Below are 72,089 nucleotides of genomic sequence, written 5' to 3' on the forward strand. Positions count from 1 at the left end.
CCACAACATGTGGTATCATTTGGCCCACAACAACAACATTTGTGTCTCCTTCCAATGCCACAACTCATGTTTATACATGGTCTCACAATGGCATAGTAGCTTTGCCTTGTGCCCGTCTAATAGTTCATTGGAAATTGTGTACATTGAATAACACAACTCATCAGTTCCTATGCAGAGGATCAATAGGTCTATCCATGTGGAACACCATCACAACCATTATAAGTAGAAGAACCAGTAGATTGCGTACCACTTGCCAATGCCTCAAATAGCCATGGGGGTCATGGCCTCGCCTCTCCACCAAATTCACATCACCACATCCTACAACGTGTTGAAGAAACTAAGGCATGCATAATTACATTGATTCTTCGTTACATGATAACAATTTGTGAAGTATTTAAACAATTTATCTTAGCTTGATGTTTACTTCATTATTAGCATGTGTATGTTAACTTCATCAACTATCAAAACAAAAGAGACAAGAACACAAATGTTTGGCTTTCTACTAGGGCCAAAACCTCTCCCTCTTGGAGAGGAAAACCCATGCATAAATTAGAGATTCCATTAATGAATACCAAGACCATGACCCTTGACATAACTAGCCTCTCCACTACCAAGACATCTTATCCTCTTCCTAGCTGAGTTCATCATGACTATTATACTGTTGAAGTCATCATTGTTGTATCATTGAAGTCTTTGTCATAGCCTCTTCATCATATTACAGGGATCTCTTGTCTCTATTGAGATCTTCATTGAGATCTCCCTTAATCAATGTACCGAGGGCTTTATTGCTTTTACACCATATTTAAATCATCATTGAACCTTAGCTAGAGATATCATCATGTTGACTATGAGCAGCAAAGAGTATACATTATAACAAAAGTTCTAAGACAGTGAGATTGAGGCTATGTTAGGATAGTCAGGATCCCAAGGTTCTTTTCATCACATACATACATCCTCTGTCATGGAACAAGTTCACCGAGAATGTAGTTACATTCTTGCCCTGAGGACTTTACCTTCTATATACGTGGAGACTGTGAGTGATGTTGTAGCTCCTTGTTATGCCGAAAATGTGATACATATATATACGTATGCCGAGATCAAACATGATCTCCATGAAGCCAAGACTGTAATATATACACAGTCCTCTTCGTCCATCCGGGATCTGCTCATGTGAGATCACTTCGTCATCAATTAGAGATTCACCTTCAGGTATGCCGAGATTACCCAGATCTTAGATTAATGCGAAGTTCTTCATACATCTGAGGTATTGGTTGACTTCTCCTAATCCCCAAGCGAGGAGCAGTCAAGCCGAAAGATAGAAGCCCTTATGCACTATGGTCCTACTACTTCTTTCATGCGAGAAACTCAGAGGACAGTGCGAGATTCCTTTCCTTTGATATCGAGCTTTATACCTCCTTGATTGTGACTTCTTTACCCAAAACATTCAAAGAGACAAAATGCGAGATTTCCTTGTTTTCCTGCGGTGGCATGAGATCGTGCTGCTTGTGCCCATACAACATATTGGAGCTATATTCCATCCACGGCCTGTTCCACAACTTTCTGCACCCTATACCTTATTAACATCTCAGAGAATGCGAGATCTTCACTTATGTTTTGCGAATACCTCAATAGGGTATATATAGTGGTTGTGCACATATAATAGGCCGACATGAACATGTGAACCGACGTGACTTTTGCTTCAAGCCAACATCACATATATTTATATTTTTAATTCATTTATTGAAGCCAACATGATGACCTTCTCATCGTTTTGCTTGTAGTCGTCTTGTGTTTGCTTTTGGAGGCTTGAGCTTGTTCTTAGAGGGCTACTCTATGTTTGTACACATTTTAAATAGGCTCATAAAGAGCTCTCATTACATGACATGACTCTTTGATAAATAAATCAAATCCTAAAGACATCAAGAATAAGTCTTTGGCCTAGTTACACTTCTTGCTCATGAAACCCATGTAGCAATATTACAAAAATAATTTATTTCATTTTATTACATCAAATACAAAGATCATGTCATTATGAAGATTGAACCTAGTTACACTTTCTTCAACACTCCCTCTTAACTAGGGAGGTATTCATAATGGTGCTTGATCATTCTCAATCTGAAGAATTTCTCATAAGAAGAATCGGATTTGCAATCCATTTGTTATAACATCATTTCAACCAACATTGTTTCCATTTACTAAGGCCTTGACTAACAGCTCTATCTCTCACTTAGATCAAAGCACACAATTTTAGTGAGACCAATGACTGATAAACACATATCATCATTGTCTCTCTTAGGGTCATACCCACCCGGTTGTTCTCCAAGTATGCCCTACTAGGACTATTCTCAGCTTGGGTTCCCAAACCTCAAGAATATCAGTCCTCTTGCCCACTCTTGTCTTGGATGCCCTACCACATCCTCAAAGAGTGTTAGATGCCAGATGATTACACAATGCTCCATTCTCTCTTCGAAATTGAAGACAAGCATGTTGTGTCTAACTCTCCCTCTTAATTAGGGTCGTGTTCCAAATTTCTCTTCACTTAGAAACTTTCTCGAGTTCCTTTGCTCATAGGAACTTCCCAGAGCTCCCTCTTACCCGAGGACTCTATCATCAGTGCTTTATAGGGTCTTCTAGTTGACTGATGATTCAAGACTTCATTGTCATCAATTTATTCACATGTAGGGTTCAACCATCCATCACTTTCCTTCGTCACTCCATTCCTTCTTTTCCAGAAAGTATCCTCTTTGGCTTTATTTATGGGGCTTCCTGTATAAGCTCATCTATCTTCACTTTCCTTTAACATTGATTGCTCTAGATTACAAGGTACATAGTTGTGACATCCTTCACAACTCTCCTTTCCTTGATCTTGCACACATACCCAGACTTTTCCAATAGGTCAGACACCAGAACAAATCGCATATTACCTTTTGGTGATGGCCTTCTTCCAGTGACATCTTCTTGTAGGCATCAAGCATCCTGCATACATGTTGACACAACTCCCAATGATATCTGTTGTCAAGGGTCCTCATCTTTTCAGACTTCCATCAGAGTCTTCACATCATTCCGGGAGGTTTCCTGGTCAAGTCTTCCTGATCCTCTAGATGTTGATTGCCTTCATCATGGTTGCATGTTTCACGATCTCTTTCTTCCTCATGTTTCATTCCCAGGAGCTCTCATAGTTCTTCAATGGTCATCAACTACCTCATACTTCTTATGAGGACATATTATGTTGATTTCATCTAGTTAGATTTATGTCTTTCTGCATCCTTTCAAAGGAGGAGACCCTTTCCCTGTTGCTCATGCTTGATCCATTTCATCTGCAACCATATATCATGACATTACAATATCAAAATGTAAATACAAATACAATCATACATACCTCATTTATCCTTCAGTTATCTTTCAACAGCTTCCTTGATTGAATAGATCTTCAATCTCTTGATCTGCTTCATCATGTCATCAGTCCTTTGTCTCTTGATTTCCATAAGTTGGAAATCCTGATGAAACATTTGCTGCCTTTCCAGACTAGGAGATCCTCCGCTAAAGTTTCTATCAGAGATCCATGGAATATCTCTATCTGGCAAATGTTTCCCTTGACCTAGATGACTTCTTTTTGTACAACGAGATTCCAAGAGCTATGTTCTTCCTGATTCCCATATGAGCTCTTGGTTCCATGATGCCATGATGCATCTTCTTTCCACTAACATATCTACAAGGACTTCTGATCCTTTTGAGAGGGACACCATCTTATTCATAATGGAGATCTATTACTCCCTCTTTCCATGATCCTTTCTTCAGCTTCCTCCATCCTTCAAGTAATCTTTCCATAATACTGATCTTGTCAACCGTTCCTTTGCACATATCTGAGTCTTTTGTCTTTCTCTATTCAACATAGAGACCACAAACTGTTGATGGAGGTAACCTTCTTATTCATGGTCATTTGTTACCTTGCTTATCACTATCAATGAAGATTATTTTCTCATCATTTTTCTCAGATCTCGTAACTAAGATCTCATGAAGATATCTCTTCATTCTTCTTTACTGCATTTCAAATAGCATGTCCTCTACTATTTCCTGCATTCTTCCTATGTCTCCTTTCTTGCTTTATAGAACCCTACGCGTTCTTATGGCTTCAAAGGAGACCTTGGTGTACTAACTTCTCTAAGGATAATGATAATCCTCCTTATTCCATGCAAGACCCTTGATGACCCATCCAATATGTAGGTCTTCTTGCAATCATGAAGTCATAAAACAAAATTTGATTATGAAAAGGTACTTACTTGATTGTGAAGATGTAGTCTTCACCTTGATCATGTTGGCAGAGGTTGAAGCAGATATTTTGATGCTTTCATTGACCAAGATCCTTAGATTTCCTTCCAATAAACTATTGATACATCTTGAATTGAAGTTGATTGCCATGGTCCATAGAATAGCTTCTGATTTGAGTATTGTTCATATACACTCTCACATATACTTCTAGTTCTTCCTAAGATCTGATATCTTTAAGACTTTGTCCTTTATAAAGAAGGATCCAAACTGAGTTGTGGATGAACTTGTCAAAACTGTTGTTACATATCTTGAGATCTTGAAGACTGTTGACATATGAAACCCTTGTTGTTGTAGACTGATCTCTCATCTAGAGTGTGATCATGAATAGGGTTTGATTTTGCCATGTAGATCTTCAGCTACTTTGATGTCTTGTAGAAACTTGATTCTTGAATGTCTCTTTTATGCCCTTCCTTTGACTGCTGAACCTCTCCCTCTGATACCATGTTGAAGAATCTAGGGCATGCATAATTACATTGATTCTTCGTTACATGATAACAATTTGTGAAGTATTTAAACAATTTATCTTAGCTTGGTGTTTACTTCATTATTAGCATGTGTATGTTAACTTCATCAAACTGCTATCAAAACAAAAAAGACAAGAACACGAATGTTTGGCTTTCTGCTAGGGCCAAAACCTCTCCCTCTTGGAGAGGAAAACACATGCATAAATTCTTCTTATAGAGATTCCATTGATGAATACCAATACCATGACCCTTGACATAGCTAGCCTCTCCAAGACCAAGACCAAGACATCTTATCCTCTTCCTAACTGAGTTTGTCATGACTGTTGTACTGCTAAAGTCATCACTGTTGTATCACTGAAGTCTTCATCATAGCCTCTTCCTCATATTACAGAGATCTATTGTCTCTATTGAGATCTTCATTGAGATATCCCTTGATCAATGTACCGAGGGCTTTATTGTTGTTACACCATATTTGAATCATCATTGAACCTTAGCTGGAGATATCATCATGTTGACTGTGAGCAGCAAAGAGTATACATTATAACAGAAGTTCTGAGACAGTGAGGCTGAGGCTATGTTAGGACAATCAGGATCTCGAGGTTCTTTCCATCACATACATACATCCTCTGTCATGGAACAAGTTCACCGAGGTTGTAGTTACATTCTTGCCCTGAGGTCTTTACCTTCTATATAAGTCGAGACTGTGAGTGATGTTGTAGCTCCTTGTTATGGCGAAAATGTGATACATATATATACATATGCCGAGATCAAACATGATCTCCATGAAGCCAAGACTGTAATATATACACATTCCTCTTTGTCCATCTGAGATCTGCTCATGTGAGATCACTTCGTCATCAATTAGAGATTCGCCTTCAGGTATGCCGAGATTACCCAGAGCTTAGATTAATGCGAAGTTCTTCATACATCTGAGGTATTGCTTGACTACTCCTAATCCCCAAGCGAGGAGCAATCAAGCCCAAAGATAGGCGCCCTTATGCACTGCGGTCTTGCTCCTTCTTTCATGTGAGAAACTCAAAGGACAGTGTAAGATTCCTTTCCTTTGATATCGAGCTCTATACCTCCTTGACTGCGGCTTCTTTACCCGAAAAATTCAGAGAGACAAAATGCGAGATTTCATTGTTTGCCTGCGGTGACATGAGATCATGCTGCTTGTGCCCATACAAAGTATTGGAGCTATATTCCATCCACGGCCTGTTCCACGCCTTTCTGCACCCTATACCTTATTAACATCTCAGAGAATGCGAGATCTTCACTTATGTTTTGTGGATACCTCAACAAGGTATATATAGTGGTTGTGCACATATAATAGGCCGACATGAACATGTGAACCGAAGTGACTTTTGCTTCAAGTTGACATGACATATGTTTATATTTCATTGAAGCCGACATGATGACCTTCTCATCGTTTTGCTTGCAGTCATCTTGTGTTTGCTTTTGGAGGCTTGTGCTTAGTCTTGGAGGGCTGCTCTAGGTTTGTACACATTTTACATAGGATCATAAAGAGCTCTCATTACATGACATGACTCTTTGATAAATAAATCAAATCCTAAAGACATCAAGAAGAAGTCTTTGACCTAGTTACACTTCTTGCTCGTGAAACCCATGTAGCAAGATTACAAAAATAATGTATTTCCTTTTATTACATCAAATACAAAGATCATGTCATTATGAAGACAGAACCTAGCCTATCCATGTGGCACACCATCACAACCATTATAAGCAGAAGAACCAGTATACTGTGTACCACTCGCCAATGCCTCGAATAGCCATGGGGGTCGTGGCCTCGCCTCTCCACCAAACTCACATCTCCACATCCTGCAACGAATTCAACAGGGACATTGTCGCATACTGGCACTGATTGGCAATAATATTTGCCATAGTAACACCTATCGAGATTGTCGGGTATGGGTTCATTTCTTTCTTTTAATCGACCAACTTCTTTGTTAATATAATCATTTGCAACAAGGTATCCCATTTTTAATTCTATTTCTACTTTAATTTCCAATTCATGAAGTGATCCATAAATTGCCATGGATATTCCACTAGACAAGTCATCACAACAAATATGATAAAATATACTTAAAAATCCAAAATCTACAATATTACAATTTTATTTCTCTTTAGATTTATAAATATGTAAATTGTTATTAATAACGTATGCATGTGAATTAAATTATGCAGAAAATAGAGAACAATGAAATAAAATCTCTCACAAACATTTGACGTAAGATATGACTTGAGAAACCCTTTTGGGAGAAAAACCTAGTTGGAAGGTGAGGTTTCTCTTCTCTCTTTCACTTAATAGAAAATGTTTGTGAGTACAAAGAAGTATGGCCTGTGTCCTATGGGCTACTACAATGCACAAATCCTCTGTGTGTGCTCTATCTCCTATCCCTCTCTGTTTTTTTGCTTAGCTATGGAACAAATGCACTCAAAAGAATGGAACCCCTTTTCCTCCTAATGGCCCAGTTATAACACAACCCAATAACCTACTAATGGTTAGGTTTGACTACCTCAACTCTTAACCAAAGTTACAATATAGACTCTTATAGAGTCTTTTACGTCATAATCACGTGGCTAACCCATTTTTCATGAATAATGGGTGTTGATGTTGCATCCTCTCAAATTATGGTGGTGAAAACAGGAAGGTTAACTTCTTAGTGGCATAACTTTCACATATAGACTTCGATTAACGTGATTATTGTGCCGTTGGAAAGGTCTTTGTATGTAGAATAGGAAAGAAGTGTGATGCTAAAGTCGCAAAGTTTTACCCCCAAAAAACATCGTTTGATGCCTAAGAACACTCCTATAAGGTTTCATACCCAAATTTTCCAAACTGGGTCCCACCGATAAAAATGGTCACGAGAGTTGATTCATCCACTTTTTCCACTCTGAAAGCATCAAGGTAGATGATAAAAAATATAATGATCTAATTAATATCACGAAGTTACTATTGTTTTCCCAAATCAGAAGGAGATGCATTATTATAGTACATTTGTCCTCTCCATATACATCCAGGTTGTGGTTTCGAGCCTTTGCTCCTTGTTTCTTCTATTCTTTTTAGGGCTCTAAGGCGGAGAACACGAACCTAAACAGTAACAGGAACTTGGACCCCTTAATTGTTGTTGCTATTCTCAATCAACCAAAAGCTCGGAGCAATAACAACCTACACAATCATGTAGTAAAAGCTTACTACGTAATTGAAGATGGAATCAATGAATTTGTCCCAATTCCTTTGAAACAAGGGGTGTTGTGTAGGCCCTACCCATTTTCCATGTTTCTATCCCTTAGATCATTAAAAAATAGTAATAGCTGTGCATCTTTGAATCCAGAAAGTTTGGTTGTAAAATTGGTTTGATTCTTTATGAGCAAATAACATGAATTTTTTTGGCCCAAAACTGTGTGTTGGAATGCTGAATTTAACATCCTTACTATAGAAAATATTACTAAATAGTATCAGTTTTACATTTTGTTGGTTGTGCAGTCAACTAGGGATCCTCCTATGTCCAACATAATAATCTTCCCAAATCTTCTATTCCTTCAGTGTACCTTTGCAACTTTAAGGGCAATTGCGAATTGTAATTCACAAGACTTATCCACATGAACTAATTTACCAATCTAAAATAAAGTTTATAAATATTACCATGACAAATTATAATTACTTTTCATAATTTTTACTCTAAAATTTCCTCTAGAATTATCATCAAAGTTCACTTTCAAAGGTGTAAGTGTCCATTTGCCCTTGTGCTCCCTTTCACCTTCATTTGAAGAAATATCACATTAATCTTTAAATTAAATTTAATATTATCCATTAATTGTAAATTATTTTTTCCCAAGAAAAAAGTCGTAATTTCCATTATCAAAAAGAAAATTACATGTTGTGTCATCCGCAAAATGGATATGCAAAATACCATAAATGGGTCGAGCCATTCTATCCGGTGCCAAGTTCATAAGAACCATCAAAATATACATAAATATATACATGTAGTTCATCAAAAACTATCAAAAAGTTCAAAACAGTAATATAAACAAAAATGCTTATAGCCGAATAATCATGGCAGATCATTCGGAATCATCCCCATCCTGTTCAATAAAAGGTCGATGGAAGTACTGATAAATGTCCAGATCTCGGTGTTCTTGGATCAACCACTATCCCTTGTGCTGTTGCGCGACCTCTTTGGAAAGAACGTCAGAGATCGAATTCCTTTCCCTGTATATACACGAGCATACAATAAAATCAAAATGTGATTTTAAAGTGATGACTTCATCCAGTAAACCTCTGAGTGTGTGCACATGACAATGAGATGCAGAGTTGAACTAATTGATAATAAGTTTTGAGTCCCCAAATATCTAAAGCTTGTTGCAGTTTTGCTCCAGTGCAAATATGAGAAGGTGTATGAGACTATTAAGTTTGGAAAAATTGTTGGTGCCTCTCCCCAATCCTATTTTGAGCTTGTAGTAATGTGATTCTAAAATGTAAAGTATAGCTCCCCCTCCACATTTTTTTTGTGCCGACCCATCAAAGTATGCCCATGGGAATGTATGATCAATTACTTTAGGAGAAATAACTTGGATGGGTCTTGATTCCAGTTCCTTCGGAATCAAGTTGCATAAGGCGGCAATGTAATTGCAAGTCTTTTTCCATTGAAAGGGGGAATTCTGGAATATGGATCTATTCTTAACCAGCCATATACCCCAGCATACTAACAGGGGGAGATTCCTGATTTTTTGTGCTGTAGAAACATTCCACCAAATTTTCCAAGCATTAGTGGGATGAGTCCCATTCCATCTGATCCTGATATTAAGGGAGAGATAAATCTGTTGCGATACCTGACATGTCACTGGGCAGTGTAGGAATAGATGATCAATGTCTTCTGCATGTTCCTTGCATAGACAACATCGAGATGGACCATGAAATGCACGACGATTGAGATTATCATCGGTGGGTGCTCTATTTGATAGAATGCAACACATGAAAAGCCAGGCTTTATGTGGTGCCTTTAGCTTCTAGAGTGGTTTCCAACACCAATCCGCCCCCACCGTTCCAGCTCTGATATCAAAAAATTATATCCCTCCCAAGGAGTGTAATGACCATGAGGTGCTGTAGCCCATATGATTTCATCCTCTCGGTCAGTAATCCTGATATGTGACTCTTCAAGTGCCCCAATGAATGTGTTCCAATCCAAACTCCACCTCTCCGGTATCCTGAGATCCCTTGCTGATAACCATCCCTAGGAGAGCCAAGTGGTATTCCTTCCGTCTGCAATATGTGAGAGCAGAGTGATACCTTCCTGTTCAAGTACCAGTGTGAGCTCCAGTGGTAAGATATGTGCATTTCCACATCCCGACCAAGCATCAATGCCAAGTCGAACCAGTTCACCATTTCCAACCCGCCATGCCAATCCTCGTTTGATGACAGATATTGAGTGTGTGATAGCTTTCCAAATGATGGAGGAGCCAGTGCTATCCCGGATTGGCCTACAAATCCATTCCATTACTGAAAGAGGGTATATATATTTATAATAAATCACCTCTTTCCATAAGCTATTAGATGTAATTATTTGCCACCCCATCTTTGCTGCAAGCACCATTGCGAAAATGTTCAGGTCCTTTATGCCCCATCCTCCCCATTTTTTTGGTTTTCCAATTCTCTCCCATTTAACCCATGTGAATGTCCTACCGACATTTTTCCCTCTCCATAAGAATCTACAACATAATTGTTGTATTCTATTGATGATGCCTTTTGGTATCCAAGCCAGTGCCATCCAGTATACTGGAATGGCCTCCAATATCGATTTGATAAGTGTCAATTTGCCTGCTCTAGACAACCATCTCTACTGCCAGATGTTGATGTGACCTTCTATTTTTGCAATAAGCCAAGTCCAGTCCGCAATGCGGTAGTCGTTAGGCTTTAGTCTGAAGCCAAGATATTTGAGCCCATCCTCCATTTCTTGCCTTGTGAATTGAAAATGCTGAAATGCAAGTCTTTGTTCATTTTGTAAACATGACACAAACATAATGGTCAATTTGTTGTAATTGGGAACCATACCTATAGCTTTACAAAACAGTGATAGAATATTCTTGAAGCAAGTGGTGTCTTGGATAGATCCATCTAAAAAAATAAGTACATCATCTACAAATAATAGATGCAATAGATAGGAAACATTTGACATCTTGACACCACCTAATGACCCATCAACACATGCATTGGATATGAGTCTACTTAACCCTTCCATGATTAAGAGGAATAATAGGGGTGATAAAGGACACCCTTGTCTAAGGCCACGTTCAACATGGAAAAAATTGGATGCAGCGCCATTGATGAGGATGCTATAAGATGCAGATGTAAAGCAACACATAATCCAATTTATGAATGAGTGAGGGAAGCCAATATGGGTCATTATAAGTTGTAGGTAAGTCCAACTTGCTCTGTCAAATGCTTTTGATAGGTCAATCTTGAGTATGATACTCTTAGTGTTCTTGAGCTTAATGGAGTGGATCCCTTCTTGTGCAGTCCCTATAGCTTCATGAATCTAGCGATGGTTGAGAAAGGCAAATTGTTCCTTGGATATCATCCTAGATAGGATGGGCTTGATGCGGATAGCAATGATTTTCGAAATGATTTTATATATGCAATTGCATAAAGAAATAGGTCGATAATCATCAAAGGTCTGAGGGTTATCTACTTTGGGAATGAGTGCAATAAATGTAGAATTGAACCCCTCATGCATCTTCCCCGATAGTCTGCAATCCTCAATTGCAATGAGAAGATCAACTCCAATATGCTAAAAAAAGGTGAGGTAGAATTCAATAGGCCATCTGTCTGGTCCCAGGCTTTTGTCTTTTTTGAACCACTTTAGTACTACTTCAATCTCCCCCAGTGTAACTGACTGGTTTAGTGTCTCCTCTTCCTCTGCCTCCACAAATCTAGGCAATGTCCCAGCTATTTGAAGTACTTCAACAATGGAAGCTTCTCTAGGCACCCTGTACATTTGTGAGAAATGTCTAGTACCCATGTCAGCAAGCTGAGAGAAGGTATTAGCTTCCCTTCCATTATGATCTCTTAAAGTCCAAATTGTATTACTCAGTTTCTGCCCCCTGGCACATTGATGAAAGAATTTTGAATTTTCATCCCCAGCCTTTAGCCAAATGCTCTTTAATCTCCAAGTCTCCTCTTGTTGTCTCAGGAGTCAAATCTTCTCTATTTCCAACTTTATCAGGTGTTCCTTCCTTTCCAAAGAAGAGTAACTAGCATTACTAGTGCCCTCCATCCCCAATATGTCAGATTCAATTTTCAGAATAGTACCTTCATCCCTTTTCTTTTTTTCTTTAGCCCATATTATTGTCTTGTGCTTGATCCGAGCTAAGTTGTTGGCTATCACCTCAGCCGGAGTGGAGTTGTTATCTTGTCCACAATGTATCCAAGATTCCATTACTATTTTGTGTAACTCTTCTTCCACCAGCCAAGCCAAGTTAAATTTGAATGGAGAATTTAGCTTATAATTGTAATTCATAGTTTCTAAATATATCGGGAAATGATCCGATATACCCCTGATCTCACCCACTATCTAATCCTATCCAACCTCTCCACTAGTGGTGCTTTAATAATAAATCGATGCGGTCTCCTAACCAGGGCATCATCCACTGTTCTCTTATTTCGCCATGTGGGCTGAATCTTGATCGAGTCTATGTTCACGAGGTTGTTATTATCCATCAGGTGCTCAAAGTACTCTGTCAAAGGATCAGTCTGAGCCCTATTTCCCCATGATTCGGCGTGTTCCAATGAAAAGTTCAGGTCACCTCCTATAATGATGTTGTCATAATTCAAAAGAGATGTAGACATCATATTATCCCAATATCCCATCCTATTATGACAGGGTCCATAAATATTGATCAATCTGAGAGGTACATCAATTTTAGTGGTTGTTATGTCAACACCCAATAATCCTTCACCACCCCATACATTGACAATCTTGATAGTCTTATTATTGAATCCCATGGCGCATCCCCTAGATCTCCCTCTCATGTCCAATGTATGGAATGTCCAACCAGGGAGAATGGTCGATAATATAGAGTTGATAGTTCCCCCCTCCACCAAAGTATTTTGTAGAAATAAAACATAATACTAACATTACCTAAAAGCCTTCTAAGTGCCAGTTTCTTGTCCGGGCTGGCCAAACCCTTGCAGTTGAAGGATAAACACTTCATGGGATAACCCCATTAGGGTTGCCTTGTGCTCTAAGAACCTGGTCAATGGAAATCTGAATACCAGTTGCCACCTCGATACTAGCCCTGTGAATGGCTTTTGAAATGTTGGATTGTCTGCCCTTGGGTAGTTTCTGAGATTTTGTGGGAGGGTCCTCACCCAGTCCGAAGGAATGGGTTTTGGGGTGAGTAAGAGATCAGAGGTTATATCTATGAGAGTTATTTCTGGAGGAATCCTCCCTTTCAGTTTGATAATTAGTAGAAGCCAAGATAATAGAAGGCTCAATAGCCATACTAGTGGGGGGAGCCAATGCAACATGACAATGAAAGGGACTCAAATTACATGCATCTAAACCCAAACCCGATGCACCTAAAGATAACATAGCATTACCAACATTCATTAAATTATGAGAAGAGGAAGGGGAGGATATGAGAGTACTCGGAATCAGTTCAGGCCCTCTTGAGCATGATCTAGTGATCCGAGCATTTGGTGTCTAGGCGCCCACTTGTTGTTGCTCCACCCCAGCCACCCTTAGCCCTCTCGGGGGTTCCGCTGTAATGTTTGGTGCAGAAGCCGTGTCCCCTTCCGCTTGAGTTTGTGTGCCTATTGTAACAAGAGTTATGGGGGCCTCAATATGTACTTTTGTAATTAGCGGGAAATCCTTATACAAGTGTCCTACCTCATGACACCTTCTGCACTGAAATGGAATCCCTTCGTAATCAAGAATCTGCCATCTGATAATATCCTTGTATTGCAGCCGATAGCTTTCCACTAGACCTTCTCTAGTATCCAGGTGCACTAGGATCCTTGCAATGGCTAGGCTGCCGGTTTCCATATATGATCAATCATGATCAAGGTAAATGCCCAGGTTGTCCCCAATACATCTGAAAACCTCCTCCGACCAAAACTGCAATGGCAAACCCAGTAGTCTAACCCATATAGGACCCGCCCCCAATTTCTCTTTCTTCGGGTCAAAAAGAGGCGTCCATCTCTTGAGGAGAACCGGGGTCATCTCTATGTGCCAATACTTGGATAAAACCCAATTGGCCTGGTCTGGTCGAGTGAATAACAACGCAAACCAGCCTCTCGTCATGGTGAGAACAACCGACAACTGATCCAGTAGGTGCCCCCAAATCTCCACTGTCCAGCGCTTCAACCTAGCAGGGGTGTAATTCCGGCCTCTAACCCGGCCAACAATCACAATGCTCTCAGTATCTGCGGCCTGTGCCATACTGATGCCTTCTCCAAAAACCAGTAATCGCCCCCGTTCACGGACTTTTGTGCATTTGGATTTCTTCTTACCCCCTGACCTTTGAGAGTGGTTTATTGGATTTTGTTCATGCTCCTCGGCCTGGTTCTTGTCAGAGTCCGATGCTCTGATATCCTCATTTGTTTGTTCCTGTCGTGGTATACCGTCAAAGCAACCCGAAGTACATGCCGCGTGTGGAGGTCTCAAACCTTGAGGGTCGACACCTGTGAATTCTTGAGTGATATGCCCTAAATTGACATTGCCATATGTGTCTGCACCAAAATCACCCGTGCCCCCACCCTCCACGAAGGGCTCGCCATGTACATTTGTCTTTAGTCCCTGCTGCTCAAATTCCCATTGTTGTATCTCAGATGGCGACAAAATTTGCAGAATCGGGTGAGTCTGGTCCTCCTGGTAGTGAAGGTACTCCACATTCACATTTGTGCTCGGGTGAGTAAACCCTAGGTCAATAATGTTGCCCTCCACATTGACCATCTCTGATAAATATGCATCTACCTAGACATCTGGTTCTTGGGGTGGCTCTGGTGTCGTCCAGCTGGTCGCTGATGTGGTTCCTCTACCCAAATTTGGGTAGCATCCATTGAATCTGAAGAGTAATCTACGAGTTCCTCTTCCATGCAAACGACGTTCACCCTATCACCGTTCCAAGGTCCCAATGCTTTGCTGTTAACTACAAACCCCGATAGGCTTTGGCCCAGATGTGCAAGAACAAAGGAACATCGTCGATCCCACAGCTTGCTGACCCGGTTAATCCGCTCGATACAAAAAAATAATAACCCCAACTGTTGCGGTCATGTGACCCTGTAGCTTTCCATGACTGCCTACTCCATTAACGGTTTCCTTTCACCTAAAAATCGGGGGTTCACCGTCTTCCCCCATCCTTGCACTAGGGTCTTAAACTAAGGTTCCATGGCAAGTCGCTAGGATTTCATCACTCTCCATGAAATGTAAATCATTTAATTTATGTGGAGTTTAATCCCTATCAAATTTAAGTTTAAAATTTAAGAGAGAAATTGAAAGTAATAACTAAATCTAAAAGTTACATTTTCCAAATATCCACATTGAATAAATCTAAATTCACATAATATAATAACCCCCATCCCATATTTAAACAAATTATCTTTCGATCACTAACCCCAACTTAAATACAAAATAATAATTAAAAAAAACTCATTATTATTTCATTACCCCATAAACTATTTTTTAAATAATCTACAAAATAATATCCCTCCTCGTTATTAATTACGAGGGCAAGCGGGCGGGCGTACATTTGAGGGCAATTTAAAGAATCTCGAAGGCTGGACTATATAGTTACACGGTTAAATAGCAATCTTGCTTACACTCCATGTTCTTTTATCGTTTTCCTTCATTCATCTCGGAAATGGCGAATGGGAGTGTTCGATATTTCCTTATTTTCGATCATGGTTTCAGAGAATCCCAATGCGTAGTTGCCTTCGTCCGCCATTGAAACAAACTCGACAACAAGCATATTATTCTTTTTCGGTAAGAAGCCAGCTTCTTCCATTGAATAAACCTAAGGGTTTTGGGATAGAAACAGAAACCCTAAGTTATTTTTTTATTTTAATTTTTATTGCACATATGCATTAGCAGCGCCATGGATTACAGAAAGGTTGCGCAGGAGGGTTCACAGTCTATTGCTCAACATCAACATCAACATCAACATCAACAGCAGGCCATGGGAGGGGATTCGTTTGCCCTGCCGACTTTAGCGTCGGGTCAAGGGTTCTATACCCTCGAGTCCCTCCAATCCCTGCCCCCTCCCGCTTCTCAGAACACCCACCAAGAAATTTACCCTCCGGGGACTGGCTATGGGCCATATGGTATGCCCTCCGACGGAACATTACCGCCAGGGTTACATAGTTCGGGCCCGTCGGACTTTACGGGTTCTTATGGCTCAATGCAGCCACATCAGCAGCAGAGTGTGCCTTATTACTTCCCTCAGCAACATCATCAGCAGGGCATTGCGGCCGAATTAGCCCCCGGTACGTATGACGCCAGGGCGAATATGTATTCTGGCGACCCGGCTCTCAACCCTACTGCTCATGGGCCGTATGTGCCAATGTCGCCCAACAAGCCCCCGGGACATGAGATTTTTGGTAATGCCCGCATGGGCACCGGTTCTATGCAGCATCCACGATACCCTTTTGAGAATCATTTTGCTCCACAAGAAGGATATGGCCATGCCCCTTTGTTTCGTGACGACTCTGTCACCCGATTCCAGCAGCAGCAGCAGGCTCGTTTGGGGTCCTCAGTCATTCCCCATGCCCCCGTGCATTCGTCGTATGAATGGCCCCCTAAAAGGGAACCCGTTCGAGAATACGTCGGGCACTCGCTCTCCTATCTGGATTTTGGCAATCCATCAAAATCACAGGTTAGTTCCTAATTCTTGTTGAAGTTTATTTATTGTATTTTATGTTTTTTTGCCCTTTTATTTTTTATATTATGAAAGCTGTACATGACAAACCATACATGGCTAGAAAAAGCTATCTCCCAGATTGCCCAAAAGCTATCTCCCAGATTGCCCAACCTATGAACCCATCGGCTACAAATATACAAATCTTTGTATGGTATTCTATAATCAATTCTCGTTTAACGTTGCTATCGAATTTGATTCTAAGAAATGAGGTCCAATAGACTTAGGCAGGTCTTGGAAGGACGTTAAGAAAACAAACAAAACATGCTATCATATATATTTTAGCATTCTTTGAGACTTAACTTGATCCACTGGATCTGTTCTCCCATAATTAAAATTTGAATTTAATTACAAATATCTCAGAGGTGAAACAAACATTATATATCCTTGGCAGTTTTGAGACTCAAAATTTTATCACAAAACATACTAGCATATCTATTTTAGCATTTTTTGAGACTTATCTTGATCCGTTGGACCTATTCTCCCATTATCAAAAACTGAATTTAATAACAAATATCTCAGAGCTGAAACAAAAAAATATAATACTTTTAGCATTTTTGAGACTTAAACTTTATCTATGGGACGTATTGACCAGAATAAAAAAAATGAATCTTATATCAAAATTCTAAGATATGAACTTTTAGTCAAAGAGTGATGCTTTACGTTTGTTTTGTTTTCACCTCAGACTGCACAAAAAAGGACTTGATTATGTCTATCGAGCTTAACAGGATATTGATATGATGAATAGCATGTCTACTAAAATTGGTGCAGTCTTCAATGGTGCTGTGCAGCCAATTAGTTGTATGTGGTTGCTAGATCAAAACATTTATAAATATTGTTATAAGTTATAACATTTTCCTTTCTTAAAATGGCGAATGTGGAACCATAAATTTATGTTATACAAGGCTCAAGTTTACGCTTTACACAAGGCTTCAAATTACCTTTGAGACTATGACTGTCTAAATTAGATCTGCATAGCTGAGAAAAATGTCTAGCCATAGATATGAAATGGTTGAATAATCTGCATATTTATGATTCCGGGCCTTAAGTGAAGTGCGTGGAAGATTTTGGGTGGCATTCATGGGTCGATAGAAGTCTTGGTGGCTCAGATAGAAGTCTTGGTGGCTCGGATAGAAGTCTTGGTGGCAGGTTATTGATCACGATGCTGTTTGAGGGCTAAGCAAATGTTGTCAGCCCCATTTCCCATGTATATTACTTGAGTTTGTCTCTTCCAGGCGAGCTTATGTAGTTCCTTCGTCATTATTTGTATTTGTCTATATAGTTGTTGCTTGAATACCCGTAATCATGAAAGAAGTAATTGGAGACTATACCTAGGAGGATTTAATGCCTGGATCTGGATTTGAATCAAGGTAGTCATAAATGAACTGTTCTTCCCAAAATTTCAACTTAAACTGGAACCAGATTGGAACTGGCAAAAGAATCAGTTAGCGAACCAATCAAATAAAAATATTAGACAATAATTCAAATTTTAATTAAAAAAATTCTATTCATGTCCATCAATGTAAATCCAGACCTTTGGTCACCAAATATGCAATGTTTGTTGATTTATATTGCACGCAAGGGTGCAAAGGGCAAAGTTTCATTGAATTACAAGTTTTGAGATACATGAAATTAAATATGTTGAGAGAAATTATGTAAACATTGAGGCTCTAAATGCGCTCTAGAGTCCAGAAATAATCATACTATAATCAAATGAGTACATGTCTCATGTGAACCCTTGCTCATTAATTGGACTTGGACTTTAGCAATCTGAAGTGTGCCCGATCTTGTTGAATTGGCTTCAACTGTTGCTTCCATTTGATGTTTTGAATCAGTTGGCACCATTGGACGGCTTTAATTAGTTAGCAAACCTTGAGTACCCTATTCTTTTCTTAAGGATTCAATTGTAGAATTTCACAATTCTCAGTTCAAAGGTTGCAGAAGGAAGCAGTACATGGTTCTGTTTTGCATATATGATGAAATGATGGACTTGTTAAAACGTAAGTGTACTAAAAGGAGAAAAATCTATCTTTTCTGTGCAAGGATATTGGTTTGATTCCATTACCAAATATCTCAAAATCGGGGCCCCATGTTAAAATTTAAGTTTAATAAATGTAAAATATAAATAAAGATAAATGTCAATACTTACTTTTGGGATGTAACTTTATAGGACATATAAATGTTAGAAATCAAATACAAGTCCAAAATGCGGCCCACTAGATGACAAGACAGGCCAAAGGATTATCAGTTGGATGTTAAAGGGGGATATGTTTCTTTTGGAAGTTGGGGGGTTTATTTTGTTTTTATTTTTTAAATTTCTAAATATTTTTATGCTGATTGGGTAAGTGGTATAAGTGACCCATTCAACCTCACAGGATTGATCACTTCTCTAGGTTTATGTTGAATCAGCCTTTTCAGATATGGTAGAACTACTCTTTAGCTCTTTCAGAGATTGACATGGCTTATTTATTTTCCATAAATTCGCTGGAAACCAACTAGTTTTCAGTACCTGGATTTAAATAATGAAAATCAAGGACAAGAAAAAAGATAGCTGCGGTTCAATAGTTACTTGTCATTTGGAGTATCTGGGGTGCTACATTTGGTCTCTAGCCCATTCAGAGATCAGTTTGTAGCCAACCTATTTTCACTAACTTGATTTAAATGATGGAAAAACAAGGGAAAAAATAGAAAATTGTGGTTCGATAGGTATTTGTCACTTTCAGTAGCTAGGGATCTATATTTTGGGATATTTGGGGCTATAAGACTTTGAGACCAACTCTGGTTCGAAAGTAAATATGCCAATCAAGCATAATTTCCAGAAAATATCAACCATAGACGTTAAACAAAATGTTGGATTCTTGTGGTACCTGTAGATTTTGTTTTCTAATTATCAATTATCATAACTGCAAATATGTTAAAGCCCTGACATTCGCATCAAGTTCCTTGCTTTTGTCCTAAAAATCATGTACTATGCTACACTCCTTTGGTCCTTCAATGACTCCACTTATTTTGCAAGTGCTTCAATCCCCAAGCGTTTTGGAGAAAAATCTAAGGGTTTTTATGACTCATTTTAACTTTTGATTAATGTATTATGGAAAGCCTTGGTCGATTGCACTATTGAATTCCCTACTTAGGCCCTCAATTTCTGCACTGCTATTTGTCATCTATACCTTGCCTTCCATGAAGATCATTGCCCCTTCCCAACTATGTGGCCACTTGTTGCTACAGGACTTGCATTCTTTCTTGACGCTCCATAAAATCACAATTTGTTAAATTCTTTTTACAACTATAGTGGACACTGTATCCCTAACTTGATATTTTTTTAAGAACTCCCTTGACTTGCATTCTTTCTTGTCACCCCATTAAAGCACAATCTGTTAAATATGTTTTTTCTAAGAACTCCCTTGAATGATGGAAGTGATCAGATAAACACCATGTTGACACCTAATCTTTCGGATTAGGTGAATCCATGTAAATATTGTAAATAAGAAAATAAGGAGAATTAGAAGTTGAAGAGATACTAGGAGATGAAACCCAATTGTCTGTCCCTCTATGTATATATCTATGATCAATCTCAATGCAAAAACACAATTCGCTTTGAGGAGTTACCTCCTGGCTTGACATGGTATCAGAGCCAACCCCTTTTTGGCTTCCTTTCTGCCCTTGTAACTCCCTCTTGCCTTTGCTTTGCATATTTTTGCAGCATTGACACCTTTGTCGCTGTTTCTTCATGCAAGGCAATTGCCTTCTCCTCGTCTTCGCCTTCCCTTCACTCATGCACTCAACGAGTCTAGTCACAATATCACCCAAACCATCGAACAATGCTCTGCGCTAACATGTGTCCTCTCCACTTGACTATTCTAAGCTCAGATTCGACCAAACGTGCGTTCTCTCCACCGACGTGCTCTGCAACTCCTTTCATCTTTGCTCTCGACTAGACTAGACCACTAGAAACATAACAATGAAGATTAGCACCATAGCAAGGTCACCAACCTCAGGATAGGCTTCAAATTCTAAATCAATCTTACTGTCCATCCCACTACACAATATAACATCAAGTTTTTCATTTAACTGTAACCCGACCTTGAATTCCAAATTGTCTTATCAGCTAATTGTCTTTGCCTAGTACATGTGACCTGCTTGTGATTGTAAGCATTTACTTGTAACCTGCTCTTGAATTCTGAATTAGGTTCGGTGTAGTGGAAGTGCAGTCTCCCAACCTTGCAACTGCAAGTTGTCCGCATAGATGGTGTCGAATGTGCCACCATTTGTCGTTTCACTCATGAGTTGTGGTTTTGAATCAGAGTCGATGGTGGAGGAGGTGCATAGATGATGTCTGCGACGGTGTTAGAGTTACTGTGGGTGGAGTGTTTGACTGTTGTGGAGTAAACAACGATGGCATCGTTCTATTCCCAAACATCCAATGACATCGTTCCGTGCCTAAACGTCCTACTCTTCATGACAGAGTAATACGTTCTGCTGAGTAGCTTGGTGAGGGCATTTTTTTTCCAAAGAAATTTTGACAGAGTATTTTCCAGAGAAGTGTTATATGCTCAATACTCCTTTTTTTCTTGAAGAATGGTTGATATATTAAAGACATGTTTAAAACTGCTATAGTGTGATATTTGAAGACCATATGCTCCCTTATGTGTTTTTTTTTTAAAGAGGCCATATTGTGTTGATGATGTTTTGAATGAAGACTTTGCCACCAAATTTATTACAAATACATTAATTTCATTTTATGCAACCACTGAATTTTTTTGAGGCCAAATCAATTTTTATGATGCATTCACTAATTTCCATTGTGGAGTAGTTCTCTCTGGCAAAGAGAACTATCCTGAGTGGTCATGAGAGATAAAACAAACCCTCATTTTCAATGAGTTGTGGAAAGGGGTTTGTGAGGGAGAAGGAGACAATGCACCTGCAAAGCCCACTTCAGATAAGGAGCTTGCCATTTGGGAAAACAAGAATAGCAAGGCGCCTTGATTGCAACATCAGTAAATGAAGAGGTGATTCACCATGTTTTGCCATTTTCAAATGCTTTTGAAGCCTTAAAGAAGTTGAAGGAATTGTATGACTCACACTCTGAACTTGAAGCTGTTCAATTGATGATTACGCTGTTCAGTCTTGAATTGAAAAATGATAACTCTTTTTCCTTAGCATAAGAAGTAAGATCCATTATACATGATATAAAAATCAGTGGTGTTGAAATAGATATTCCTCTCATAGCTTATGTCAAGGCACTCTATCCCACCTATTCACATTATCTTGAGTCATTGCAAGCAAGTGGAAACCTTAAGGAGATTACCTTTGATTCCCTTGAGAAGAAGTTTGCTGAGAGAGAGAAGGCTTTTGGGAAGAAAACAACTCCTCATTCTTTTGAAGAAGATGTGTGTCTTGCACATAGAGAGAAGAATCATGCACAAGATTCTTCTAGAGGAAGAGGTGGCCCAAGAGGAAGAGGAAGAGGAAGAGGAAGAAGGAATTTTAGAGACAGGGGGCAGACAATTCCAAGGAGAAAAGTCCGATCTTCATTGCATACGTTGCGATAGAGATGGACATAATGCATGCACATGTAAGTTGCCTTGGGACAGAATCGAGCATGAAAGAAATGAAGGCAAAGGTAAAACCAATGACAAAGGGAAAGGTAAAGCACCCGAATCCACTCACTATGTTGTGGCACACTGTAATAATGGAGTAACTGAAGACTTGTTTAATGCTTCACTTGCTTCTTGGAAAGATGATTGGTTGCTTGATTTAGGAGCAACTTGCTACATGCCTTTTAGGAGAGATTTTTTTGAAGAATTCATTGACAATTTTGATGGAGTAGTATATTTTGCAGACAAGTCAAAACTCAAGCCATCAAGGCTTGGCACCATCAAGCTCAAACTCCCTGGTCTTCCAGACGTTCTTCTACATGATGTTCTATATATCCCGGAGCTGAGGAGAAACTTGTTGTCTTTGGTTCACATCTGCCACCAAGGCAACTCCATTCATATATTTGATGGCAAGGTTGAGGTCAAAAAAGAATCAGATCACTCACTTGTCATGACATGGATAGAAGAAGAAAGTTTTCTGAAGTTGCAAGTTTCCTCAGCTCGTGCACAAAACTTTTCATATAGTTCTCACTATGATGAGGTTACATTTCCATCAAGTCTTTTATGGCATGCTGATTTCAGACACTTGAACTATGGCAACCTTCGTTTGTTGAAGAAAAATGGTGTTACTGGTTTGTCTACAATTCCTAGGAAACTTAAGCAATGTGATGCTTTTATCTTAGGAAAGCACAACAAACAATCTTTTCATGATTCTCAATCCAAAGCACATAGAAAACTTGAACTCATTCATTCAGACTTATGTGGTCCAATCCCTACTCCTTCTACCAATGTTAATAAATATATGATGACGTTTATTGAGGACTACACTAGAATGTGTTGGGTTTATTTATTGAAGAACAAGTTTGATGCTTTTGAATTCAAGAATTTTCATGCATGGATTGAAAATGATGCACAATCTCATATTGGCTCTATTTGCACTGATAATCGAAAAGAATACACTTCAAATGAATTTGACAACTATCTTCGCCAGCATGGGATCAAACATCAAACAACTGTGCCTTATAATCCCCAACAGAATAGAGTAGCTGAAATAATGAATAGGACAATCTTAAATAGGGTATGTTCCAAGATGTTTTTCAAGAATGTTAAACTAGTGTTTTGGGCATATGCATTAATAGGTGTCCATCTAATGCTATTAGAAACAAGAATCCTTATGAAATGTGGTATGGCCATATTCCTTTGGTAAATCATCTCAGGGTCTTTGGTTCCACCTGTTATGCCTTGATACCTAAGGAACAAAGAAACAAACTCGGTGCAAGGAGTTGTAAGTGTATCTTCTTGGGGTATTCAAATACCTCCAAAGCATACCGTCTCTATGATGAAGTGAACAAGAAGTTTATAATATCTAGAGATGTGATATTTCTTGAATCTTCCAAGATTGACAATGTTGTTAAGCGATAACTTGATCGCTTGGATAGATTCAGACATGAAAAATCTTTTATATTCCACATCTTGAAGGGGGGATTCCTATACTGGATCAATTTGTGGAATCTTCTTCCGAAGCTTTCTCTCTCCCCACATGAAGCTCCAGCCACTGATGACACTTCGAGTGATGTGATTGACAAAATTGGGAGATTAAATCTTGATTCAGCGCCAACTCAGTCAACTGAGCAGCCTGGGCCATCTCATAAAGGTCCTCCAAAATCGCTGACAAAGACACTTGAAAGTGTTCATCTCGATGAGGTTGGAAAGACATGAACAAGAAGCTCAACTGAACATAATGGAGGTGATGTAGATGATTCTGATCCACCGGTTGATATGGATGTTTCTTATGGTTGTGAATTGAATTTGTCTACAGATTTTGAACCAACTTCCTTCAAAGAAGCTGCTTCTCATGATGAATGGAAAGAAGCAATGCAAAAAGAATATGATGCCTTGATAAAGAATGGCACCTGGAAGTTGGTTGATCCTCCATTGGGAACCAAACCAATAGGCTGCAAGTGGGTTTATAAGAACAAGTATAAAGTTGATGGCTCACTTGACAAGCACAAAGCCAGGCTTGTGGCAAAAGGTTTTGCACAGAAGGAAGGGGTCGACTATGAGGAGACTTTTGGCCCCACAACAAAATGGGCTACCATCCAGACATTCTTTGCCTTGGCATCACAGAACGGTTGGAAAGTCCATCAAATGGATGTAAAAATTGCTTTCTTAAATGGAGATTTGAAAGAGAATGTTTTTATGTCCCAACCAGAAGGATTTGTTGTGAAGGGCCAGGAACATAAAATATGCAAGCTTGTAAAATCCTTGTATGGCCTCAAGCAAGCTCTGCGAGCCTGGTACAAGAAGTTAACAGAGCATCTTCTAAAACTCAACTTCAAACATTATGATCTTGATGATGCAACTTTGTTTGTCAAGAAAGTTGGCAAAACAGTTGTATATCTTGTGGTGTATGTAGATGATATTTTGATGACAGGGAACAATGAGAGCTACATTGCATCCATAAAGAAGGAATTGAGGAAAGGTTTTGAAATGACAGACTTGGGCTATGTTCACTACTATCTTGGTATTGAAGTAACTCAACATCCGAAGTTTATATTCCTCTCTCAAAAGAAGTACATTGGAGATTTATTGAACAAGTTTGACATGGATGAGTGCAATCCTTTGACTACTGTAATGGATAGAACTTAAAGCTCACATTAACTGAAGGAAAAATATTTGAGGATGCAACAAAGTATAGACAACTTGTAGGAAGTCTCAACTACTTGAAAACTACAAGACCAAACATTTCATTTGTTGTTGGAATCCTCTCCAGTTTTAAGCAAAAGCCTTGTGAGGGACATTGGTCTGCTATGAAAAGAGTTCTAAAGTACTTGAAGGGAACTCAAGACTTTGGACTTAAGTATACACAGGTGGGCGACTTTAGCTTGATTGGATACTTCGATTCAGACTTAAATGGAGATAAAGAAACTGGGGTACCTATTTTAGGTTATGTTATGAGTCTTGGATCAACAACTATTTTCTAGAGGTCGCGCAAGCAATTAGTCCCAACGGATTCCACAACTGAAGCAAAAAATGTGGCAGCAGCTGAATCAACAAAGAAAATTGTGTGGCTCAAGAAAATTCTGGAAGATTTGCAGGGTAAACAAGTGCATTCAACTCCTCTCATTATTGACAACACTTCTGCAATAAAGTTGGCCAAGAACCCAAAGTTCCATGATTGAAAGAAGCACATCAATACAAAAACCATTTGATTCGACATCGTGTTAAGGCCAAGGCAATCCATCTACGCCATTGTTCCACAAATGAGCAGATTGCAGACATTTTCACCAAAGCGCTTGGAAGCAATGTTTTAAAACTCCGACTCCGACTCGGTTGAGGGCCGACTCCGACTTCGACTCAGTATCGACTAGGTCGGCTCGATTTTCATTTATGTTTCCAAACACACTACATTAGAATATAGATAGAAGACAACATATGATCAAAGTAGGCTCATGAATATATCCATTATATCAAAATGGCACCCAGTGCATTGTCCAATACATACATGATGATGATATAGAGATCAAAACAAAAACACATAACCAAGGAGGCTAGAAATGGTGTTATCCTCCAAAATATATTGTAAGTCATCAAGGAACTAATACAAGGGTGCAAGAGTGTTCCTCACTCCAAGAAAGTCCCAAAGTGCATGTGTACATCTTCAAAAGGTGCATCCTCCACCATGATGTCATCTAGGAGAGACCCTATGTCACCCTTTTCAAGCATGTGAGTTACATGGCACCCCTAAGGGTAAGAATTGGCCTCAAAGAGGGATGTGCTAGCCCTCTTAAGTCTTCTCAATGATAACCATCCTCATCTGTGCTTTGGAAGAGGGTACCATCCACCAAAATAGGGTCAAGGATAGCCAGGGGGCATCTTCAGTCCATTTGGGCGTATCATCAAATAGTCCAACGTCCAAGCTTTTAAGTTGGAGGCTCATCAAGGGGTGTAGCATCACGTGGAATCAAACTCAAGGCTCGTTGCTCATCTTTGGAGGGCCAAGGTTGGGGCCACAAAGTTAGGTTTGCTTTAAGAAAGGGGCAAAGAACCTATTGGAAGGTTTTGAAGAAGACTGAAGCTATCCCTTAAGGAATCTCTACTACATATGTGATACCACCTAAACCTACCTCTCAAGATCAAGCGAGATAAACTTATTTAGGGACAAAAAACCATTAAAGTATCATCGTGAAAATCTCGGAGTCTCCCAAAAAGCAAAAAAAGAATAAAATTGTTTTTTAATTCACAGGCTACTGTTATCCAACCCGGCCGAGTAGGCTCGGACTCGACCGAGCTGGTCGGGTTATTACCGAGTTGGCTGAGTTGTTAGACAACTCGGCCAGTTCGGTAATAACCCGACCGACCGAACCGGTTCACTAACCGAGTCGACTCGGTGAGGCCTTGACTGGGACCAACTCGACCGAATCGGTTCTGAGCCGGTCGAATCTTAAAACACTGCTTGGAAGAGAAAAGTTTGAAAGATTCAGAATGATGCTTGGACTCACCAACATCCCTTCAGATTAGGGGGGGGGGGGAGTGTTGACACCTAATCTTCGGGATTAGGTGAATCCATGTAAATATTGTAAATAAGAAACTAAGGAGTATTAGAAGTTGAAGAGACATTGGGAGATGAAACCTAGGAGTCCCTCCCTCCATGTATATATGTATGATCAATCTCAATGCAAAAACACAATTCGCTTTGAGGAGTTACCTCCTAAGTCATTGGGTTCGGTGAACAAAATCCTTTGGATTTGAAATTTGCCAAACTTCAAAGCAATCCAAACTTATTCGATTTGGTTCACCGAACTTGAATACGAACTTGAACCTGAAGCGAACTCGAACCTGAATACATTCATGAACTTGAACAAAATCGCGAACAAAATCATGAAATTCTTGTTAGGGTTTTTTTTTGGACGATATCGTTTGTGGTTCAGTGGGTTTTCATGGTTTATATTAAAAAAAAGAATGAAAACCATCAAGGGATAAAACTTTCATGGACGCAAAACAACTCACTCCCTCACTCCACCGATCCACCCTCGACTCCTGTCATGTACACTCAACCCTGCTCCTTCACGCTCGATCCCTGCGTCCACAGTCATAGTGCACATTGTACACTCAACCCGACTACCCTCTAGGCTCTGCCAGTGAATGCAATTAAACCAAGCAACATTATATTTGAACATTAAGGTTAAAGTTAACATGTTACATTGTTAGTTATAAAGACAAAATATTAAAATAACGTATGAAGAATTCAAGGTTGCCATTATCTTGTTTTAATCATGAGTTGGGCAGTGGAATTGTTAAGCTCATATCAACCTATATATACTTAGTAACTGTATTTGAAACCATGCCTACAGTTGTATCTCCTCTTGTATATTATTTTGTTGCCTTGTGATGGAGGAGTTCATATTATTTTTTGTTACTATCGCAACTTGTATATATGTCATTGGTCAATGTGTAGATTTTGTATGTTAATATATATATAACTGTGATTTTATGAACTGTTTATAAATTCATTTTTTATATAAACAAAAGCAGTGAGAGTTGTGTGTGTGTGTTTTTCGGCCTATGAGTTTAAAGATTAAACTTTAATTGAATTGAATTATATATATATAATTAAATTCCTATATGTCGAATTTTATGCTGAACTTTATCGCTAAAATTTTAACTGTCAAATTTTATTCGAATTTCAAAGAAATCGAACTCGAACATGAACACGAATCCGAATGCAGTTACTTAGGTTACCTCATGGTCTGACACACCGTAATGTGCAAATCCTGTTTTTCCAACTTTTCCCCACTGACTTCTTAAAAGAAAGCAAGGCACTTTGGTGACTACTCCTTAGCTGTAGTGATTTTTAATCCATCCCATGTCGCTCTTGCTTGAATGCAATATGTTTCTAATAATCAATTGACATTCAAAAATAGTTTGGGGAGGGAAATGTTGTTGCTGGGTATTTGGGAATGTGTAGTGCCTTAATTTCTTTCAACCGAAGCGTCAAGCTCTAATTCCTAACTACTTTTTGCTATTTTTTATCAACTGCTTAAATTTATCTATTAGCATTTAACCAAATTTTAATCAGCATATTAATCATCATGACCAACTTAACCATTTTAACAATTTATTCATTTTGACTTCAATATGTGAATGACTGGAAAGCAGAGCATGAAACATTAGACTTGGCTTCTACGATGTGAGGATGGTTTTTGTTAAAACTGTGCTCTCTTGATGAAGTGCCATCGATGAGAAATGCATGCAACACTATCACTTTCCAAGGAACCCTTGTGTAGGAGTTTCAAGTCTTGACACAGCGCGCAAGTCAATTGCTCACCCATCCTAACCTTCCATCAAACCCCCAACACATCTTTCATAGAAGCAGAGCTGAATCAGTTGCAGGCTACAATGTTGAATATGCTTGGGATGCGATCCTTAGCAGTTCACTATTGGTGGAAGCCCATATCCGAGGTGGGGACTAATTCAGACTGAAACAATGTGAATTGCAAGACAACTGGAGGAAGGGGCTGTAGGGTGACCCTCAAAATCCCAGTTATAATGGGGATGCCCAGCACTATTTGTTATTCAATTCATTCAAACAACAAATACTGCAATCTTGTATTTCCACACACAACCTAGGGGGACAATACTTGCTTTTGCTCCTAATTCCATTGACAAGGTTCGTGAACCACAATTATGAAATCACGATGGCAATATCCCATAGTCTAATTTTGTCAACATCTGGATGGGGGCAAATATTTGCTTTTGCTCTCAATTCCATTGACAGGGTTCTTGAACCATAATTACGAAATATCCATGGCAATTTTCCCTATCATAATGCTGTCAACATCCGGATGCTTTTCCTTTCATTTAATGCAAAGATATTGTTCTTATAGCTTAGGAAAGTGTTTTGTAGGTGTCTGACATATTTTTCATGCTTCCCAATTATCCTTTCATATTTTCCAAGTGTTAACTTTAACATGCATGTTTGACAAATAGCATCTCACATTTAACAAGTGTATTTTCTAAATTTTACCTTTGCAGATTTTCACAAGTGTCTCATCCAATCTGCCGACAGCTATCACACAAGTGCCAATTAATACAAGTGTGACATTGTAATTTTAGTAAGTGTGAAGTGTCACATCACACAATTTACAACATTGTCATATCAAGTCCAATTAGTGTTATGTTATGATCCCAACAAGTGTCTTAACAAATGATTAAGGTCCCATAGGCTGTGCTACAAGTATCTAAGGCCATCCTGATCCCTTTAAAGTTTCAGTTTAAGTGTTTCTTGGCCAATTCAAACCTGACCTAGCATTATTACACATATTAGGGTGAGATGGTCATTGAGGGGTCACACATACCCTCCTTAGAACGCTCTTGACTAGAAACTCTCTATGTTTGCATGCATTTTTCCACAATAAAAATTTCATGTTTGGTTGGCTCCTATCTGCTGAGAATGTAAGTGTGACACTTACAGTGGCTGAGTATTGGGTGTATCAATAACAATCATATATGCACATTTACACAACTCATTATGCTTCTATAATTCGACAACAATTGCATAACCATATTTGCATTGTAGGCCCCACAGTGGACACATAAAGCACCACATGAAGAAACTTGTGCCACATATACGACATAAATCAATAGTTGTGCTACAAGTGCAACATATGCATTCTTGCATCACATGTGCCACATAAAACATACTTTTGCTTTATACGCCACATGTCTTGTCATGCATGGATGGAGAGTAATCAGCACCATTCATGCATTATCTATTCAGCACAAGAAAGAAGGTGACTATTCTTCTTACCGATGCTTGATCAATATGCCTTGACAAATGATGATCTCTATGTGCAATGACACTGGCTAGGACAATAACTCAAAAGAGTATACTGTATAGAGTTTAAACGTGATGACCAAGTAGGCACGACACTGTAGGATGGGCACAGGGATGGGTTGGGGTGCTTTTTTCTTTTCTTTCAAATCAGGCTTCAGGGGATGCTGACGTACTTAACATATATATAAGGGTAAATATTGAAAATTTTAAAACCTGAAATCTATGTGGAGCAAAAAAAACCTCAGCATGGATTAATATGATTGATTCATATTATATCCCTTTCAACCTATTTCGTCATGCTGCTGAGAACACTCTTTGAATATATGATGTGGAAATTGGAATGATGCAAAATTTAAAAATTGGAAAATCTGAAGAAGACTGAGAATCAGAACCTAGAAGTCAGAGAATATGAAGCTGTAAGTTTGCTTTATTCTTGTTACTGTTGCTGCAACAGTGTAAAATATGTGGCAGTAGAAGATTGAGGACTTGGATGGACTTCAGCTTTTGAATTTCTACTGGGGTAAATATTGAAAATTTTAAAACCTGAAATTTATGTGGAACAAAAAATATTCGGCATGGATTAATATGATTCATTCATATTATATCCCTTTCAACCTATTTCCTTACGCCGGTGAGAGCATTCTTTTAATATATGATGTGGAAATTGGAATGATGTAAAATTTAAAAGTTGGGAAATCTGAAGAAGACTGAAAATCAGAACCAAGAAATCAGAGAATATGAAGCTGTAAGTTTGCTTTATCCTTGTTGCTGTTTCTGCAAGAGTAGAAAATATGTTCCAGTAGAAGATTGAGCACTTGGATGGAGTTAAGCTTTTAAATTTCAATTTTCTACTGCTGTTACAAAAAGTTAGTGCACTAAAACCCAATATTATTTTTCCTTTGCTGCACATAAGAGGTAGTGACAGAGTGCACAGTGAGGAGGAATTAGGGCCCTTGCAAAATATGATGGTCCCAATAGTTATGTTGCAATGTTTATTGTTGGGCCCACACATTTTTCTTAATACTTTACCTTTTAAGGATTTCATGCGAAGGCATCCCACAGGGCAGGGCTTAATACGTTACCTTTTAAGGATTTCATGCGAAGGCATCCTACAGGGCAGGATATGCATCCTCTTGCAACGTAGTGACAAACATTATTCTTCATCAATGCAAAGCGTACATCTTGTCCTGCCCCTGAATAAAACCATTCAGCTTTGAGATACCCCAAAACACATGTGGGTCCCTAACTACATCCTTTGCAAAATATTATGGTCCCAATAGTTATGTTGCAATGTTTATTGTTGGGCCCACACATTTTTCTTAATACGTTACCTTTTAAGGATTTCATGCGAAGGCATCCTACAGGGCAGGATATGCGTCCTCTTGCAACGTAGTGACAAACATTATTCTTCATCAATGCAAAGCGTACATCTTGTCCTGCCCCTGAATAAAACCATTCAGCTTTGAGATACCCCAAAACACATGTGGGTCCCTAACTACATCCTTTGCAGCCATCATGCATGCCTTTTGACATATTGGGCACTTGAAAGGAAAAGTGAACTATGGTCTATTTTTCCTTCCTGCATAACACACACCAGCAGGGGTGATTGAATCCTTTTCTAACCATACATTGTAGGAGAGCAGCTTCTATTGTAGAAAATGTCGCATAAAACTCTGCTCCAATGTCAAGTTTTTGCCAACCAGATGTGGTGCGTGATGCAAGGCCTGTCGCCTGCTATCAAAGTACACAGCAGAAGATCAACACATGCACAGACATATTTATAGAAATATGAAGAGAAATTCAAAGCAATGTGTTATTCATTGCTATTGGTCAAATCTATTGGTTCTTATTATAAACTCCCTGTGCCATATTTAGAGAGGTTTTAGCCTCTCTACCCAAATTCTCTTCTCGAAGGGTAAACAAACCCCTGTTACGATACCTCTTCTTCAAATTAAATAATAAACCCACTAGCCAAGACTAACTCAAATTATTCTAAGAATCAACCAAGTTCTACTGCCATTCATTCTTTGAAACTCCCTTTAAACAGAGTGAAGAATCCAAACTGTCAAAACTGCTTCAACAGCTGGGAATGTGAACTGTCCACTGATCCAATGTTTAGCTTTTCAAATCCCATCAATTGAATTATCTCTAACAATTTCCATAATCTCAAATTCAAAATTTGTTATTGATGTGGACAGAGGCCAGAGGCCAGAGGTCACCCTTCGTAATTGGTTTTGCATAAGTAAAGCATTTGAAGTCCCCGTGAAATTGATCATGTAATCCCCAAATTTATTTGTTCTTTGCATTCTGATGTCCTTTTTGCTTTCCACTTCTGCATTTACATAACTTTTTGTTCCATTGTCATCGCTGACTTTTCGAACTTCACTTGGTTCTTTCCATTTCCCAAACTTCCTCTGTTAAACAACTCATGGGAATTAAAACATTCATTTCCAGCTTGTGTCATCCGAGTCTGAGTTCCCCAGAACCACTTTGTAATATGCCACATCAGGCTAGCATTGGTATTTAGTATTTAGCTATATGTTAATAAGATGCAGAGAAACCCCATGCAGTTTCAATTTATATTATTTTTAGTAGTTAAGGTTGACTCTGTAAAAGGACATATAAAGACATCTGCTGGAGAAATGAAGACATGGATCTGTATTTGAAGCCTATCATCTGATTCATTTTCAGTTTCTGCAATGTGTGGCTCATCACTTCAGGGACTTTACAAGTGAGCACTTGAAGATTTCACTTGCTCCTTTACCTACCTTCATTGATCTTCGTCCCAAGTGCTTCTTACTTTGAAGCCTGTCAAAAAGTTAAACTTCTCGGTGACACTGATAACAATTTGAACAACCATTTGCTTATGCAAAGTCCAAATACCATCCCTCGTTACTGTGATGCAAGAAAACCCTCCTATTTTATTGAGCCAAACTGGAAAAAATGAAATTATAAAATTATGTGTGATTTTGAAGCCCCAGGGATGCATCTGCATCAATGCTGCACCTTTTCTTTGTCAGCTTCTACTAGCTTCTCTGAAGAATCTGTGTTCCAGGTTTACTTTAAATACATCACAATAACAGTCCATCCTCCAAACTAACTTGTCTTTGAGAAACTATAGATTATATTTGCCTGACTTTGCAGTGACATTCTGCCAACATCCAACTCCAGTCCACTCCTTGGATCGGAAAGTTCACATATTGTATCATCATATAAATTCATTCAGTTGTCGATTAATCCATTGGAGCCTGTATGATTGCAGTACATAATTGTGGAGGGATTTTATTTTTTTTGGATCACTCTTTCTTCTTCTGGAATTTAACCGTGTATCCAAATTAGTCTCTTTCTGCCACCTACGCCATTCTTACAACGCTAAAATTTTGCTGAAACAATATAACAGCTTGTTTTGATCAGTTTACGGAAAATTGGCTAGTGGATTCTGCTTCTTCAATAGGTTACAGAAAAGAACCGTGGTCAGCCCAATTCCCCCCCCCCCCCCCACCCCCCCGCGCCAAAGGATATTGCTCCAGGTAACGGTGCCTTCATTGTTATCACAATAACTTATGTCTAGTTTGAGAATAAAAGACACCATGGGATTTGATATGTTTGCCTTTATTTTTGTGCCCCACCCACTACTGAATCTAACTGTTTTTATCTATATTATTTGCTTGGTACTTATCATGTCTTATCAGTTCGAGTCTATGGGAGGAGATCGTTATGTTTTTCCACACTTAAAATAATTCAGGACTCGCTTTTCTTTTAATCTGGACAAATTGTGCTGTATATGTTACTTGGATTTGAAATCTTATTCATCATAGAGCAAAAAGTTCATAGCATGAGTTGTAGATGTCTGGAAGCACGTGTGTTGGCATTTTAACTGGATTAAGTTGCTTGATTCATAATCGTTTTAATGATTGAATGCATTCCGTCATGGCATGTGTATGAGTTTGCTCCAGGTCTGGAAACCTGGGTCCAGTGGCACTTCGAGAAAGATGAAATCATCAACCAAAGGCTTTTCAACATTAAATGCTACCAAAAAGAATATTAATATGAAGCCCTTGAAGCAACCTCAGCCTGTTGTCGGTGGTCCTGGAGGACCCTTGAAGCAACCCGGGCCTGTTGTTGGTGGTCCTGGAGGACCTGGTTGGTGTTCTGTCTGTCGGGTTGACTGCAATACTAAGGATGTTCTCGAGCAACATTATGGTGGGAAAAAGCACAAGAAGAAGCTAGAGAAGCAAGAAGCAAATTTGACTGTTCAGAAGAAATCAAATGAAAGAAACATGAAGCAGTTAGCCTCAGGAAACCAAGAAAGCAATTTGAAGGAAGATAACAATACAGTCACACAAATTCCTTCTGTCAATGGATTGATTGAGAACAAGGAAAACCGAAATGGTATTTTGAGTACCAAATCAGAAGCAGATCAGCAGCAGGATACGACAGAAAGCTCACAACATCCAGACAAAATTAAAAAATCAGAAGGGGAAGTTTCTGATTCCAACACTGGGAAAAGAAAATTTAAAGCAAAAGCAACAGATGACATAGCTACCAAACGGCAAAGGTTATTGGATGCTGGCACTGCAATAGCGGAAGTTAAGGTATGTAATCTGTGTAATGCAGTTTGTAACAGTCAAATTGTTTTTGACTCGCATCTTTCTGGGAAGAAACATGTTGCTCAGGTGAAAAAATTAGAGGAAGAGGCTAATTTTGCGTCGAAAGGTAAAGATTGCGATAAGAACTCCACAGCTGATGCTGAACATGAAGTTAAGAACGGGGAATAGGGTAGATTGAGGTCAAGGATATTTTGTGAGAAAGCACGTTCACATGACCTTGGGCAAGAGCAGGAAGAAAAATGGGTTACACCTGAGTATATTCGAGCGACATACGAGTTATGAAGCCTCGTGGAATTTAATAGTTAAAATGTAGTACTTTGGCATTCCGAAGCACCAAAAGTTGGGACATTTATCAAGTTTATTGGGCCACTGCATGTTTCTCAAGGTTTTAATGCAGTGCACCCCTGTTGTATTTGCCAGATGATTAAATTTGAAGGCAAGTTCTCATACAATGTGGGGTTTTTAATGGATTTCAAAAATTTTGTTTTAATTCAGCAACCAATTTTGGCACTTCAATTTTTAAGATTGGCCTTTGCCAAAGCTTTTGTCAAATTTGATCCAATAATCTGTCATTACTCATCTGACAGCATGGTTGATTTATGCCTCTCCTCATTCATCTCACAGCATGTTTCCTTCAAGGTTTGGAATTCTGAATTGATATTGCTCATATATTTCCTTCGAGGTGTGTGCGTTGGCTAGTTACATCGATGTCATTCAAATACTATATGTTTAGTTTATGAAAAAACTGTTATTAACTCGTGCTGTTCAAATTTAGTATAGCAATGGAAAGTGCATTTAACATTGGTTATTTCTAGAAGTATTAGTTGTGGATGATAAGCGGAAGATTATTTTAATATTTTGACAGTAGAAACACCCTTTTTTTTATGCTTTCAGTTCATCTCCTTCTATGTCTTTCTTTGTGACTGCTGCTTTGGACCTCGACATTCTTTTTAAGTTTAGGAACAAAACTGTGAACAGTATAATGCAAGGATCGATGCTATGTAAATGATGTTTTAAAAAGAAGAGAATAATATACCAGCTGGAGACTCTTTAAGATTAGTTATCCTGTGGCTTTCAAGCAAAGCCACAACGACATCAATAATGCAATTGAAAGATAGCAACAAGATAAGGAGAATTTGCCAGATGGGGGCTGGTTACCATATTTTTTTAGGAGTCGACTACAATTAACATGTTACAACATAACCATTTTCAGCTATGTGGTGCTATATATCGTTTTCCACTGATAGCTTGTCGGTGTAAGTTAACATTTGATACACTATTTTTCCCTCTGTTCAGCACTAGTGCGTGCTTATGTTTTGTTGCTTCTCTGGACGTGCTCTCCTATACTTCTTCCTTGCCATCAGAAATACGAGGAATTCCATATAGGCAGGTGGAGTCTACCATTAAGGCATGCCTGTTAATGGAATCCAACTTTTTATGCATAAAGGAAAAGAGCTTCGAGTTATTCATGCCCGTTTGCACATTAAGCGAAAGATTCCTTATACCTGCACATGACACTAATGCTTCCTCGTGCCCTTGAGGGAATTGGACGTTGGGTATGACCCGACACACTGCGATCGTCACTGCTGAAGGTCGAATCCATTGTTTCAGAATCTGTCTCATGAGGTTGTGTTCCTTATTTCAATATGGTCTCTAATAGGAGGCCTCACTTGAGTGTATTCTTCACCAATGTTACATGCCTCTTGGTGTGTAAAACTTCCATATGATATATTTTAACAAGAGGAAAATATATTTTTTCAATATTAATGCATTGATTTAATATATTGAATGGATAATACATGCTTTTATCTACATGCATGAATAGGGAATATTGGTAGATGTATAAACTAACTCATCCACCTTCAAACGCTTCATTATACCAGTAGTTATATGTGAATCAAGAAAGCACAGAGTGGGTAGTGCGTACATACATGATGGATAGGCATATTTTCTGAAATTTGTTTTTTTAGTTTTATGTTTATTTGGAATGAATAAACTTTAAAAAAAATTGAACCATGTAGGATAACATTTTACACCTGGAATTTAAATCCATTTTAGGAATTTGGTTGACCCCTCAACATCATCTCCCAAATTATCAAGTACGTGACTTTGTTTTAAATATGGTAATAACATCATCTCCCAAATAATCAGGTACGTGGCTTTGTTTAAAATATGGTGCATATTACGTGAGTTTGTTTAAAATATGGCGCATTATTATGTTCTCATTTATCTTTTATTGAATTATTTAAAAATTGAAGTTTGAGGGAACTCAAACTTCCCTCTTGACAATGCCTTTGTCAAAATGTCAGCATCTTGCTCCTCTGTGCGAATGTAATGTTGCCACATTATCTGCCTCTACACACAGTCCTGTAAATGTTGATACCAGATATTTATATGTTTGGACCGATCGTGAAATACAAGATTCTCGGAGAGCTTGATGCAACTCTGATTATCACAATAGATCATAGTTTGATCCATCATTTGACCAAATAATCCCACAAATATCTTTCTCATCCAGATCACCTCACACGCTGCTTGACTTGCAACCATGTATTTTGCTTCTGCCGAGTTGAGCGCCACAGATCTTTGCTTCCCACTGTACCAGGAAACAACTGTGGACCGAACACTGAAAATTCCACTTGATGTACTCTTTTGGTATGATGGACTTCCCCGCCCAATTTGCTTTTGTGAAGCCACACAAATTCATTCCCTCTGTTCGTTTGTACCATAGTCTAATCTGGGTAGTGCCTCTGAGGTACCATAAGACATGCTTAGCTTCCTTCCAAAATAATTTGGTTGGCCTAACCATAGCTTGGCCCAACTGGTTGATTGAATATCACATATCTGGTTGTGTGTTCACAAGATACATCAGTGAACCAACTAATTGCCGATAAATGGTAGCATCCACTTCTTCACTTGAAGCGGCATCTTCCTTTCAGTTGGTCTCTAGAGATGTCACCATGGGTTTACAACTATCCATGTGAGACTTCTATCGTATGTCATTTTCATACTTGCCTTGAGAGACAAACAATTCCCCATCGTCTTGCCATACTTCCAACTTGAGGAAGTAGTGCATGAGACCCATGTTCTTCATTTCAAATTCCCTTACAAGGTTGTCATTGCAAGATCTAGTCAACGAATCATCACCAGTTAAAATTAAATCAACACATAAGACAATAATAAGCCATTTACATTCTACCAAGATGTGATAGAGGTTTGCATCCGCTTCACTTTTGGTGAAGCCCAAACCAGTAAGATAACTGTCGATCTTGGTGTACCAAGCATGAGGTGCTTGTTTGAGATTGTACAACGCTTGCTTGAGTCTGCACACGACACTCTCGATCAAATGTCTCAAAACCTTTTGGTTGCTCGATGTACACTTACTCTTCAATAACTCCATTGAGAAATGTTGTTTTACATCCATCAAGTGGATCTTCCACCCCATTTGCACAGGCAGAGCAAGAATTGATGTAATGGAGGAGTACCTTGCTACAAGAGCAAAGGTCTCCTCATAGTCAATTTCCTCAACTTGAGAGTACCCCTTGGCAACAAATATGGCCTTGTACTTCTCTATGCCTCCATGTGCTGCATGCTTAACTTTAAAGATCCTTCTTGAACACACCACTGATTTATTTGCTGGTCTTGGGACCACTTCCCAAACATTGTTCTTTACAATGGATTTGTATTCCTCCACCATTGCATCAACCCATACAAGTTTCTCTACTGCTTCCTCGAAAGAGGATGGCTCAATCTCTACAAGCTCAGTCATGAGAGCCATGTAGCCGGTGTACCGATCAGGGGACCTTCTCTGGTTGCGCTAATTTGAGGGAGCTTCCACATTCTCCCTCGCATCCTGCACAAGTCTATCAACTTGCCTGGTTTTTTTTCTGCCTTATCTTGATTTTTATGATTGAGTGGATGTCTCCACTCTTTGCTCCTCTACTTGTGGTTAATCCACAACTTTTTAAGGCTCCTCCTTTGGAGCTAAAAGCTCCTCTTCTAGTGGGATCTGAAACTCCCTATCAAGAGAGCACCACATGAATTTCTCCTCATCAAAATTTACATCCCTTCGCACAACTATCATTATAAGGGATGGAAAGTATACATGTTAGTTGTGATGAGTTTTTGTGTAAACCACAAATATGCCCACTTCTGCTGTCCGCTCAAGCTTCTTCCTTGATTTTTTGGAGACATGGTAGTAAACAGATTCTCCAAAAATCCTGAAGTGTGACACATCCGACTTTCTCCTTGAGAAAGCATGGTGTAGTCATGCCTAGAATCCGATGAGGACTCCGGTTCTACAAATAGACTTTTGTGTTGCATGCTTCATCCCACAAATGCAGAGGTAGCCCTCGGTCATGCAACATCGCTCTCACTGCTCTCACAATGCTACGATTCTTTCTCTCATCCACCCCTTTTGTCGTGGGTTGTGGGGTGATGTCAACTCCTCCTTGAATGCCTTCTTTCGCACATAAATATTTGAATTCATTCGACATGTACTCACATCCATTATCGCTCCTGAGAGCCTTCACCTTTTTGTCAGTTTCTTTCTCAACCAGTGCCTTGAATTCTACGAATTTGGAGAATGTCTCATCTTTCTTCCACATGAAGAAGATCCAACACTTCCTTGAGAAGTCATCAATAAAAATGACAAAATATTTGTCTCTGGCAGTGGAGATTGTCGAGAAAGGTCCACATACATCAAAGTGGATCCTGCATGTGCATTGTTGTCACGATCATGGAATGTTGATTTTGTGTACTTCCCCAAAGTACATTCTTTGCATACATCTTGCTGCTCAAGTGCTCATTTGGAGAGGCCAATGGTTATTTGCTGCATAATCATCAAGGCACCATGATGCAAATGGCCAAGTTTTTTGTGCCAAAGTTCACTGACATCGCGAACCTGCACTTTCTCCACCTTAGTGCTTAATGCAACACAATTTTCCACATCCAGGTTATATATGTTCTTCACACGAACCCTGATCTGCTTCACTTGTCTCGTGGCTATGTGTCTCAGGAGTGATTTTGCTTTGTTGAAGATCACATCATAACCACGATCTTCTAAAACTGCAACAGAGATTAGATTTTTCTTTAGGACCGAAATGAACATGACATCCTTAAGTCTGAGAGGGGATCTTGACTCTCTCTGAAAGGTGATTGTACCAACCCTGGTTGCGCTGTACTTTTTGTTGTCCCTTAGCTCAATGTGCATATGCAAATATTTCTCCTCCAGGTCACTGAAAAACTCTCTACACCCTGTCATGTGGAACGATGCACCTGAGTCCAAGTACCACATGCTCCCCATCACTGTGCTGGCCATGCATGCGATAAGGGTAAAGTCAAGCTCGAACTGTGAAGCCAAGGCTTCACCTACTGCTCCTCCTGAGGTCTTCTTGCTTGCCTTTTTGTGTGGACACTTCGTGGCATAGTTCTCGAATTCATGAGAATGGAAGCATTTAATTTTGGACAAATCTTTCTTCTTGCCCCTTTGGTTGGATTCTAGTTTGGTTTGAGATTTATTCCCTTTTCCCTTCTTTCTCTTTCCAACCAATGCAAAGTTTTCTTCATCCTCGCCCTTGGATGAAGTCCCATCTCTGGTAATTCCACCTTATTTATTCCTGTACCAAATCGGACCATAAGCGTTCCTAATTCGTAATTTCTCCCTCCCGTTCACTGAATCTTGGTAGCTATGCCAACTCTTGGGAAGGTCTAGAAGGGCTAGGCTTACCAAATCATCATCTGAAACAGTGACATCAACTCTTGCAATCTCATCATGAACTTTTGTGAATCCGCTTAGATATCGCGAGATAGTGTAATTATTCTGCGTCTTGATATTTCAAATTTTATCCTTGAGCGCCAGCTTGCTGTGGTCACTACTATTCTAGAACAGATTCGTCAATGCTTGCCACATTGCAGAAGAAGTTTCTTTTCCATGGAGATTGGTGACAATGTGGTTCCATACTCCCTCCAATATTATTCTCCGCGCCTTGGCTATATCTTTCTTCCATTGAGCAAGGTTTTGGGCATCAGATGCTTGTGGTTTTGCAAAATCTGTCTTGATGTATTCTAGCAATCCATTGTCATTTAATACCACCTCTATGTGATCCTTCCATGCAATGAAATTAGAGGTGCCTTCCAAGGCAAACTCTAGCCTCAACCCATTGAAGGTCATTTTCTCAGCTCTGAAGAGATCATTCTACACTAAACTGCAAATTCGAATCTCCTAAGAAACAATTTCGAAGTTTCTGCTCTAATGTGAATCCTGCTATGATACCATGTAGAAATTATGGTGTATATTTGCAACTGCTCATGCAGTTTTAATCAAAATCACAAGACACAAACCTACTCTACTGCTCTACGGAATTCAATTCACAATTTAGAACACCAATCACAAACATACAATGAGAAATAACACACATGCACACAATAATTTTTCAGGGGAAAACAATTTGCTAAAAACCCATTTCTTACTTGCATTAGTTTGATGAATAGAGATGTGTTACAATTGCTTTTCTCAACTGAGCACAACCTGAAGTGAGTAATCTATCTCTTTGCTCACTGAGAAACTCTGACCCAAACTTAGTCAATTTATGCCTATACTTGAGCCCCTATTTCCTTGCACAATTCCTTGTGAAATTAGGCGCTTATTATTTATGAATTTTTCGAAAATGGATTATGCAATTCCCAAAGTTGATCATCTGACTGCCTGCAACCCCTGTGCACTCAAGACTAGTTTACAACTGATGTTACACTGCCTTGAAATCTCCACCACAGTTGGGGCACTCGAATTCTCTGCATGCACTAGATATTTTGCGCTGATTGATGAGTTAACTGGATGATTATTGAGTTTGACTGAAGTCCCACTACACTAGTGACCTTCCACTAGTTGGAACTAGTTTCGCTGAAAGCAACTTGAAATAATTGATCTTGATTGCTACAAATTAGCAATCACACATGCTTAACTGAACTCTAACTCCTCCAACTTGAATTTACTGAGTAAATTGAATGACATAAGCCATGTCACACAAGTTAATTGCATCCAAGTTATCTGTTGATGTGGAAATTCGAATTTTCTCGATTTAATCAAAGGCAAAATCAAATTGAAAATTTCTCGCTGCAATTTTCAACAAAGAAAACTGTTGCCAACATGCTACAAGAAGTGACAAACCCAAGCACGAAAAGTCCATGACATAATTCTCTTTCATTGTATTTGTATTTATTGTTGTTTATAAGGTTTTTAATATGTAGTTAAAATTTTGGAAATAATCATTATAATGATTTGTTGATTTTTTTTTTGCAATATTTTATAACTAGGGTAGTCATATAAATTAAATAGTTGGTAAATGCCAATAGACAAAAAATAACTAAAAACTAAATAAGTTATAATTTTATTATTATTATTATTATTTAAATGGAACCAATAGATTCTTCTATTAATTCTATTTGATTTGAATACCAATTTAAAAGATTTGAAACTCCAACAATCTGACTACATATTGTTGTTCTAATAAATCTTTTCTTACATATACACCCAAAAATCCCTAATATAATGCATACAGATTGAAACTAAAAGAAAAAACTAATCTTCCACCATTGCACCAAGAGCTACAATTCCTACATTTTATTTTTCTTCATGTTGTGGATGGAGTGGAATGGAAGCCATATCCTCGCATATCTCTTCAATTCTTGTTGCTTGTTGCTTTGGAACCTCAATTTGAGTTGCCTCATCTTCTCCATTCATTTCTTGGTTCTCTTAAGATACCACTGCTTCATGTGAAGGGATTAATTTAAGATCAAAAGATCAAACGCGACCTGCAGTCTATCCATTTTGGTTTGCAAAAAACCACTTTTTTGATGCAACAAGGGAAATTGAGCTTGCTATCCTACCTTCCCCATTCCACCTTGTCTGGAAATCAGAGTAAGGATATATTCCATGGTTGCTGTCATGTAATCCAGATGTCGACTGAATTCAGCACGCTCTACTCGTGGCAGGTGCTCCATTCGGAGGCCAACACAACGATCCTCTCTCCCTTAAGATTTTACGTGTATCCAATCCCGATTTCCTGGAGAAACAAAGATGCACAACCTTTTTTTTATACCCGTGCATGCCTGTCCCTGTTGGACCATTACTTCTCGCATCAACTTCAAGTCGACCATTATCTATGTACATTCTTAGCGTAGAGCATTTAATCTTGGAGTTGATTCCTCTGCGACTAACAACCAACTCCATCAAAGCTGGAAACTCTAAGCGTATTGCTGTGTCTCGGAATTGTGAATGCCAACTATTCACATCCATCTAAATTTAAAAGGATTATGAGTCTGATTCCACCTGTCTAATACCAAGGTGATGGGCATGTGATCTCTCCGGATGAGCACATGATCCCAACATTCAATAGTGAATACAAGTCGCCATATTAAGCTTAAGAGTAACGCCAATCCAATTCCATCCAAATCATATTTCTTTTAATGCTCTTTAATGTATTTATTTCCCTTATGATATGCGTTGGAATTAAATTATTAACTGAATATATTGGATTACAAAATTTGAACCATCATGTTCCATCACCCCTCGCTCAAGGCTTTCTCCCCCATTTGCTAATGAGTCTGCCCCTTTAGTTAAAATGTCTTTTGATGTGGAAAAAATCAACAACCTCAAACTTAGAGATTTGTAACCTTATTCTATGAAGAATAGGAGATTGGATTAAGAAATGAATTTTTTTAATCTTACACGTCTATTGAAAAACTAGCATTGAATCACCAAACTATTAATTGTTGAATTTTCCTTGATATTGCCAATTCTAATCTCTGTAATAGAGTTAAAAATTTGGTCTTGTTATTGGTTGAATCACCAAACACTATTAATTGTTGAATTTTCCTTGATATTGCCAATTCTAATCTCTGTAATAGAGTTAAAAATTTGGTCTTGTTATTGGTTGAGATCAAGATCCCATGCAAATTTAATTTCTATTTCTTAATAGGAGCTATAAATAACCCTTCTAACTCCTATCTCCTCAAATTATTATTATTATATTATTATTATTACTATAAAAAAGTTAATATACTAAAGAAATCACAACCCTCTATTCTTAACTATCACTGGTTTTTTTTTGTAAAAGTTAAATCTCTACTATCCATATATATCTATATCTATATATATATATATATACCAAAATAAAATTTTAAGCAATTTACTATTTCACACAATATAATACTTTATTTGATATTTATTTCACAATATAATACTTTATTTGATATTTATGATTTATGTTTTTTTTATAAATATTTAATATTGTGTATATAATATTTTTTAACTCGTTTGACAATATGCTTTATGATTTTGTTAATTCAATCTATAATCATCTACTGTGCATTTTCATACAAGCTCTCCTTGAAGGATTTGACCATAGCCCCTTGCCCCTTTCTGGTTACAAATCTCCCAAATCATGTTTATTTTCTTATAGCCCAATGCCAAGGTTTCACACATGAAAATTAATATAATAACTTTTATGATATGGAATTCTACCATGGGAAAGCTAGGATTTTGGATTATGTACATGTATTACTTAAATATATTGCAAATGATTACTATATAGGATGTGCTAAAATAAGAATATTGATATGAGAACTCATGGTTTGTATATGGGATATTTTCAAAATAGTTCATACCAGAAGCTAGACGCGATTTTGCAAATTCATTGTTATTTGATATGAGAACTCATGGACTATATATGGGATATTTTCAAAATGGTTCATACTAGAAGCAAGACGTGATGATTCTATGAACTTTTAATTTCAAAAAGTTATAAAGCATCATAACATAAATTATCATAATGAAAATTATTTGTAGGGAAATCCACTCAGATTGTTACATGTGGCTTAGTGTTTATTCTAAGTTTGTAAACTCCAGATTTGTTAGTTTTTGGGTTATCTTTGCTTTTTTGATATTTTTTTTTTTGTTTTTTTTTGATATCTAGCTTTTTGAGCTATTTCTCAGTCTCATCCACACAAAGAAGAATTTCCTGTTGTTCCTCTGACCTTTTCACTAACACCTTTCTCATGATTGTCTTCATTTATTAATAGATATGAACTATCCACATATTTTAGGTGTTCCTTGTAATTGTATTCCTTTGTTTGGAACCCAATGGCCATTCTGCTCAAATACTTCTTCATTTGATATGAATCAATGTTTTATCCTGGCCTCCCTTTCAATATGTTCAATTTCCTACTAGATTGATGGTGGAGTGTTGTTGAGATAGACTAACTTGGACCTTGAAGGTGGATGGTTTCACACTCTTATGACAACCTCTCCTGTTGCGTGCTCCTTTGCTACAAGGCATGCTTGTTTTTTGACAATGCTGATAGAACTGAGAGAGATTTGTGAAGGGAACCAACAATCCATCCCAAGGTGGATGAAAGATAAAAGTGTTGAAGGATTGTGTCCATCTTTTATCTCCAAATCATAATGCTGCCCACCACAATTTCCCAAGAAAACACAAGAAAGGGTAATATACAAATTGGGAAAGCGAGACCAAGTAACAAACTAACTTCATAGCTAATAAAAGTAAATACTTGTAATTCATGCCGTGAGAATTGCGGTTTTGGTAAGAAAACAAACAAAGTGGAGGAGCTATGACTTCTTTTGGAGGAGATAGAGAACAATGCTTGATAATAACCAATAGTAAATTTGAGCAAATGATAACAATGGACAAAGGAATATAGGGGCTAAGCATATAAGAGATCTACTATCCAACATTCCTTTTGGAGATATCTCCCAAACTAGTCATAGTAGCAGGGGAAAATGATTAGAGTGACATGAGCTGGATCTTAGGGACAAGGATTAGAGCTATCCAACCCTTCGAAGACAAAGAATAGAAACCTAAGACCCTAAAAAAGGTTGGAAATGCAACTAACGAGACAGGGTAAATAAATAATGAAATTCAAATTCGATTGAATATGGAGAATTATAGATGGCTAGTAGACAAGAACTTGGTGGCAATGCCCTCTATCTACTCATAAATTCCCCCTTAAAAGCCGAAATTCGTGGATTTCAAGAAAATCCTAACTAACTGCTTGGTGTTGCCAACTATAAGCATACCAATAAGCTTAATGGCTTCATCCCCAACAAGAAGATCATTAAGGAAAACACTTGTTGATGGATGAAGTTGTTATGCTTCACTGACAAACCCATGAATTTCACTGAGCAAGTAAGATAATGGGACTAGGTCCAAAGTTTAATGACCTTATTGTAATTTATTTATTTTCAGAGTTATTTACAAGAAGGGAAGACATGAACAATATGTTACAAATCTAAGAAAAAGTAAAGCATATACAATATAAGTAATATGTAACAACAATGAAATAAAAACATGAACAAGGATCAAATTGAAATAAAATATAACTTTATGAGCAAACTCAAAAAAATGCTCCATCAGCCACAAGGCTACACAAGCATATAACAAATTATAAAATAAAACTCATAAACAACAAATTAATTTTCAGCAGAAGCTATTCATCAATGTAAAGAAGATTTCAGAAAGGTATGCACTATAAATTGGCTGAAAATGATTGGTTTTATTGATAAAAAAGTGAGAATAGGTTGCTATTCGGCCAGTTCTCGCAGATCAAAATTTGTCAACTTTTTTTCTAAGATGTAAATAACTCGTACTTAGACATTCAAAAGACAAAATTAAGATAGACAACATTAAAAATGCTTCTAGAACCTTGCTAACATGTCAATTTTAGCAAGTTCTCTGCAAAAAGATTTGCTATTAGCCTTGATTTAAAACAAATTAGACCTTCTGTTAGCATAAAAATTGCAGGAAATAAATGATAACCTGAGAAAATCACCAAAGGAAGAAGTGACCCTAATGTTCTCCTAGTCACTCATAAAAAATATGCTGCCACCAATTAGGCTAGCCCTTTGCACTCTAGAAAATTGATGAACCATAGGGGAAATGCCAACTATTAAGACTAGGGCATACATCTCCTCACTGACCTTGGATCCTTTTCCTTCATAGCCTCCTTCCCTTTTTGTAGTCTCTTAAAACAATTAGAGAGCCCAAATGTTTTGATAATTACTTTCTCTATTGATTTGATTTACTTGATTCAAATTTTTATTATTAAAAAAAATGGTTCTAAAGTAGTAGGTGGGTCCACCCTCATGTGACTTATGAACAAAAAATGCATCCTTAGTGACTCCCCCATATGAAATGTATGATCCTATTAATATAAAATAATAATTTGAATAAAATAAAGTGCCACATCATTCATATCATATGATCAGAAATAACCCCTTGTACCTCCTGTGTGAATCATTCACATCATAAAAAAACAAGCATATGTATAATATAACACCATCCATCACATAAAGCATATTAAAGACATCTTGTACCTCACCATAAGAAATCATGCGTACTCATAACATAACAAAATAAGCATGTAGAAATACTATATTAGCCATACTACATCACCTTATATCTTCCATATAAGACATATGCTCAAAATATATATATGCTGTCAAAAATAAGATGCTGTCATAAATAAAATGTGCTGCAAACAAGCTGTAAAATGTGTTAGAACAAAATACTTTGTGAAAATAAAATATGCTGCAAAGTGTACTATAGTGCCAACAACAAAAATCTACATGGACACTAAATAAAGCAAATCTGAAACCTCACATGAGCTCTGGACATGAACTGTATCTGACTTAACTCCTTCCCCTTACTCATTTTTTCAAATGTGGGCTTTAAATCACAAGTCAGTGAATCAACAAAGTAAATTATGTTTAGAATCGAGTTTAAGCCATTGTTGAGGTACAAAATAAAATATCCATGGGAAGCATTTCATAATAGGGGAGGAGGTGAGCTCATGTATGTTCAAGGAAACAATTTAACAAATTAGCAATATATATTATGGCCAGGAGTAAGTCCTTTAGCAGTAATAACATTATCCAAATGAATCATTGTTGTATTTTGGTCTTTAGACTTTGAAAAGGTAAATGGATCCTGGATTTGCATGACAATCTTCATATAATTTCTCCATCAATATACCCTCAGAGTCAGAGTATCCTGACTGAAAGTTCGAGAAGGTCAACCACCCCATCTGATAAAAAGACCTACAATCACTTTTGTATGCCCCCCTTGGAACCTTCTTCTGATAAAGAAATCCCTCTTCTTCCCCCGGTTCCTCAACCATACAAAGATTTTAATGTGGATTCCCATAGTACTTTTATCCCATATTCCTCTTCATCACCAAGAAATCCATTTGAAAAAGGAAAGAACTTACAATTTCGGCCACTCCTCTGAACTCTCCCGTTTCCTCCCCAACAAATTTGATTGGTAGCGACTTGGACTATCTCCTAAGCAAAAAATCGCTTGAACTCATTCCTCTAACTATTCATAAGCCAGGGAAACCATCCTCTCCTCATATAAGCCAAAAATCTGCAAAAAACATTATGGTGAGAAGGAAAAATAACAGGGGTAGTAGACATTTCAGGGGAAGGGTTGATGGTGCAGGCAGAGGAGTACGAAATCTTTCCCTTATAGATGTTCCTATCATTGATATGTCAGAAGAAGGGCCTCTTAGAGCAAGTATGGCCGAAAAGACTCCTCAATGACTTTCATCATATCTATGAACATAAGGGGTCTGGGGGCAGACCAGAAATTTTTGGCCCTAAAGAATCTCTTCTATTCAGAACAACCTAAAATCATTTTAATCCAAGAAACCATGCATAACACTCATGTATCTATTTCCTATTTCAGGAAAATGTTCCCCACCTGGCATATGTCTGCTTCGGAAGCAAATGGCCTCTCTGGGGGCCTGGCGGTTTTATGGGATCCTGATTGGATCAGAGCAAAAGCATACAGATGCTTTGCGGGCATTCTCATCTCGGCATCAATTAGGGGGAAAGACTGTCCTATCAACATTCTGAACATTTATGCTCCTTACAAAAACAGATTGCCATTTTGGGAGAAATTATTTGCATAAGAAATTTTTGATATCGAGTTTCTGATGATTGCAGGAGATCTAAATGTCACTTTAAACTCTGATGAAACATGGGGTAACAACAGGAAAAAGGATCCTCTTGCAGATCGCATCAGATATGAGCTATTAAACAGGAATCTTGTTGACATAAGCCCTCCCAAAATGCTTTCGACATGGGACAATGGAAGGATTGAAGAGGCCTATATAGCCAAAAGACTTGATAGATTTATCCTTCATGTTAGCATAATCGATAGACTGGGCATGCCATTCTCAACAATTGGTAATGTGTTTATATCAGATCATAGACCGATACTTCTAAGTTGGAGAGAAAAGGGTTTCAGAAAAGGGTATTCATTCAAATTTAACAGGTCATGTTTGGAAGAATCAGAGTTTAATGATGTTATAATAAGAACTTGGAAAGAGCTATCATCAACAGATAATATGCCCCCTTTTTTGACCTTTAGGGACAAACTTTCTTCCATTAAAAAGGTTGTTAAGGAATGGCAATATAAGAAAAGGCAACTGAACAGAACGGCCCTTCGGGAAATACAAATGGAACTGGACAACATCTCTGGAGTTCTGGCTGCTCATCTACTCCCTTTCAATATGAGATGCCGTATAAAGGAGCTTGAAAGGAAAAAACAAAAAATTCTGGAGCAGGAAGAAGCATTTTGGAGATTAAAGAGCAGGGCTATTTGGCTAAAGGAAGGTGACAAGAACACAAAATTTTTCCACAGGTTTGCAAGCTCCAGACGTGAAAAAAACTCTATATGGAAGATAAGTGATGGTAAAGGGGGTTTTCTATACTCTCAACAAGACATCTCAAATGAGGCTGTGAGATACTTTGAAAAACAGTACAAGAGAGCTGAGGATTGCAGGATACATGACATTTTATGGGGCATCGATTTATTCCCACAAATGTTTGATGATGAACAAAACGAGCGCCTTTTCCAGCCAATAACAGAGGAAGAGCTGTTAGAAACAATGAAATCTTTCAAGAGGGATAAGTCTCCTGGCCCAGATGGCTGGACGATCGAATTCTTCATCCATTTTTTTGATCTTATAAAACATGATTTGCTAAGGATGGTAGAAGGTTCCAGAATATCAGGTAGCATACACCAGATAATTTCCTCCACTCAAATAGCTCTCATCCCAAAGAAAATGGAAGCAGAATCTTTTCAAGATTTCAGGCCGATATCCCTCTGTAACATTTCCTTCAAAATCATTTCGAAAATTATTGCTGAAAGAATCAAAGTAACTTTATCAAGGTTTTTAACAAAGGATCAGCATGGTTTTTTAAAAGGAAGAAATATTTTGGACGCTGTTGCAAACACACAAGAAAGCTTGTTTTCCATGCATACTAAAAAAAGTGAAGTAGTCATTTTCAAAATTGACCTTCGAAAGGCATACGATTGCCTTGATTGGGGTTTCATCAGATGCTTACTTGCAAAGATTGGATTGAGAGCCAATATGATAAACTGGATCATGGCATGTGTTGAGAAGGTGAACTATGCCATCATTATAAATGGGATTCCATCCTCTTATTTTCTAGCTGCCAGAGGACTGCGCCAAGGCTGCCCCTTATCCCCCCTTTTGTTTATCTTGGCAATGAATTCTCTTAGCCTCCACATCAATAAGGCAGTTAGTGAAAACAGGTGTCGCCCACTGAAGATTTGCAGAAACAATTACATCTCACATAACTTATTTGTAGATGATATTCTTATTTTTGGAATGCTATGCAGATTCACTTGGAGATGCTTATATGACATCCTAAAAAGCTTTCAAAAGGCCACAGGTCTACAAATTAATGAATCCAAGTCAGTGTTCTTCCATAATGATGTCAACTTGGAAATAGTAGAATGGTTATCTTCACTGTTCGGGATAGAGGCGCGGTCCATTAAGCATGGAATAAAATATTTAGGATTCCAGTTAAAAGCGAAGGGATACTCTAAAATGGACTGGCAATGGATAATAGATAGGTACTATAAAAAGATATCAGTATGGGAATACAAATGCCTATCAATGGAAGGAAGAGTTATTTTATCTCAGTCAATCCTATCACAACTAGCTGTATACTGGGCTCACTTATTTTTTCTTCCTGCAAGTATCATTAAGAAGATGAATAAGTTAACTGCAAACTTTATATGGGGCAGCCAATCAGAAAAAGGAAAATTTCACCTATCTAAATTATTTGATATCTCTTTGCCGAAGAATCTTGGTGGATGGGGCCTTCTGGACCTGCAGACCTTTGGAAAGGCACTCCTATGCAAATCAATTTATGGATCCTCTTATGGGTCAGCAATATGGCTGAGTTTTCGCAAGATTGAAAAGTATTTCTTAAGGAATTTAGCTTGGAGTTTCCAATCTGGTAGCAGGATTCTTATTGGAATAGATCCATTCTTAAGCGGATAGGAGGAAATCATTTTACCAGAAACACTTCAAAATTTTTTCCATAGGAAAGATTTTTTCACTTGGGACAAACTTATTGCAGAATGGCAGGGCCCTTTCCCTCTTTGGAAAGAGGCTGACAATATGGGGATGTTGGATATTTTAGCGCGGCAATGGCAGAATATCAGAAACTCTATGAGAAACTGTGGCATATATCGCTCTTTGGAAGCTGATGCTCTTATCTGGAAAGATTCAAAAGGAATCTCCCTGGTTCGTGTAAAGGACATTTATCAAAACTTGATAGGTTTAAAGATTGCTCTTTCCAGTCCAATATTCCCAACAATTTTTTGGAAATCTGGATGTCCTTCCAAAACAATTTTTTTCTCATGGCTGGTCTTCCACAACAAAAACTTATCATGGGAAAATTTGAAAAAGAGGAGTTGGCACGGAGCGGGTCTCTGTTTAATATACAAATCCGTTGAGGAAAGTAATTGTCACATGTTCTTTAATTGCCAGAAAACTCAACAACTATGGCTAACTTTGGCAAATCTTTATGGATTCCCTCATATTTCTCATGCATCTACAAAAGAAGCATTCCTTTGGTGGAGCGGACAAAAGGAATCCTGGAGGCCTATAATTATTATCACACTCTGGTGCACATGGAGATGGAGGAACAATATTATCTTCAGAGACAGTAAAGAGCCTTTCATGTAAATTCTACAAAGCATTATATCTCTTTATGACTTCTTACCAGAAAAGACACACAAGCAAAACAAGTTTAATCGTAAGGAGCATGCACATGATCTCACAATGCTCCCAAGAGCGTATTTCGATGGTGCTGCAAAAAATGGCTCTTGTGGTTGTGGGGTACACGTCATCATAAATGAAAATGTTCAATATCTCATTTCCTGGAATGGGGGAAAGGGTTCTAATTGCAAAGCTGAGGTGATGGCTCTTGCGGGCCTTCTAACTTTTTGCCTTTTCTTTAACATTCAGCCATTTTCAATTTTCAGAGATTCCAAAGTCATGGTTGATTATATATCAGGAAAGATCCATATCAGCAATCCTCTCCTTGCAGGCTGGGTGGACATAATCAAGTTCCTTTGGAGAAAGATGGAAGGATGCTCCATCTAGCACATTTACAAATCTCAGAACCAGCATGCAGACATCTTATCAAATGAGGGTCTTCTATCGGAACCAGGTATCTGGAACATGAAGGTAAAATCAGACAAGGAAATCTTCTCTATCCAGGAATTTTCTTTCCCTGGTACTTAGTTTCAAATCTTGTTGAATCCAGGTATGCACTGCCATTTTGGTCTTTTTGCCTCTTTTCTCCCTACTAAACATTTTTGTTTATGTATGGTCGAAGTATAATTTGGATCATCTGAATAGTGCTGTTTCTCCTCAGAGAATCTTATTCTCTATATTTCTCCTTTATGAGCTATGTAAAATCTTTTATTTCACAACTTTTTGACAGCTCAATGGGCTGGCTATCTTCTTGGAAATCCTATCTTTTTTCTGGGATTATGCTTCCCATCACATCTAGATATTTCTGGCAAGATTACTCCTGCTACATATAGCCCTTATGAAGAACTTCCTGTCAATGTACTATCTATTCATTATATATCTTATATAATGTACTATCTATTCATTATATATCTTATATAATATAATTATGCTTTTTCGCTCTGAAAAAAAAAAAGCGATCAAATTACAATCCTCAACTTAGGAATCATTCCACGTATGAAGGCATGCGATGGGATTTAGTTACTAAGTTTACCAAGGAACTATCATTCAGATTCATAAACCATAAAAGGCTTAAATAAGTTTTCTTGCTTTAATAGGAATATGATTTATCGAAATTTCAAATGTGTTGAGACATTATTGAAGAATGAAAGGAAAATCATTCTTTCAAGGGGCTATTTTGAATATATGATAAAAATATCTTTCAAAAGCTGTGTATACTTCATGATATAAATTCGAGATTGTAAATGCTTCTTACTCAGCAAGCTACTTAGGGAACGCCATATTAGCACAGGGTAGTGGAAAGTGATATTACGTGGGATGCAAAAGAAACTTTTGCGTATGTTCTGTCAACATCGACACTTTCTGGTGTAATAAATATTCGATAGCGGTTGTGATAAAAAAGACTTGAATCCCATGTAGAGTCAAGCCCCCAAAAAATGCGTAACTTTTATTCGTCAACCGTATAATCATGCATGGAGACTTATGACAATTTTCACTTATGCTGTAACTGAACCAACGTTTAGGGATTGTGGCAAATTCAGAGGATGGAGGGGCAATTGAGAAACGATGGTCAAAGTATGAACAATAAGGAAGTGGCGGAATTATAAAATCTTAAGAGATTCCAAGGTTCCCCTATAAGTCCATTTTGCACCGCATCAGCTCAATTTTTGACTCCGTTCTAAGAAAATAGGCCTAAAGTTTGGACTCCAAATGGCTATGGTCTTGTGGCCTTTGTTTTCTTTTCATGATTATGATGATAGGTATATGTATTTATGAGTACTGTCTTTCTCAATCTAGAATCGAGTTCTAGAAGTTTTGAATATCGGTCTGATCCTTTTCTCCACAGTCTCCATGTTATGCTGTGCTATTTGTCATCCTTCTTATATGTTTTTTCTCAATGATGTCTTGATATGACTGCTCAAGTCATCCTTTTGTATCCAATCATGGTTTTTTATATTGACTTAATATAATCTATGGTGCTTTTTCTTTTGGAAAAAAAGGAGATAAGGCGCCTCATAAGGTGGGATTTGCTTGCACTCATTAGACGAGAGTCATCATAGAAGTTGGTTTTCCAAAGGAAGGGAGTCCTACGCTCTCGGCCTCTAATAAAATTGGGTGTGACACCTAACTACCCCACTCCCCGTCTTATAATGTGAGCCCGTGTAAACCAAGAATGTAAAGTACTTTTGAAGAAAACATTTTATGGACTAAAACAAGCTCTAAGGTCGTGGTATGAGAAAATTGATTCATTTTTTCTCCAAGTTAGCTATAATAGAAGTAAGAATGATCCTAATTTTTACACCATGAAAGATGAACAAGGGTGCGTAGTGTTGATTTCATTATATATAGATGATTTGATAATTACAGGTGATACTACATATCTAATTGATGAAATCAAGCAACTGATCTCACAGATGTTTGAGATGAAGCACCTTGGTGAACTTAGATACTGTTTAGGTCTTGAGATCTGGAGAGACTCAAGTCAAACATTTCTGTCTCAAGCAAAGTATGTCAAAGACCTGTTAGAAAAGTTTAGAATGGATCAGTGTAAGCCTGCACCGATACCACTACAACAGAACATAAAATTGCAGTGTGATGATGGCTCAAAAGCGGAGGATGCAACACTTTACAGACAACTGGTTGGGAGTCTAATCTACCTAACCACCACTAGCCCTGATTTGGCTTATGCAGTCAGTGTGCTAAGCTAATTTATGTCTAAGCCATTTGAAAGCCACTTGAACGCAGCGAAGAGTGTTTTGAGGTATCTGCAAGGTTATGCATTCAGTGTTGGATCCGGGGTGATCACATGGAGCAACGAGAAGCAGAACACAGTCTCCTTGTCTTCAGCGGAAGCAGAGTATCAAGCCATGTGTGCAACAACGTGTGAGGCGGTTTGGTTGTGGAGACTTCTCCAGGATGTTGGGGAAGAACAGAGAGTCGCAACAAAAATCAGATGCGACAATCAGAGTTCAATCAAGCTGGCCAATAATCTGGTCTTTCACAAAAACACTAAACATATTGATACTCAATTTCACTTTACCCGGGAGAGTGCAATCTAAAGAAATTCATCTGGAATATTGTAATACATGTGAAAATGTTGCGGACATTTTCACTAAGCCTCTTGGAAAAGTTAAGTTTCAAATGTTTAGGGAGATGTTAGGCATGTATGTGAACCCATTCTCCATTAAGGGAGAGTGTTAAAGATAATGGAGAATATCCTAGAATAGGTAGAGTTGGTTCACGTAACTTCATTATAGGGATTAGTTTCTATTTCTTAGGATGTTCTAACTTCCCTAGAACCATGTTTTCTATTTAATGTGTAATGTACTTGAACAATGTAGAGCATTCTGCAGAGCCAGACTCTCCTGGTTCAGATTCTCTTTCGTAGCGCTGACTAGTGGTTTTATTTTTATTAATACAAACATTGTCATTTTTATCAAATTTTATAATGTGTAGATTTTTTTAAGTAAAAAGAGAGAATACGAGTCAATATAGTTTACATGAGGTTGAGGTAAATCTTTTTAGAGAAAAATCATGATTTTCATGTCTATTTTGAAAAATGTTGATGCAATATCAATCTTTTTTTTGGAGCATATCTTTTAAACTTCAAATTTTCTAATGTATTGAGCATGGACATTTTTTTAAAAATGTTAGTGATTTTCATACCGATTTAAAAAGTGTTGATACAAGATCAACCCCTTGTTTTTTTAACCATTTAAAAAGTGATTTTCATGCCGATTTAAATATTGGTTATTTAACCATTTTTCAAGAGGTTTTTTTTTGGGTTTTTTTTTGAGATGTTTGTGTTTTAAGGGTTTTTCAAGTTTGTGTTTTTTGTTTTTATTTGCAATGTTTATTTGTAATGAAATTTTCAATTTTTTTGATATATTTATATATTGTTAATCAATGCTTCAATACACATAAAATAATTTAAACACTTCACAAAAAAATACACATGTCAAATAGATGATTTTATGGAAAAATTTGAAAAATTTATGAACCTTTTTATGAATTTTATGTCCCAATTTTTATTTTTTATTTATTTTTTTTTTCCACCAAAAATAAAGATTCACATAATTTTTTAACTAAAAATAACAAAAAAATATATCTAAAAACAACTTTAAAGAAAAAAATTGAAAACAAGACAAGAAAATAAAAAATAAAAACATAAATTAAAAAAATATATTAAAAGAAAAAAACACAAAAATTAGAAAAATTAAAATAAAATAAAATAGCCAAAAGAGAAAAAATTAAATAAAAATATAAAAACATTATAAACCAGTGAAAATCAAAATTTATTTAAAAAAATAAAGAAAAAACAAATATTTCAAAAAAAATTAAAACATTATTAAAAAATTTAATAAAAAAAATTAATAGACTTAAAAAGAATTTAATAAAAAAAATAAATTAATGGACTTAAAAAAATTAACACATGAAAGGAAAAAAGAAATACAAATTACCAAACCATTAAAAATAAAAATAAAAAATATTGCCAATTATTATTATTATTATTTTTTTGAATAATAGAAAAATATTAAAAATAAATAAATTAAAAATATAAAAAAAATATATTGAAAACACATTAAAATAAATTAAAATATTAATGAAATCCAAAATTTCCACAATCAACAACCCACTTAAACATTATTGTTTAAACTGTTGGGGAATTCTGAGAATCAATAAACCACCACGATCAAAGATGTTATTGTTTCAGCTACTCATCGATTCTGGAAATCAAAATCGATGAACCATCCAGATCAAAGATCTTATTGTTTCGGGTGCTCATCGATTCTGGAAATCGATGGGCCACCCGGATCAAAGATCTTACTCAACAAATATGCCGTGGAAAGTCTTTATTCTCCTCACACGTACTTATGGAGACCCATATCGTTTGGATAGAATAATGAGAAATATGACTTAAAATAAGAACTATGGATAGGTGACCCTAACATCAAGGACATAATCGCAGTAAACGGACGACAGGTAAATCGAGCAATATCGCGAATACGAGAGATAAAATATCGTTCATTCGAGATGTCGAGCGAGAGACCAAAGTCGAGCAATCGATAGCGAGTGGATGGATTACATCTCGGGGCTTCAATGGCTATATAATTTTTTAATGGCTTCGTTTTTTTAAATTTTGTAATATTTTTTTTTTATTTAATTTGATTTTTATATTTATTTAATTAGTTTTGTTATTTAATATTTAAAATTTTTTGAATTTGGTTTTTGTGTTTTTGTTTTTAATATTTATTGGTTTGTTTTTTTCTTTTTAAAAATTATTTAATTTGTTATTTTTATTATTTATTTTAATTTTTGTTGGTTATATCTATATATATATATATATATATAGTTTTTTTTATTTTTTATGTTTGGATTGATTTTTTTAATGCTTAAAGTCTGTTTTTTTGTTTTTTGTTTTTGTTTTGTTTTGTTTTTTTTTTTTAAGTAAAATGACTATTTTCTTGGTAGATCTATTTAAAGGGATCACTTTAAATCTCATCAATATATTTGACTAGCTTAACACCAAGAGCATCGAGGAGAATTAACCCCATGACGTCTCATTGGCAAGGTGCTTATACGACGAGTCTCAACCAATTAAGCTAACCCTTGTGGATACAAAATGACTATCTTTTATCTTATATAAGCTGGATTTCATGGCTAGAACCATTTACAAACTTCAGTTATTTTTGCTGCTTCAATATTCCAATACAGGCACAACACAATTTTCTTGCCTCTATGGGCTTTTTGCTCTACAATTTTTCACTGAAACCTCCCATAGACTTTAGAAAATTGACCCAAAAAGAGTTCAAATTTACAATACATATATCATGTTAACTAAGATACCTTAGAGAGGCCAACTTCAGACTTATTCCTTGCTGCTTCTTGCTTGCCATATGACCGACCTTCACCATGCGATGCTCCCTCAACATTGACCTTCTGCGAGTCCAAAGCCAAGTCAAAGAAACCCTGCAAGTTATCATCCTTGGAATTGCTAATGACTTCACAAGGTTAAGTTGCCAAAAACAACAACTCCACCTCCAAACCTACGAACTTTTTATCCACTCGAGCCTGGAACCATTCAAATTTATGGTCCATAAGCTTAGGCCTTTCCTCCCTTTCCCGCTCCCCAAACTCCAACCTTTTGACAATGAGTTCATACATTACCATCATCATTTTGAAAAACCTTTCCATCGCTTTATTTGAGCGGGCCAATTCTTCTTCTGAACCTTGGATCTGTACTGCATCCATAGCAAGTAACCAATTACTGAAAAACCAAATTGAATGCAAAGGGCGAGAAGGAGATGGAGTGAATGCCCAATAGACCCACTTATTTAACATTGCTTGCGCTCTTTGATGATGACAAACCCCAAGAAAATACATTAATTCTAACCTCAAGCGAGAACTCCAATCATTCTCCACAACCATATAGAATATCTTCACATAGAGGGATAGCTCCAGAGCATTAATATTTATGGATTTCAAGGAATTCAGATAGATCCTCAACATAAGGTGAAGTCAGATTCTCATTAATACATGACCTTCCTCTTGGCAGATTATACTAGTTGTTATCAACTTTGTGTAAGGAATGTAATGTGGAGTGTTCACTCCAACCATGCAGAAGATCATTCGAGAGGACAAAGCCAGGGAAATGGAAATCCACCTGACACTTTTCAGTTAATACCTTTGTTCTCATTTCCACGGGCTTCATTCGAAGCGACCACCAAAATCGATGCATTAACTCCATTATGGTTTCACGGAATTGGAACCATAACCCTTACTCCACCCTATGATTCAAGAATTCCTTGCTTAAGCTATGAACCTAGCTTAGCAATATTATGTGCATTACCATTTAAATGTCTAAGAATGTGCTGAAGAGAAATTTCTTCAAATTTTCAACATCGCAGGGAAATCCTGTGAACAATTGAGGAGAAACTACAGTGGTTACCTGATATTTCTTTGGAGATCTGTCTAATAATGACCATAGAGACTTCCAAAGCCTTAATTTTCTTTAACCCCTTGCTTATGACGATGTCCAACCCTTTCTATAGTGCCCATAATTTAGCTTAATTAGTTTTGCTATTCCTAGACCCCATGCGAAGCTATAAACCAATTGTTCTTCATGGCTGTATATTGCCCCTCCCGCTCTAGTCACCCCTTTTTCTTTTGGATTTTTTTTAATAGTTTTTTTATGTTTCAATTCTTTTTTGAAGTTTTTAATTTTTTAATTCGTTTTCTAACGTTTTATTTTATTTTTATTTTTATCATTTTTTTGTTTTTTGTTTTTATTTTTATTTTTAATTTGTTTTGTTTTGTTTTGTTTTTTCATTTTTATTTATGTATCTATTTATATATTTTTTACTTTTATTTTTTTTGCTGCAGGGGTTGTGTCGATGCTCGACTAGCAACTTAACCCCACTATGTGTCAATTTGTTGGTTGATATTAATTTTTTCACTTCAATGGATCAAATCCGCCCTACTATGTGTTAATCTCTTTGTTGATTTTTAAGTTTTCGTTGCAATGGGTCAATTTCACCCCCACTGCGTGTCAATTTGATGGTTGATTTTTAAATTTTTGTTGCAATGTGTCATGTTGCTTAGGCTAAGATTTTAAAAGAGCTATACTTTTAACATTAAAAAAAATTACTCTTGGTATAACGACTCTTTGATATAGGTATTCATTTTTAAGGTTTTTTTAGTCATGATATTTGGTTTTAATTTCATCGCTGAAAAATGTTGAAATTTTATGGTTTTTCGGATTCGTAGTATTTTATCTTTAACACCATGGTTGAAAATTCTTGGAATTTTTAGGTTTTTTGAGTCAATGGATTTTATATTTAATGCTAACATCGAAAACTATTGGAATTTAAGGGTTTTCGAAGTCATGACATTTTTTTTAATGCAATTGTTAAAAAATGTTTGAATTTTAACAAAAAAAAACTGTTGATGCAACATCAACACTTTTCGATTTCGGGGTGTCTTTTTATGTTTATTGCATGCAAATTTTAGTTTTTATTTCCATTGTCAATTTTTTTTGGAATTTTAGTTAAAAAAAAGAGTTCATGCAACATTATCACTTTTCATTTTCGAGGGGGTTTTTTTTTCATGTTTTTCATGCAAAAATAAGTTTTTTTGTTTTGTTTTTGTTGTTGTTGTTGTTGTTGTTTTTTTTTTGTTTTTTGTTTTGTTTTGTTTTTTTTTTCCCGGCTAGAGTTCTCGTTATAAGGTTATAGTTCTCATTAAGTTGGTAACTTTGTTCCATCCTTAAGAAAATTCATATGGGTACCATCCAAAGACAAACACCCACCTATTTTCATATGCTAACCTCTATCGAGAATGATTGAATAGTTGCTTACTGGCATGTCCATCACCTAGATATGTAGAAATTCCCACCTGTAGATCACCTGATAATGCAATATACTAAAGCAAAATACTTAATCTACTTCTACAAACAATTATGCGGAAGCTTAATCGAATATGAACAAGATCAATTTAACACATATAACTGATAAGAAGAAATCAATCACACATAACCCAAAAGAAATACCAGGGGAAAACACCAGCCTAAAACCCCAACTCTGTATTATCATACAAGTGGAAATCTTGTCCAAGTTACAAAAAGAATCAGCTCAAAAGCTTTCCTGCTCTCTCTGTAATCAAACAATGAAGCTCATAGACTCAATAGACAAGTATATATCCTCCTCAAGTCCTCCAAGCCCCTATTTCTTTGTGCAATTTTTCTTGGGGTCTAGTGAAGCCACATGTGTGAATTGGCCTCATCACACTCACTGAACAAGAAGAAGTAACAACACAATTCTCTTGGATAGAAATCCTTTTGCATGCAAGGAATATTCACCAAGGAATATCCTAGCAATTGATAGTACACTGTCCCTCCATCTGATCTCAACTGGGTCTCTGTCTGAACTGACATGCATGAGTTATGTATGAGAGAATATTTAGTTATTTGAAGAGCAGCAGTTATATGCAAGCATGCATTAACTAACTGAACTCACATTAATTTAAACAAACTATTTAAATCAATCTAACTGGAGTTGACTCAATTAACTGAGCCAACTAATTACTACTCAAATTAGAACTCATCCTTATCTCTTTAATTGATGGATAAATTCCTCAATTAAGAGAGACATTGTTGCATGTCCTCACATAGACTTCATGTTTGATTTTTCACAACTAATTAACTCATGGTGAATTAATTAATTTATTTTCAAACAACTGTTAAGTTCAAATTCAAATTTTACTTCCTATTATAGTTTAGGGACTGACTAAAATAGGAAGGTATCCCGAAATGCTATTTATAGAAAAGCTATTTTTATCACTTTCACTTTTCATCCATTGTTGCTAAGTTCAACACTGGCTGAACTGCTATTTATAGCAGTGCTATTTTTAACATTTTCTATTTTTAGCATTTCTTGTTGCTATCTTCAACACTCCCTCTCAACAAGAAAGGGATTATCAGTAACCCCAATCCTGTCTCTGTGGAACTCGAACTTGCATTTTGACAATGCCTTTGTCAAAATATATGCATCCTGTTCCTCGGTCGAAACATACAACAACAACATGATCCTCTTGACCACACAGTCTCGAAGATGGTGATATTGGATATCAATGTGCTTGGACCTATCATGAAAAACTAGATTCTCAGAGAGTTTGATGCAACTCTGATTATCATAGTAGATCACTGTAGGATCCATCCTCTGACCAAACAATCCCACTAGAATCTTCCACATCCAAATGGCCTCACATGCAGCCTGACTAGCAGCCATGTATTCAGCCTCTGCTGAGCTAAGAACAACTGATCTCTATTTCTTGCTGTACTAGGAAATTGCAGCTGAACCAAGGTTGAAGATTCCTCCAGAAGTGCTCTTCTTGTCTGATGGACTCCCTGTGCAATTCGCATCTGTGAAGCCTTGAAGCTTTGCTCCCTCTGTTCGTCTGTACCACAATCCAAACTGAGATGTGCCTCTGAGGTATCTCAGCACATGCTTCGCTACCTTCCAAAACAACTTGGTAGGCTGAACCATAGCTTGAATTAGCTCGTTCACCGCAAAGCACAAGTAAGGTTGTGTGTTCACTAGATACATAAGTGAACCCACCAGTTGCCGATAAACAATAGCAGCTACTACCTCACCTGAAGTAGCATACTCCTTCCTCCAGTTCCCAGCTAGAGGAGTCTGCATGGGTTTTCACTTCTCCATATGGAACCGCCTGAGGATCTCATTGGCATACTTGCCTTGAGATACAAAAACTTCTCCATCTCTTTGCCACACCTCCATGCCTAGACAGTAGTGCATAAGACCCATGTCTTTCATCTCAAACTCTCTTGCAAGGTTCTCCTTGCAAAACTGTATCAACTGATCATCACCTGTCAAAATCAGATCATCAACATAAAGTACAATGATCAATGGCTTACCTTCTACCATGATGTGGTAAAGGTTCGCATCTGCTTCACTCTTGGTGAAGCCCAACCCGGTGAAATAGTTGTCAATCTTGGTGTACCAAGCATGGGTGCTTGCTTCAGCCCATATAGAGCCCTCTTGAGTCTGCACACATGTGACTCACTATCGAAGGTTTCGAAACCTTCTAGCTGCTTAATGTACACCTCCTCCTCAATCGTCCCATTGAGGAATGTTGTCTTCACATCCATCTGGTGGATCTTCCACCCCATCTGAGCTGATAGTGCCAATATCGATCTAATTGATGAGTACCTTTCTACAGGAGCAAAAGTCTCATTGTAGTCGATCCCCTCAACTTGTGAGAAACCTCGGGCAACAAACCTTGCCTTGTGTTTCTCAACACCACCATCAGCTGCCTACTTTACCTTGTAAAGCCATCTGGAACTCACCACTGACTTGTCCTGAGGTCTTGGGACAACATCCCAAACACAGTTCCGCATGATGGAGTCATACTCCTCCACCATTGCATCAACCCACACTGGTTGCTGCACTGCCTCCTCAAATGAAGAAGGCTCGGAATCTACACACTCCCCAACCAGGGCCATGTAACCAGTGTACCGCTCTGGCGACCTCCTCTGTCTGTGCTGAGAAGATGGATATCCCACATTCTCCTGCACATCCAGCATCAACCTGTCAGCTTCCCTTGAGTGTTTCCGCCCATCTCTGGAAGTCTCATCATGAGTGGATGTCTCCACTCCCAAATCCTCTGCATGCGGCTGCTTCGCATCAATCTGAGGCTCCTCCTCCTTAGGAACAGAAGGTTCCTCATCTGCATGCAACTTGAGCTCCCTCTCAAGTGACACTTGCATGGCTTTCTACTCGTCGAACTTTAGATCCCTGCGTACCACAGTCCTCTGAGTGGAAGGCAGGTACACCCGATAGTTGTGAGGTGTATCCGTGTACCCCACAAGTATTCCCAACTCAGCTGTTGGGTCTAGCTTCTTCTTGGAATATTTGGTCACATGATAGTAAACTGATGATCCAAAGATTCAGAAGTGACTTACATCAGGTCGCTTCCTAGAATAGGCCTCCATAGGTGTCTTCATCCCCAGTGTATTGTGCAGGTTTTTTTTTTTTTTTTTTTTTTTTTTTTTTTTTCACTGGAAAAATCCGTAATTTTTCATTAATCATAGAAAAATTACATATTGTAGATGCGATTGCATATGCTGTATCATTCTAGTCGCCAAGGACTTGATTCAAAATATAACAAAAAACTATGTACTGTTCAGATTCACCACACAGGGTGATCTGCCATAATATCTGTGAGAGCAGTCTGTTATAAGCCTGTACATATGCCACGCAGGGCATTTAAAAAAACTAACATATATGTCTTGATTTTATAAACTATGTACAATGTCAAAATTTATGATTTTCAGTAGTAGACATAAAAAACAACTAGTGATCAAGGGCTCTCTGCCCTGTGATAGTGATGATCTATATATGGACGATGGAAGTAGCGGTATTCATTTGTCCCCCGCTGCTCCTGAATCATCCACTCTCCTCTGGGTAGTGCCGAGGCCTCCTTGGATAGCTGGTCAGCACTGCTGTTATGCTCCCTGTAGATATGATTGCAAGAGATATTATTAAATTGAGCCTTGAATATATTAACTTCATCCAATATATTACTGAGTGTGTGAATGTGACAAGCAGTAATATTGTTGAACCAATTTATGATGATCTTTGAGTCTCCAAATATGTTTAAGTTGATGCAATGATGTCCCAAGGAGAAATGCAGGAGGTGTCGAAGGGTAATGAGTTCAGCGAAATTATTAGTTCCAGCTCCTAAACCCATCTTCACTTTATAGAAATGCTGTTCACTAATAAATAGGATAAAACTGCCACCACATCCCTGCTGATTAGCAGCGCCATCAAAATATGCCCAAGATGTGTTTTTGTCAATCAATGGAGGTGCATGATGTCTGCGCACTCTAGATAGCTGAGGGTCGGGCATCTCGTTATATGCTGATACAATACCTGCCACAATGTGTGGCCAACACACCGACTTGTTTTCAAAGATGGAGCGATTTCGGGCCAACCAGATATACCAGCTGGTAATCAAGGGGAGGCTCTATAGTTTGGATCCCTTGTGTCGATTTGACCAGTCATCCCATGCTCTGCCAAGATCGTCGCCAACCCATTGCCCAGAAAAATGTATGGAGGAAGATAGGTTTTTCTAGAGAGTGTTCAGGGCAGAGCAATTCAAAAAGAGATGTGTAGTTGATTCGGATGCACATTTACATAAGATGCACCAATTTGGCCCATAAAAGGATCTGTGAGTGAGGTGTTCTCCCGTAGGCACTTTATCTCTAAGAATACACCAGAAAAACAATCTGATCCGAGGAGGTGCTGTAAGTTTCCAAATATACTTCCACCAAGATGTAATCTGATCCGGTTTTTTGTGGAGGATCAAGGATAGATACCCTGACTTTGGAGAGTAGATACCATTCTCTGCATGACACCAGATAAGTTCATCAGGGCCCTCCTTTATCCTGATGTGCGATTCGGATAGAGCAGAGATATAATCCTGCCATTCCTGGTGCCAACATGGAGGTAATTCAAGCTGCCAAGCGGATTTCCATGCTTGGGAAAATATATAGGTGTTTTGATGATCTGCAATATTTGCAATCACCTTGATCTCATGAGAGTGTAGATGCTGAATGAGATCTCTAGATAGCTGATGTCTTCCTCCTCCTCCAATCCATGGATCCAGTCCAATGCGGGCCTTGGAACCATCATTAATTCGCCAAACAAGATTGTCCCTGATATGAGGAAGGGAGTGTAGAAGCGCCTTCCATACTGATGAGATGCCTGATTTTGGCCAACTTGGCAATCAGACCCAGTCCATGATGTGTTGAGGCCAGATATACTTATGATAAGAAATAGAGGTCCAAAGGTTCTGTCTAGTCAACAGAGTCCAACCCATTTTTGCAGCAAGGGCTTGCGCAAAAAGAGGGAGATCTTTTAGACCCCAACCGCCCCATTTCTTAGGCAGTGCAATCTTCTTCCAGCTAATCCATGCAAATATTCTTTTATCTTGATTCCTATTCCAAAGATATCTATTGCAAAGTTGTTGCATATGAGCTAAGATATTCCTGGGAATCCATGCAAGTGCCATCCAGAAGACTGGCGTAGCCTCCAGGACAGATTTGATAAGGACGAGCCTGCCAGCCCTGGATAAATATCTGTGACTCCAGATGGACAACCTTTTTTCCAGTTTTGTAACAAGCCAGACCCAATCTGCAATCTTCTGACTAGTAGGTTTTATCCAAAATCCCAAGTATTTGAGTCCCCTATCCAGTGGATGGATACAGTAAGGAAAGAGCTGGTGAGCAAGGTGGGACTCATGAATGGAGGTTCGGGCAAAGGTGATGGTAGATTTTGATTGATTGGCTAACATCCCGGTAGCAGATGAGAAAAGAAGGAGGATTTTGGAGAAAGTACGGGAGTCCCGAATACTACCATCAAGGAAGATAAGAACATCATCCACAAAAAGGAGGTGAGTGAGGAAGAAATCATCAGAAATCTTAAGACCACAGAGATCTCCATCCCTCTTAGCCGTTGCAATCAAGCGACTAAGTCCCTCCATGACAATCAGGAAAAGGAGGGGAGAGAGCGGGCAACCTTGTCTAAGCCCCCTTTCAGAATGGAAGAAATGAGAAGCAGAGCCATTAATGAGGACACTGAAGGTGGGGGAAGTAATGCAGGCCATAATCCAAGTGATGAAGTGTTGAGGGAAGCCCAAATGGATAAGAAGCATCTTAATGTAAAGCCAGCTGACACGATCAAATGCTTTTGCCAGATCTATCTTGAGAATGATGCCCTTTTGATGTCTGGTCCAGATAGAATGAATAGCTTCTTGTGCTGATCCAATGGCTTCATGAATCTGTCTGTGTTCAAGAAAGGCAAATTGCTGAGGGGCAATATGACGGGAGAGAATAGGTCTGAGTCTATTGGCTATGATCTTAGATATAATTTTGTACAAGTAGTTGCACAAAGATATAGGCCTATAATCATCGAATGAGGATGGAGTGTCAGACTTTGGAATGAGGGCAATGAAAGTCGAATTGATGGCATTGTACAAAGATCCGGTTAATCTGCACTCTTCCACAACTTTCAATAGATCCTATCCCAAAAGCTCATAGAAAGCAAGATAGAATTCTATGGTCCAACCGTCCGGGCCCGGGCTCTTGTCCTTCTTGAACCATTTTAACGTGCTTTCAAGTTCACCAGTAGTAACCAGTGCATATAGCTCCTCTGCCTCTTCCTCATTAACAAATCTTGGGAAATGTCCAGCCACATTAATGATATCAGCAAGATTTGCACCAGGAGGGATTTTATATAGATTCTGGAAATGTGAAGAGCCAAGGTGGGAGAGTTTATTGAAAGAGTCAGCAATACCTCCCTCAGGTAGAGGAAGATTCCAAATGGTATTAGATACCTTTCTTCCCTTAGCATAATTTTGAAAGAATCTAGTGTTGTCATCCCCAGCTTTCAACCAAATGGCTCTACTCCTTAATCTCAGGGATTCCTCTCGCTCCTTCAAAATATGTGCCTTCTAGTTCTCCAACTCAATCAAGTGCGACTTGTCTTCAGCAGAAATAAACCCCAGACTTCTTTCATCAAGCAAAGAGCTCAACTCAGATTCGATATGGACCAGTAGTGAGTTCTCCCTCATATGTTTCTCTCTAGCCCAATTAATAGTAAGGTGCTTGAGCTTGGATAGATTATTACAGAATCCTTTTGCCAAAGATTCAGCTCTATTAATCGGGTTGGCAGCCTAGAAATCCGTAACCAAACTAATGTAGGCAGGATCCTGTAACCAAACATGGTTGAATTTAAAGGGGGCTTTTGGTTTAGGATGAGGGCCCAAAATCTCCAGATAGATTGGGGAATGATCCGATATGCCCCCTGTGCCAACCCATTGTTTGTAATGGTGCAGATGCTGTAGAAGGGGGCCTTTCATTAGAAATCTGTCTAGTCTTCGTGCCAGTGCAGCTTCACCCACCCTTCTATTTCTCCAAGTGGGAAGGGGTTTATGCATGGGGACATCTACAAAATTGGACTACTCCAAAAGGTTTGTCATGTACCTCGAGATAGAATCCACTTGTGCCATAGACCCCCAAGATTCACAGAAACCCAAGGAAAAGTTTAGATCTCCTCCTATGATAATGTGGTCAGGAGCAAGGATCGAGAGGGTTAGCAGATGTTGCCAGAAGTGTTCCCTCTGATGACAGGGTCCATAAACATTGACAACCCGAAGGTTATTTCCAAGCTCAGCTGAGAATAAATCAATGCCCATGAATCCTAGTCCCCCCCATGATGCATCAACCCTGATGGTGCGAGGGTTGTATCCAATGGCAAGACCTCCAGATCTCCCCACTGCATCCATTGCCAAGAAGGTCCAACCCAAGGCAAGAGATTGCAGGGAGCAGGTAATGTGATCAGTCGAACCAAGGGTTTCTTGAAGCAATATGATATCAATCGACTCAACCTCAAATAGTCTCCGCAGGGCTAGTTTCTTAGAGGCACTAGCCATGCCTCTGCAATTAAAAGATAGACACTTCATGGGGGAACTCCACTCGGGGTGTTCAAAGCTCTAAGAACCCCATCAAGAGTGGATTGACAACCAGAGGCTACCTCAGCCCCAACACGCTTGATGGATTTAGAGAGATTAGACTTCATCCCCTGGGATGTCAAAGGAACCGAACCGGGAAGGGTAAAACCCAGTCTAGTCTTTTGAACCGGGGTACCATTAGCTAGGGTTCGAGAACGATGATAATAACGATGAGAAGGTGAGAGCCTAGAGGATGATGGCGAGATGGAGGAAGTAGAGAGTGAGTGCGGAGAGGGAGCGGTAGTGGCAATAAGTGGTGGATTCGACATTGTGCAGTGTGCCATGGATGTGTAAACAAATGATGCAACAACAGATGAGCAATAAGCAAAAGATGAGGTAGAAGAGATCAAAGGAGTGTTCGAAGCTTTTGCGGCTTTAGTAGCTGCTCGAGCCCTGGTGAGCGATGGTGAGATCGATTTGTGCATTGCATCCACTGCCTTATGAAGAGAAGAGCTTGCCGAAGGGGTAGGACCCAGAGCAGGTGAGCGCTGTTGTGTGTGGAGCATGATTGTTCAGAGGTCTTTGTTTCAGCCGGATGTATACCCCAGGATGTTTTGTACACCCCTCCATGCGGGGGGGTGTGGGGGGGACTTGTCCCTCCCGCAGGGGTCCGGGGGCCAGCGGTCCCCCGGCGGGGGCTCGGGGGCAGCGCCCCCGAAGCCAAAAATAAATGTAAAATTGCCTTCTAAAAGTGCAGTAATTTCTAGTCAATCTGGGTTGTTCATTAGGCGGATGATCTGACGGTAGAACTTATGTTTGTTTAGGGTTTTTTTCCCTAGAAGGCAACCCCTCTCTTTGTATGAGGTAATTGTATTTGAGGTTGTGTGATAGATGTGTATTCAGTGTGAGCGAGAAAGAGAGAGGTGAGACTGTGAGAGAAAACAGAGGATATTACAGCGGATTTGCTGTAGGTTGTGTCTCTTCATTTTGCTGGATAATAGAAAGGAAGGACTGGCTGTTCTGGGTGGACGTAGCCCAAACTGGGTGAACCACGTATATCTGTGTCTCTCTTGTTTTGTGCGTTTTCTGTGTTTGTATTTCTGCAATATTTTATGTGTTCCATTGCTCCGTAATACATAATTTTCTAACAAGCGCAAAACGGCTGGCGAGTCAATCCTGGATGGAGCAGGTGTTGCCTTTGGGGTATCCTCTGTTTTTCTGATAAGAGGACAATCTTTGAAGATATGTCCCACCTTATGGCATCGCCGGCAGCGAAACGGAACCCCCTCATAGTCCAGGATCTGGACCCTGATGAACTTCCCCCATTGTAATGTTATCTTCTCCTCTAGACCCTCGCGGGTGTCCAAGTGGACCAGAATACGAGTGAGGGTTCGATTTTTCGATTCCACAAATGTACGGTCATGGTCCAAATATGTACCGAGAGCATTTCCAATTCAGATAAAGACTTCCTCACACCAGTACTGTAATGGAAGCCTCGGCAAGCGAACCTAGAGGGGTCCATCCCCAATTTGCTTTCACTCAGGGTCAAAAAAAGGGCTCCATCGCTTGAGAAGGATCAGAGCCATCTCGATGTGCCAGTACCTACTGAGAACCAAATCTGTGTAATTTTCCTTTGCAAAATGAAGAGAAAACCACCCCCTGGGAAGGATCTGTACCTCAGGCAATTCCTTCAGCAAACCACCCCATATCTCCTTGACCCATAGAGTGAGTCTGTTGGCCGAGTATGCTCTGCCACGAACATGCCCAACAAGCACTGTACTAGCCATGTAAGCAGCCTCCCCAATTGCAGAGGTCTCGCCGAATCTGATGGTGATGTCCTTAGAGGTTGCCTTCACGCACTTGGTCTTCCTCTTGCCTGTGCGAGGTGTGGAAGGGTGGTCCACCAATGGATCAGGGACTCCTTCCAGAGGAAACTGTTTAGCGGACTTAACCTTGACCGCAGGGGTCTCAAAACAGCCCGACGACAGGTGAGCTGAGGAGGGAGGGTTTGGAGCTTCTGAGGTAGGGATGTCTGCAGGAGGCGCGGAGAAAAATGTCGAAATGGATGGGTGAGGATCAAAAGAGGGCGATGGGGGAGTGTTCACAGTTAAAATGTATAGGGTACCTGGTGACAGAGGAGGACAAACCAAGGCTGATGAATCAATCGAGAGCGACCCGGAGAGAGGAGGCACAAAACAGTGTCCAGAAAAGGAGACCACCGGTGACGTTATAGGCGGAGCAGGTTTAGGCAAGGAATAAGGGCCAGATACCGACGAGGAGAAACTGGGGTTCCCAAATATGACACGGTCTAGAAAGGGCTCCTCGGAATAATCGAGCTCTTCAACCTACATAGTGTTGGTGGGCCCCAGTATTGCAGAAATAATGCTGCAACTCCTAGGGCATCCTTCTTTACTTTTATCAACCCGGTAGTTCGTAACAAACTTGGAAGTGATGGTGCTATATGCACAAGTACTAGCTCTTGCCGCGGCTGTGACTTGGTCAGCTAGCACAAGTCCGCTAGGAGCTTAAGCCAACTTCTATGAGCTCTGAGAAGAAGCTTTTTAACTGATGGATGGAAGCTAACTCAAAGGAAGCTAATCTACTTGCGGAAAGAAACTGAAAAGCTGAAAGGAAATGCAAACTCTAATTTTACCAGCTAGCCCTACTGATGCAAGAAAGAGGATGAAAGCTACTGAAAGAGATGCCATTGACTTCTAGGAAGGTAAAATGCATGTGACTAAGCTACTTCTACATTAAAATCTGGAAAAAAAAACATCTTTTTGTATTTTTGAGTAAGTTGTCAGAATTATCATGCATGTGCTTTAACTGTTTTTTGACTGTGCAGAGGTGGATTGGCGAAAGGGAATGCTTGCAGGAGGTTGGGAAGGTTAGAAGAGGGCCTAAGGGGTCCCTAGCACCCTTCCTGAGATTTTCACAGTGATCGGATCTCAAGAAACCGCTTTCGTGAGCTTCTACAGGAAGTCTACAAGGGTTCTACAGGATGTTCTGTAATTTTCTACAGGATGTTCCGAAAAGAGGATTTTGGAGGGTTGATGGAGGAAAAATGGTGGGAAAGTGGACATGGAGGTTGGATGAGGATGTTAAGGGGTCTAGGACCTGGTGCATGAGGCTAAGGGGCGATTGGATTTGGTTCAAGGATGGAGGGAGCAATGATGCACAAGAATGTAGAAATTAGGGCAAAGGGAGAAAAGGTAGAAAATGAGAGGCAAGAATATAAGTTGGAGGACGAAGCAGGTTTCATGGATGGGGTAAGGGTAGGAGAGGAGGTTTCACAGGTGCTCTGCACGTGATTTTTCAAAACTAACCAACAAAGACTAAGAAAACCAAAAATCTAGCTGCTTTAACCTAATCTGACCTAAATAACAGCAAAGAAAATGAACAGTAGTTTATTTGCAACGAAATAATGTGAAATAGCTATGAAAACTAAGCAATCATGAACCTAAGAATGTAACCACAACTGGTATCAACTTCTGCAAATGACAATCTAACACTAATAATTGCATGATGAAGCAAAGACAGTGTTTTCGGTGGCAACAAGGACACCTTGGTCCCAACTCATGGTCCCACTGAGGGAGAGGTGAGATCAGAGGTGCTTGATAGCCTTTTTCTGAAGATCTTCTCTGTTATTAACCTATCAAATCAATCTGAACATGAAAATCCTTTTTAATCATCAAAAGCAACCTAAATAACAAAACAAGATTTAAATCTAAATAGCATATTTTCTTCTAAGAATGCAACAAAAACACATAAAAGTAAACAAAGGAGGTACTGGGCACTTGGGTTGGGCCCAACCCCAAGAGCTACAACCTCCTAAGGAAGATTAGAGCTAGTGCAAAGCTGGATTCATCTTTATTACTCAAGAAATAATAGTTACATCAAAAACTGTCCACAAGGAAAAGCTCGAAAATGTGCTGAAATGCAGAGCTAACCTACTGCCTAAAAAATGACTAAAATCGAACTGCCAACTAGCTAACTTCTACCAACCCAAATGAGGCCCTAAGCCCTCTTATTTATACAAATTGAGGACCCCAACAACCCTCCTAAACTTTAGGAACTCGGCTGCCAAAACTTGTAGTTAACAACAACTTTACTAGCCCTTGCTCGGTTGCCCTTGTGATAATTCATGTGGTGGCCCTTGAACTCTGAGATG

General features: G+C 38.4%; 1 protein-coding gene across 2 annotated transcripts; it reads left to right on the forward strand.

Moving 5' to 3' along the window:
- Window positions 1-15,579: 15,579 nt before the first annotated feature.
- Window positions 15,580-35,287, forward strand: LOC149184844 (uncharacterized). 2 transcript variants are annotated; one of them, XM_089417733.1, is made up of 3 exons: window positions 15,580-15,796; window positions 15,902-16,685; window positions 34,118-35,287. In XM_089417733.1, the coding sequence occupies exons 2-3, from the start codon at window positions 15,909-15,911 to the stop codon at window positions 34,937-34,939; spliced, it is 1,599 nt and encodes a 532-aa protein (XP_089273859.1). In that variant the 5' UTR covers window positions 15,580-15,796; window positions 15,902-15,908; the 3' UTR covers window positions 34,940-35,287. The 2 variants fall into 2 exon arrangements, with proteins under 2 accessions (XP_089273859.1, XP_089273858.1); XM_089417732.1 differs by having other exon boundaries at window positions 15,905-16,685.
- The last annotated feature ends 36,802 nt before the right edge of the window (window positions 35,288-72,089 follow it).

Source organism: Pinus tabuliformis, chromosome 3_2, assembly GCF_031772625.1.
Source record: "Pinus tabuliformis cultivar Carrire ecotype Pingquan chromosome 3_2, CPIR1, whole genome shotgun sequence".
Lineage (NCBI taxonomy): Eukaryota > Viridiplantae > Streptophyta > Pinopsida > Pinales > Pinaceae > Pinus > Pinus tabuliformis.

Bases quoted from the DNA above. Each gene is read 5' to 3' on its own strand.
- LOC149184844 (XM_089417733.1), top strand. From the start codon at position 15,909: ATGGATTACAGAAAGGTTGCGCAGGAGGGTTCACAGTCTATTGCTCAA. The intron at 16,686-34,117 runs GTTAGTTCCTAA...AGTTTGCTCCAG, and splicing joins GCAATCCATCAAAATCACAG to GTCTGGAAACCTGGGTCCAG.